Source organism: Hylobates moloch, unplaced genomic scaffold (genome assembly GCF_009828535.3).
Source record: "Hylobates moloch isolate HMO894 unplaced genomic scaffold, HMol_V3 SCAFFOLD_19, whole genome shotgun sequence".
Taxonomy (NCBI): Eukaryota; Metazoa; Chordata; class Mammalia; order Primates; family Hylobatidae; genus Hylobates; species Hylobates moloch.
Window position 1 is genome coordinate 73,186,327 of NW_026652294.1, and position 62,777 is coordinate 73,249,103.

Below are 62,777 nucleotides of genomic sequence, written 5' to 3' on the forward strand. Positions count from 1 at the left end.
GGAGGCTGCAGTTAGGGGATGAGCTGGGTGGGCTGGTGTGTGTCGGGGGCTACTCTGCTGCAGCACTCTGACAGTCTGGCATGATCTGCCAGCACAGGTACCATGATGTGTTCTCCCAGGAGGTACCTGGTGGCTGCACTGCAAGCAGGCATGGCCAGCCTGGGGCCATGGGAAAGGCTAGCAGACCAAAGGGTGCTGAAGTCAGACCGGCCCTATCTCATGGGCAACACCACCCTGCAGAATTTAGGACCAACAGTTCCCCCGGTGCTAAAGTCTCCTATGGGAGCAAGTTGAGCCTAGGGAGATGGACATCCCTGGCTGTACTCCACCACAAACATTCCTGCACCAAACCTATTGGGCTCCACATTACCTGGAGCTCTGCCCCTGCCAATTCTCTAAGCAGCTCTCCCTGCCAACTCAAGTGTCCACAGTGGTTGAGGGGTCTCCTCCTGTCGTAATTCCAGAGGCCTATGGCACTAGCGTGTTTCTCATTGCCTGTTCAACTCGTCCCTTCTGCAGGAGTTGTTGGGGGCCAGGAACAAGTCCCAGTGTGCGGTAGCCTCATGCAGGGTTCCCAGCTTCCTCCTGCTTCAGCCCAGCCTCTGTGTCTTCCCTCTGTCCACTCTTGATGCTTTGCCTTTGAAAATCTGGTAAGATCTCTGTGAGAGATGTTTCTCCTGGCTGCATCTAGTTAGCTATCTTTCCTCCTTCCCCTGCAGGTAATTTTTAAGTTTCTTTCTTTGACTTAATTTTATTTTTTAAATAGTCTGCCATGAGCACAAATTACTTTTGTAAAGACAGAAATAATTTTTTAAAAGCAATAATGGAGATTACTGAAAAATAACAAGTAGAAAATATTTAAAGAAATCAACAAAGGGCTGTATGTGTTTCTAATTTATTTATTTATTTAACACAGAGTCTGACTCTGTCACTCAGGCTGGAGTGCAGTGGCATAATCAGGGCTCCCTGCAACTTCAACCTGCTGGGCTCAAGCGATCCTACCACTTTAGCCTCTCAAGTAGCTGGAACCACAGGCGTGTGCCACAACACCCAGCTAATTTTTGTATTTTTTTGCAGAGATGGCGTTTTGCCATATTGCCCAGGCTGATCTCTGTTAGGTTTTGAAGGGAAGGTGAGGGTTAAAGAAATATGCACACTATAGAAGTTGGGGACCAGCCTAAAGCCAGTGCCCGCCGCTGCTTACAGGCTGGGGTAATTTATAGGTATGGGCGGGAGAGATCTGGGCAGTATGGCTTGCTGCCCGGTAGGATATTGATAAGATGTTCCCATCATGAGGCGGTTCTGGTCATTGTTCAGGCGGGATGTCATCGTGGTGTTCCTTGGACCTTTGCCCAGAAAGATATGTAGAGATATTTCTTTAGTTGGGCCTTTGTGGGCCTTGTGGTCAAGTGGTTAGGCAGGATGTTTCTCACGGCCCGAAAACCCATGAAATGTTTCACTTTTACCAAGGTCTGCAAAATAGCACGGAGCTTACAAAATGATGCAGTTTGGACTAACATTCTTGTCTTGGGGCACATGTGTATATATCCAAGAAGAATGCTGTTTTTATGTTAATGAATCCAGCATTGTTCGCAACGCAGCCCACAGGCTCCATAATAGGGCTGCAGAAATCCAACATCAAGTCATTCACTGTTGGCAGGGGTCATCCCTCCTAAAGTGGATACCTTGGGTAACCCCTGTCTTAGGGCCCCTAATTTTCTCCCTCATAACACTAACAACTGGCCCATGTGTATGCACCTTCATATCCCGCTTTATCTCCCAAAGGCCGAACTCCCTTGTCCAGGCAGCTATATAGAAACACATTGATACCGTTCTTCTCTGCCAAGTTTGGTATCAGCACCTCCAGGAAAACAACTCTAAAGTCAGACACCCACTGCTTGAAAACCCAAAACCTGAGTGCAGTGCCCCTATTTAGCAGGAAGCAGCCAGATAATTAGCAATGCCCCTCTTCCTTTTTATGCTAAACTGGAAGGCAAAGACCTTCTGGGCAAAGGTCCAAGGAACTCCATGATGACATCCCGCCTGAACAAGGACCAGAACTGCCTCATCATGGGACCATCTTATCAATTTCCTGCCAGGCAGCAAGCCATACTGCCCAGACTCCTCCTGCCCATACCTATAAATTGCCCCAGCCTATAAGCAGCAGTGGGCACTGGCATTAGGCTGGGGCCTGACTTCTGTAGGTTTTATGCTGGATATAAAGCCTGCATTTGTTGTTGAACTTCCCTCTTATGTGTGTGTGTGTCTTTCTTTAAGTCTCACCTGCCCTTCAAAACCTAACAGTCTTGTACTCCTGAGCTCAAGTGATCCATCCACCTCAGCCTCCCAAATTGTTGGAATTATGGGTGTCAGTCATCATGCCTGGCTGGCAATTTATTTAATTTAGCTTTGTTCCTTTTTTTTTTTTTTTTTTTTTTTGAGATGGAGTCTCGCTTTGTCGCCCAGGCTGGAGTGCAGTGGCGCGATCTCGGCTCACTGCAAGTTCCACCTCCCAGGTTTGCGCCATTCTCCTGCCTCAGCCTCCCGAGTAGCTGGGACTACAGATGCCCGCCACCACGCCAGGGTAATTTTTTGTATTTTTAGTAGAGATGGGGTTTCACCGTGTTAGCCAGGATAGTCTCGATCTCCTGACCTCCTGATCCACCTGCCTCGGTCTCCCAAAGTACTTGGATTACAAGCATGAGCCACCGCGCCTGGCCCTCTTTTTAATAGAAGATTCCTGAGAGGCATAGCTAAATTGTGTGTGTGTGTCTGTGTGTGTTTGTCTGTGTGTCTGTGCGTAGAATTAGACACCCCCTTCAACATTGCATTGTCACTTGGAAATAGAAAATTAGAATTTTGGCCATAAACTATTAGACTATAATAAAAATATAATAAGTTTAATAATTATCTCACCAGCCAATCTATGAGGCCCCTTCTATCTTACAGAAGGGAAAGTTAATACAAAGAGAGATTACGGAGCTTAACCAAGATCACCCTGTAATGTAGGGCAGAGTAGGTAAGAAATGCTATAACCATTTCTATCCTTTCCTCCCAAGATATTTTCCTCCAAATGCAGTGTAATGCAAATGTAGTTCAATGCAATATAATATGATGCAATACAATGTATGTGATGTGATGCAATGTAGTGTAATATATTGTAATGTGACATGATGTAAATATTCATGTAAATCACCTAGAACAGTGCTTGTCATACAGCAGGTGCTAAATCAATGTTAATGCTTTCAGGTCCAAAAAAATAAGTCTAGTATTTCCCACTCTGCTTGGTTTCATAAGGGAAAAAAATATAGCTTGAGAATGAGAAAGAAATGCACTTGAATTTTGGGAAAACAGGCAAAGAGCAAGAGCTAAGGAAGGGGTGAGAAATGAGGAGGCAGCAGTTTATCTAGAACCTGCTTTAGCTACCTTTCCAAAGTCAGGAAGAAGGGATCTGCTGTGAGTTTATCTGGAATGTGAAGGAAGCAGGTGAAGAGCAGCTTAATCTCTTGAAAATGAGGAGAGGGGGCCGGGCACGGTGCCTCATGCCTGTAATCCCAGCACTTTGGGAGGCCGAGGCGGGCAGATCACCTGAGGTCAGGAGTTCAAGACCAGCCTGGCCAATATAATGAAACCCTGTCCCTACTAAAAAATACAAAACTTAGCCAGGCATGGTGGCAGATGCCTGTAATCCTAGCTACTTGGGAGGCTGAGGCAGGAGAATCGCTTGAATGCAGGAGGCGGAGGTTGCAGTGAGCTGAGATCGTGCCACTGCACTCCAGCCTGGGCAACAGAGCAAGACTCTGTCTCAGATAAAAAAGAAAATGGGGACAAGGCATTCATGGGGTGGGGCAGGCAGGTCATGAGCAGCTGAGAGAAGAGAGGAGGAAGAGGGAGACCACATGGGGGCCAGCCCGAAAATTGGCCTCCCTTGTGTCATGGTCAGCCAGGGACTAGAGGTGAGTCACTGGTCGTCATACTCAAAGTCCATGCTTGGCTTGCAATCCCACCTGATCCTTGTGTGCTAAGAAAGGCCTGGTCTCAAAGTAAGAGAAGAAAAGGTGTGAATTGAAGTTCTGACCAGAGCAACTGAAATACTTGTTTGTTCTTAGAAGGAGAGAGGTCTAGGTTTGGCTCATTCACAGAAAAGAACTTTTCACAATAAAAAGAGATTTATTATAAGTGTAACAGGTTGATGTGGGGCACTGATTAAGTATTTTTTTTCTGCTCCATGTTACTGAATAGTGAAGAAATAACTGGGTAGATGGCTTCTTGTTGAGGAAAAGTTACTGAACTCACAAAGGTCAAATTTAAGTAAAGCCTCTACAGCACTGTAGGGTGACTACAGTTAACAACAATATATTCTATATTTTCAAATAGCTAGAAGAGAGGATTTTGAATGTTTCCAACACAAAGAAATAAAAGTTTGAGATGATGGATATGCTAATTACTATGATTTAATTACAATACACCGTATACATGTGTTGAAATAGCACACTCTACTCCATAAATATATATAATTATTTTTGTGTCAATTTAAAAAAATAATTTAAAAGCCAGGAGTGGTGGCACACACCTATAGTCCCAGCTACTTGGAAGGCTGAGGAGGGAGGATCATTTTAGTCCAGGAGTTTGAGGTTGCAGTGAACTGTGATTCCACCACTGCACTCCAGCCAGGGTGACACAGCAAGACTCTGTCTTTAAAAATAATAAAAATAAATTTTTCAAAAAGAAATATCATTTTGTTAATATGGTAAAAAAAAATTAAGTCAGGCCTAATTCCTTCAATGAGTCTTTCAGGTGCAGGGTTGGGGGCAGGAAATGAGGGGAGAGAAGAGAGGAGGAGGAGAGAAATTAAACTGGCCACTGGCCTTTAACAAAGACAAGTAAGAAGGAGACTAAGAGACAGGGAGAAGATTCTGAGAGCCTAGAGTGTATGTATATTATCCGAGTCTCCTCTCATTCTTGGGGAGAGAAAAGGGGTGCTAAACACATATCTCCAAAGTTTGAGAGTGCCTTGTATAGAGATTAATACCTGCTTCTTACCTCAAGTTTCTGAAAATGGGAGGTTCACTGGGTGTCCCATGCCTGGGGAGTGAAAATGGCTGTAGACTTATTTTCAGGAATGAAGAAAATGAGGGTATCATTCAAATCCCAGGCTCCTGAGTCCTCAGGAATGACGAAAAACCCCAACAGTTACTATGGCTTCGTGTGATGCAGAAGAGAAGGAAGCCGAAGGCATGGGAGGCCCCAGCCATTATCAGAGGCCTCTACCCTTAGACTGCAACAGCCTGAGACCTGAGCCATTTCTCTGCCCAACTTGAAGATTGCAAGGTCGTGAGTTTCACCTGTTCTGGGAGGAGAGATATTTGTAAAAATCTCATATTTGTAAAGTATGGGATTGGAATTTTAAATGAGATGAACTCTGTCACTTCCTCAAAATGTTAAACATAGTGACCCAGTGTTCTACTCCTAGGTATATTTCAAAAGAAATGAAATGTACACACAAAAATGTCTGCATGAATGTTCATAGAAGCATTATTCTTAATATAAAAAAATTGGAAACAACCCAGATGTCCAGAGACTGATGAATGAGACATTAAAAAATGATATGTCCATACAATGGAATATATCTCAGCTTTAGAAAGGAATGCAGTCCTGATACATGATACAGTGTATGTGAACCTTGAAAACATTATGCTATGTGAAAGAAGCCTGTCACAAAAGTTTGTATATATTGTATGATTCCATTTAGATGAAATGTCCAGAATAGGCAAATCCGTAGAGACCAGAAATAATTACTAAAGACTGGGAGGAATGAGGGGAACTAGGGGGTGACTGCTAGAGGGATGGGATTTCATTTTAGGATGATGAAAATATTTCAAAATTAATTATATTGTTGGTTGCACAACTCTGTGCATATAGTAAAAACCACTGAAAGGTATGCTCTAAATCAGCAATCCACAACCTTTTTGGCACCAGAGACCAGTTTCGTCGAAGACAATTTTTCCATGCATTGTGGGGAGGGTGGTGGAAATGGTTTTGGGATGAAACTGTTCCACCTCACATCATCAGGCATTAGTTACATTCTCATAAGAAGAGCAACATAGATCCCTCACATGCTCAATTTACAACAGGGTTTGCGCTGCTGTGAGAATCTAATGCTGCCACTGATCTGACAGGAGGTAGAGCTCAGGTGGTAATGCTCATTTGCTGGGTGCTCACCTCCTGCTGTGCAGCCCAGTTCCTAACAGGCCGTGGATGGGTACTGGTTCACAGTCCAGGGTTTGGGAACCCCTGCTCTAAATGAGTGAATTGCATGGTATATGAATTAGATCCCAAAGGCTATTAGAAAACATGGGACTAGACTGAGTCATAATAAGTGATCTACAAATTATGAAATTGCACTGATATATGATGAGGGTCACTCACTGCCCAACAGGCTAGAAGGATTTCCCAGAATACTATTGGCAACAGTTATTAGAAAAATAAAACATTTGGTCGAGTCTCCTCAATTGAATTGGTGATATAAGGATGGGCAGCCCTCAGAAATAATGCCGCATATCTTCAACTATCTGATCTTTGACAAACCTGACAAAAACAAGAAATGGGGAAAGGATTCCCTATTTAATAAATGGTGCTGGGAAAACTGGGTAGCCATATGCAGAAAGCTGAAACTGGATCCCTTCCTTACACCTTATACAAAAATTAATTCAAGATGGATGAAAGACTTGAATATTAGACCTAAAACCATAAAAACCCTAGAAGAAATCTTAGGCAATACCATTCAGGACATAGGCATGGGCAAGGACTTCATGTCTAAAACACCAAAAGCAACGGCAACAAAAGCCAAAATTGACAAATGGGATCTAATTAAACTAAAGAGCTTCTGCACAGCAAAAGAAACTACCATCAGAGTGAACAGGCAACCTACAGAATGGGAGAAAATTTTTGCAATCTACCTGTCTGACAAAGGGCTAATATCCAGAATCTACAATGAACTCAAACAAATTTACAAGAAAAAAACAACCCCATCAAAAAGTGGGCAACGGACATGAACAGACACTTCTCAAAAGAAGACATTTATGCAGCCAAAAGACACATGAAAAAATGCTCATCATCACTGGCCATCAGAGAAATGCAAATCAAAACCACAATGCGATACCATCTCACACCAGTTAGAATGGCGATCATTAAAAAGTCAGGAAACAACAGGTGCTGGAGAGGATGTGGAGAAATAGGAACACTTTTACACTGTTGGTAGGACTGTAAACTAGTTCAACCATTGTGGAAGTCAGTGTGGCGATTCCTCAGGGATCTAGAACCAGAAATACCATTTGACCCAGCCATCCCATTACTGGGTATATACCCGAAGGATTATAAAACATGCTGCTATAAAGACACATGCACATATATGTTTATTGTGGCACTATTCACAATAGCAAAGAGTTGGAACCAACCCAAATGTCCAACAACGATAGACTGGATTAAGAAAATGTGGCACATATACACCATGGAATACTATGCAGCCATAAAAAAGGATGAGTTCATGTCCTTTGTAGGGACATGGATGAAGCTGGAAACCATCATTCTCAGCAAACTATTGCAAGGACAAAAAACCAAACACCACATGTTCTCACTCATAGGTGGGAATTGAACAATGAGAACCCATGGACACAGGAAGGGAACATCACACACCAGGGCCTGTTGCGAGGTGGGGACAGTGGGGAGGGTTAGCCTGAGGAGATACACCTAATGTTTAATGACGAGTTAATGGGTGCAGCACACCAATATGGCACATGTATACATATGTAACCAAACTGCACATTGTGCACATGTATGCTAAAACTTAAAGTATAATAATAATAAAAAAAAACCCAACAATCAATCACTTAAAAAAAAAAAAAAAAAAGGACAGGCAGGACCCAAACTGTCAGAAACAAGGTAACCTCAGGACTGGCTGCTTTCTTTGCCCACCTCTCATGGTTCATTGAGTCTCTCTCCCTCAGCTCATCTCTGCTTCTCTCTGCACATCTCATCTGTTCGACTCGCACTGCTGATTTCCTCAGTCTTTCCCTCTACTTTGAACTTCTTTTCTCTTTCTGGTGGCTTCTGCTTTCTCAGAGTTTCTGCTGCCTCAGCGCTGTTCCTGGCCTGTCATAGATTCTAGCAGTCTCCTGACCCTTCTGTGTCAGGCCTACCCACCTTGGAATTGAGAATATGAGTAGCTGATTCAGTCTCTGGAAGCCAGCCATATCCCAAAGCCTTCTCGTCTTCCTAGTTCTGGCTCTGGGAAGCCAGAGGAGACAAGACTTTTGGACCCCAGCTCCTAGGCATGGTGTAAGATGAACCCGGTGTGGTCCCCAGCAACTCTGGCCTGAAGGATCTCCAGAGCCAGCTAGTTTCCCAGGGGCCCCCTAGCCAGGGCTGATCAGGGCTACAGCATGTTCCCAGGGCTAAACTGAGGACAGGTCTTAAGTCTGTTTGCCTTAAGACCTTGGGAATCTCCGTAAAATGCTTGGACCAAGAATAGAAGACTTCCAAACTCAAACTCAAGTAAAGGAAACCTGAATTCAAACTCAGGTAAAGGAAATGAAAGGTTCTCACAATGACTTTGGTTTCAGCTCATATTTTTTTCTTTTTAAAGTGAAATGATGATTCATCACTTTCAATACAGCTGAGACAACTGACTCATGTTTTGGTATTAGGTCAGTGGTTCCCCAGTATGGCTGCAGGTTAGAATCCCCTGGGGAACCTGAAGCATAGAGGTGCCTGGGCACTACCCAAGACCTCCTGATTCAAAATCTCCAAGGGTGGGGTCCAGAAATCTGCATTTTTGAAACTCATCAGTGGTTCTGTAGTAACCAGCCATGCTCTAATTGGTGGATCAGCATTAGGGAATCCCTGGGTTTGATGACACTGATGGCAGCAATCCTTGAAGGGAAGTAAGCAAGAGGGAGAAAAGGAAGGTGAGAACCCAAAGACAAACTTCAGCTACTTCAAGAGGTGGACATCTGTCTATGTTTCTTAGATTTTCTTTCACTAAGAAGAGCTGATACCATGATTCTCAATCTACCAAGGGGGAGGAGAAATGGAAGCATGCAGATGTAAGTTGATCTCACCTAAGGCAACAGAATTAAGGCAGGTGTCTGCTGTAGAAAGACCACCTTGAGGGATAATTCTGCTCACTTGTTATTCTGCTCACTTTTTATTCTCCTCACTGGACAGGAGACCCTGGAAGCAGAGACAATATCTGATGCACCTCTGCATTCCCACTGTCTGAAACATAAAGTTGCTCAATAAATAAACATCCTCTGTTGAATGAATAACTGGAAAGGCAGGTCCACTTTTAGAAACCATTGTGACTGGCTGGAGGGGTGGAGCTATGTGGAAAGTAGAAAGAGCAGTTGACACCAAGGGCAGAGAAGCTGGATTTGGTGCTACTCCTTACTAGCTCTGTGATTTGACCACTGTCTGCCTTGGCAATAAAATGTCTGAACAGAGTTTTATAAATTACATTTTATAATTTATATAGAAAGCCTAGAATTTGGCTGGGTGTGGTGGCTCACACCTGTAATCCCAGGACTTTGGGTGGCCAAGGTGGGTAGATCATTTGAGCTCAGGAATTCAAGACCAGCCTGGGCAACATGGCGAAACCCTATCCCTACAAAAAATAGAAAAATTAGCTGGGTGCAGTGTCATGTGCCTGTAGTCCCAGCTACTCGGGAGGCTGAGGCAGGAGAATTTCTTGAGCCTGGTAGGCTGCAGTGAGCCAAGATCGCACCATTGCACTCCAGCTTGGGCAACAGGAGTGAAACCCTGTCTCAAAAAAAAAAAAAAAAAAAAAAAGAAAAGAAAAACAGCCCAGAATTTCTTGAATTAGTTGATTAACATAAATAGGGCCTTCTTGCTCTTTTTGCTTAAGTGGCATGTTAAAAATTAGTGACTTCTTTAATGACTGTACATACTCTGAACTCTGTGCCAGATAATGTAGAAAACAGAAACAAAAAATAAAGAAATTAATATGCAAGTGTTGCTTTTCTTACTTGTTACTCTGGAATCATAAGGCCACATGGCTGTACTTTCCAGTTATTCATTCAACAGAGGATGTTTACTTATTGAGCGACTTTATGTTCCAGGTAGTGGGAATGCAGAGGTGCATCAGATATTGTCTCTGCTTCCAGGGGCTCCTGTCCAGTGCGGAGAATAAAAGTGAGCAGAATTATCCTTCAGGGTGGTCATTCTACAGCAGAGACAGGGAATGCCCAATTCTCTTCCATCCTGCTCTGACAACTTGCGCACTGGCAGACACTGGGGCCTGTGTCTCTCAGCCAGAAGAAGGATGCTGGTGATGATGGTGGTGGCTGTATATGTGCTACAGTAGAAGTGGCTTCTAGGACTTTATATGGCATAGAGAGGAACTAATTAAGGTGAATGGCCTGAGAAGGCTCCCTCTCTTTACAAAAGAGGAAACTGAGGCTTTAGCGGGGTCAGGTAAACAGGTGGCCAGTGGGAGAATGAAGATCCTTCAGGAACTGCAGGGGGAAGAGGACAGTGTCTTGCTCCCCATTGTCAGCAGCCACCTCTGCCCTCTCCACTCCCTCCATCATTCTTTGCTCCTCCTCTGACCTCAGCACCTTCCCTCCTCCCCTGCAGAAAAGCTAGCCCTATGCAGGGGAGCACAAGGGTCACGATCAGAGATTTTGGAAGCAGACCTCTGTCTAAATCTCTGTTTCACCTCCTACCAGCCGTAAGACTTCAAACAAATGGCTTCCTCTCTTGGTGCCTGTTTCATTTCATTATCTGTAAAATGGGCACCATAAAAGGCTTGCTTTGTGTAGCTGTGCAAATGAAATGAGTTGATACATGGAAAGTGCTTAGAACAGGGCCTGCTGGCATATAATAAGTGCTTAATAAATGTTAATTATCTTATCCTTACGCCATTACCTGCTTGGTGTGGCCAACCCAAGATCTTATTCCCAAAACGTTACTAACTTAGTTCATTTTCCCCTCAAATTTATATTTTAAAAAGTTTAGTTTTTTTCAGATAGCACATTGTATCATTGCTAAGTATTTTTTAAATACCAAAAAAAGTAAATATTACCCAAATACTCAACCTCAGAGACAATTGCTGTCAGTATTTTTGTGAACATAATTCTCTATAGATCCCTGGACACATTCTGATATAATGGTACTTATTAAAATTGCATATCAATGCAATTTTAATGGGTACCATTCATATGAATGCAATTTTGTTAATTAATTAATTATTATTATTATACTTTAAGTTCTAGGGTACATGTGCACAACGTGCAGGTTTGTTACATATGTATACATGCGCCATGTTGGTGTGCTGCACCCGTTAACTCATCATTTACATTAGGTATATCTCCTAATGCTATCCCTCCCCCCTCCGCCCACCCCACGACAGGCCCCAGTGTGTGATGTCCCCCTTCCTGTGTCCAAGTGTTCCTCATTGATGAATGCAGTTTTAATAAGTACCATTACGTAAGAATGTAATTCAGTGAACTGTTTCATCACTTTTCAAGGGTATCATGGGCATTTTTCCATGTTGGTAATTACAGACCCCATGATTATTTATAAAGACTGATAAGTATTTTATTGTATGGGTATGCCATAATTTGTTTAAGCCATCCCCTATTGATGGCAATTTAGGTTGCTTCTAATTTGTAAGTGTTGATAGTAAACCATGGGCACCATGAATGACCCTTCACAATCAGCTCTGTGCCTTTGTCTGATTATTTCCTTGGGGTAACTTGCTGTAACTGGATCCAAGTGCATATACCTGAGGACACACATCCCAGTAAGGTAACTCATATTGTGGGAAAACAGATTGGCCAGTTAGCTGGTTTGGCAAGATCTACATGGATATGGCTTTTGCAACAATTTGGGACCTAGCTATGGTAGGGCAACTAGGCCTACGGACAGTTTGTGGGAGGGCAAATGTTTGGAGGCTATCCCTACCCACAGGTTTCACACAACATTTTTCAGACCTGAGTGGGGACTCCGGGAGAATTTACTGACCTCTTCATTGGTTCGTCAGTGCCCTATATTTTCTCTGAATTCTTGGCTTTTCCAGGAAGTCAGGTTAGGGAAGTTCGATCAGCTGAAAAATGTCACATAATTTTGAGGAACCTTCTGCGGGTATAATGTCTAAGGGTATTTTGCTCCACACAGGCCTGGGGCAGATTTTTTCAGGCCCCAAACTTTCCTTATTGCCTGGCAGTGATCCTGAGAAAATGAAGCTGGGATGTGGGGCAACAAACAAGAGTGGTTACCACAACCCACTAGCTTCTGCTGCTAGAGAGTGGTAAAAGGTGAATAGAGGCTGGGAAGGAAATGGCCACTGGAGGGACTGCATCATGGCTTGGCCAGCTCTGGTTGGCTCCTCTCACAGGTAGAGAAAGGGGAGGAAATCAACCTAAAATAGAGGTCAGCTGGTCTACTACACATTTCCCTCCAGCCTTCCTTCCTGGCCACCTTAGATGCAGTTTCAGAGTTGAACATTGCATTACACAGGTTTGGGATGGGTGAGCAGTGACAAGGAAGGGTCAACAGAATGTGCAGTTTGCTGCAACATTTAGTCATTCCTAATTGAAACGCAGCAATACAGGTTACTATTCACAGAGGTCTAAATATTGCCAGGGCAGATCCAAGTACTTTATGTGTATGAACCCATTTAACTCTCACAAAAACCGTAGGAGGTGGGTACTTTCATTGTTTCCATTTTATGAATAGGGAAACAGAGGCACAGAGAAGGTAGATAATTTGCTGAAGTTCGAACATCACAAAAGTGGGAAAACAGATTTAAGTCCCCATAATCTGGCCCTGGGTTTCCTTTATTCACTATTGCTTCTCTTTATTGTTATGATAATACTAGTAATAATGGGCATCTGTGGTTCTATCTTCAACCAAACACTCCTAAAATAAAAAGATAAAGTCAAGGGTGATCAATCTTGAGCTTGTTGAGTAAAGTGAAACTTCCTAAGAGTGATCAAAAGTGGATTAAATAAAAGAGAGTTAAATAGAGCCCCACCTGGCCTGGGATTGAGAACTAGAAAGATATCTTTAGGGACAGAACAACTGGGGATTTTAGTTGGGGGATTTGTGGTGTTATCCAACGGAGACAAGCTTTGCATTAAAAGCAGGATGTATGTGGGCATCTTTGCTTTTCTTCTTTGTCGACTCTAGTTCCTGTCCCTCGCTGTTTCTTCTGTCTTTTCTTCATAGGCTACAGCTGCTTTATATCTAATAAACATACACGCTACTAATCTCTCCTGAATATGCACGTTCTATGTGTGTGTGTTGATGTATGGTACATATGTAATTTGTCTCCATCAATTATGAACTTCCTAAAAATGTTATTAATTCATCTGACTTAATAAACATTTTACTTCATGCAATGTATATCCAAGGTCATGAAATTATAACCTCACTGCTCAAGAAAACAGGAAAACAGTTGGGCTGAATGAGGTACCGAAAGCTGCCAGGGGCCCAGGCCAGAGGCCTGAGTAATGATGTGATGTACTAAGAATGAAGAGACAACGATATCCGGGAAACTGACCAAAGAGCAGGCAGGGTCAGCAAGCTATTGTGCAGTGGACAGGAAGGAGATTGGCACTACTGTAAGGGCTGGTCTGGAGATGAGGCACGGTGCATTTCAATTATGGATACAACAGCCAGGATATTCATTCCCGGTAGTCAACATTCCTCTTCTAGCCAGAGATTTTAAAGATAATCATGGTACTTTAACTAGATACAAGCTCACTTACAAAACATATTTGCTACATATTCTTTTCGATAGCTTTGTGTGTTTGTGTATGTGTGTGTGCATGAGCATGCATGTATTTGTAGTTATTCATTTCCAGTAACATCTTGAAGTTCAAACCAGAGCATTCTCATAACCGTCCTGACTTTTGAGGAAGTAGCCTCCTGTCTCACTTCACCCTCTCCACATTCACTCCTCAGTTCCCTAATAGCAACTCCTCCACCCTTCCTAGCCATCCAACTTGAGGCTTTCCTGACTCCGTTCACAAAATTTCCCTTTCACATAGTTTAGGAAAAATATCGAAGAGAAACTTCTTTCTGAGCTCCGTGACCTATATTCATCAATATTTCTTAGTAACAATTTAGATTTTCTAGATCCACTGTCTTTGAAAGTCCCAACCGCCCTCACAACTTAATCCTTTGAATCAACCTACCCAGAAATACCAACCCTCTATAATAAAGACATTTCTTCTTTCCATGCAATATAATGAAATCAGTTTTGAAACCAAGAAAGAATCCATATTCTAGGATTCTAGGACTATCCAGGATGTTTAGAAAGGATTTAAGGCTGTTTACAAGGGCTGTTAGATACAGCATACAGCATACAGCATACATAACCTACAGTAAAAAAGCCCAGAAAAGTGGCGCTAGAAAGGGAGGGAAATAAGAAGAGGCCAGAATCACTGTCGCCTCCTCTCCCTGGGCACAAGTCAGGAAGGCATGCTTGTTGTCAGGATCTGCGGGCTTGACATGCTTGTATTACCATCACATTTTCCAGGCTTATGACACCCATCACCTGGCTGTCCTCCTGCCTCCATGTCCTTTTAGTTCTTCCTCCACACTGCAGCCCACATGATCTCATAACACAAGCTGGATCAATCATTTCCCCCTACTGAAAACTTGCAACTGACCGGGTGCGGTGGCTCACACCTGTAATCCCAGCACTTTGGGAGGCTGAGGCGGGTGGATCACAAGGTCGAGAGATCGAGACCATCCTGGCCAACGTGATGAAACCCCATCTCTACTAAAAATACAAAAATTAGCTGGGCTCCCCACTTGGGAGGCTGAGGCAGGAGAATCGCTTGAACTCCAGAGGCAGATGTTGCAGTGAGCCGAGATTGCACCACTACACTCCAGCCTGGTGACAGAGCGAGACTCGTGTGTCAAAACAAAAACAAAAACAAACAAAAACTTGCAACCACTTCCCACTGCATTTAGAACAGAATTTGGACTCTTCACCATGGCTGTCAGGGGCCTGCATGATGCACAGTCTCATCTTGTGCCCCTCGCTGCTCTGCTCTCCACTCTCTAGTCACCCTGGCCTCCTTTCTAGCCCTTGAACTCCTTAACCCAATCTCTCATCAAAGCTTCTGTGCACATTGTATCTCCTGCTGGGGGTATGCCCTTTTGTATGTTTGGCTCAGTTTAAGTTCCACCTTTTTGACGAAGCCCCTGTCCCACCCATCCCATTTAAAATTGCTTCCCAATTTGGCAATTATTTAGCTTGGTCCCTTATTGATTGGTATTGCTGCATTTATATAGTCATTTGTTTATTCATTATATGTTTCCACACATCCACTTCCTTGACCCCTTATTAGAATGTGAATTCCATGAGGGCAAGAACCATGTCTGTCTTGTTCCCTCTTGAATCCTCAGTGTCTAGCTTGAAGTTTGACATGTAGTAAATGCTCAGTAAATTAGTTGAGTGAAAGAATAAAATTGATTCTAAGCTTTCTAAGCCAACCTTGGACAGTTAAACAATTAATAATATTTCCAAGATTTGGGGAGCATGGGCAAAGAAAAGCAACTTGTCACTTGGGGAAACACAACTATTTTTTGTTTGTGTGTTTGTATTAAGATCAAAGGGAAATTTTTCCTAGTGTTCTTTAGAAATCACACTGGTTAATGAAATAAAGAGTTCCTCATCATTATTTTTAGACCATATTTAATAACTAGTTTCAAAAAAGTTGTTTTATTAAAATAACTTCATGAAAGGCTAATGGCACTATAGATACTGCAATTCAATGTACACTTTTCTTGCTAGGATACCAGTACCAATATGATGTTGTCCAGATACTCAGCTATAATCAATTCCAATAGGTCTTCCATCAAATCTATATACTCCTCCCTGGGAAGCTACACTACATTTTCCAGTCTCCGTTGGGATTAGGTTATGGTCATGTGACTAAATTCTAACTAATGGAATGTGAAAGGAAATTATGTGCATCATTCCTAAATCTAGCCCATAAAAATCTCCCACTGAGATTCTGTGTGCCCTTCTAGTCTATTTAACTGTATGGAGACCTCCAGGGAAAATTTGAAGACCACATGTTGAAGATGGCAGAGCCATTGTCTATCTGAATCCTTGAATGACTGCATGGAGCAGACTGCCTGCCTAAGTGAATATTCACTCTGTTTTTTTGTTGATATGAATTTTACTCCATGCCTAAGACACAACATATATATATCCTTTTACCCACTCATATATGCTGTTAACAATGTGATAGGCCCTATTTTTAAATTTTTACACATATTAACTCACATAATTATCCTAACAACTCTCTGGGTCAGATACGTAGATGAAGAAATAGACGCACAAAGAAGTTAAGTAACTTACCAAAGGTCAGTAAACAGGAAGCAGCAGAGCCAGAATTCAAACCCAGATAAACTAACCCTAAAGTCCATATTTTTAATCAGGCTACTATTTACACTCTTTGTTTATGTAGGTATAAAACAACAAGCTAACTAAATAAGCCAAGCCTTAGCCTTTCCAACATCTTTGTTTCCTAAGACTGTGTGAAGTACTTGGATTTTTGGCACTGATTATTGTGGATCACAAGACATTATTTCTCAACCAATGTTTGGCACATGTAGTTCTATCAGTATGATCTTGGGTGTATTATTATCTCTGGGTTTCTTCTTTTTGTTTCATCAGGTTTCTTTTAGAAGGGAGAAGGAGAAAGAGATAAGATTGTAGGAGCAGGGTGTAGATCTGGGGGTAAGGGTGAGAAAGAGAGCTTGACTGATGACTTGCCAAGGTATTATCAGCATAGTGAAGAGAAAAACTCATTTATTTGTCTCAGTTAGCCTAACAAATCCATGCACCACAGCCTTAAAAAGGTCAGAAAACACAGCCCTAGAGGATCTTTTGATCTTTGACTCAGCTGAATGATCAAACTGAATAAATTTACGAAAACTAGTCTCATTGCCAATGTAACTCTTGACGATACGTCGGACATGAAGCCCGGACCCTGCCAGATGTCCTGTATAGGTAGGACTTCCCCATACCGTTATCTTGTCATCTTTGTGGCTCCAATGGAGTGTTGATTTTACCAACTTAGGGCCTAGTGGAGTAAGGGATTTCATGTAAGGCAGGGATTGTTAAAGTGTGTCCTGTCGGCCAAATCTAGTTTACTGCCTGTTTCGTAAATAAAGTTTTATTGGAATACAGTCACATTCATTTGCATTGTATCATGCATGGCTGCTTTTGCACTACAAGGGAAGAATTGACTACAGTAGTCCCCTCCTTATCTGCAGGGGTTATGTTCCAAGATCTCCAAGTGGATGCCTGAAACTGTGGATAGTACCGAACCCTACACATACTGTGTTTTTTCCTATACATACATACCTGTGATTTGTTTAGAGAGATATCCAATACATAAAATAAATGGTAAAAGTATACTTTTATACTTGTGGAAAGACAGATAAACAAATTCAAAGAAAAGATAAAGTTTATACATTAGGCACAGTAAGAGATTAACAACAATTACTACTAATAAAATAGAACAATTCGGGCCAGGTGCCGTGGCTCATGCCTGCAATTCCAGCCCTTTGGGAGGCCGAGGTGTATGGATTACTTGAGCCCAGGAGTTCAAGACCAGCTTGGGCAAGATAGCGAGACAAGAGCTAAAAAAAAAGAACAATTATAACAATGTACTGTAATAAAAGTGATATGAATGTGGTCTCTCTCTCTTTCTCCTTCTTCTTCTCAGAACAACTTATTATACTGTACAGATGAGGGGAAGACTACTGTAATTGTGACAGAGACCACACAGTCCACAAAGCGTGATATATGTACTACCATCCCTGTTGTAAGGAACTAGGGAGAAGGAAGGATAAGGGATAGGTTGGAGTCTGGATGTGGACATCTTGAATGGTGAGGCCAAGGTGTTTGAATTTTGTGCATCAGTCACAGTGAAGCCACCTAGGCCCCCTGACCAAGAAAGTGCTGTCATGACAGCAGTGTGTTTAAGGAGAATTGTACTGGCTTCATTATACAAGCTGAGAAAATGAAGCCAAAAACTGGAGGCAGGGACCACAGTTAAGAGGTGGCTGCACTTATTCTAAGTGAAGTGGTTAGAGTCTGGAGCAGACACTGTTGATTACCCACCAGCATTCAGAGCCCATTCCCTATGGTGACAAGATCCTGATTTTGTTCAGGTGTCCTTTCCCATGTGACTCAGGGGAATATGGTTTCATCCCTGGCTCCAGGGTAAATCCTTGCCAACAACTGTCTTAAAGATGGGTATGTGACCTGACTCTGGCCACTGAGACATGAGATGTGGTTTGCTAGGTGTAACCTGGAACTGCCAAGCTATCTTGCTGCCAGCTTGGGTATAGATCCACCAGTAGGGTAGAACAAAGAGGATCGCAGAGAAGCAGGGACAGGGCCATCCTACGTGTGTGTGTGTATATATATATATATTTTTGTTGTTGCTGTTGTTTTGTTGTGTTTTGTTTTGTTTTATGTGATAATGATCTTGCTTATTGCTTAAGTCACTGTCAACATCCTATATGAAGTTTGAGAGAGAATAGTAACAATAAATTCACAAAAAAGGAACCAGAACAAACGATTCTATAAAAGAAGATTCAGTCAATGTTACAGCTGTGCCATGGGGAAGAGGGAGGAGTAAAAGATTGTTCTAAGGTTTTAGCTCTTGTGACTGGGAATTTGATAAGCCATTATCAGAAGTGAGGAAATGTTGGGCATTGCCCATAGTCTATGTTTTGCCTGGTAAGTGAGCTAATCTGAAGCCAGCAGGCATCCCAACAGGGGATTTGCTTTGCATACTGCTGCATGACTCTACTTCTAACGTGTGACCATGAGAAACATAATATGAACTGCTACAACACTGTGGCTGTGGGCAAACATTCTAGGAAGGCTCGGTTATATGCAATACTCATTTTTTTATTAGAGATGTCTAACAAACATCTATATACACTGTATTTCTATTTCCAGTAGAAAAGACATAATGTTTTATAGTGATTATCAGTTTGGAATAAAATCACCTCCTTCTAGAATTCAAATACCCATTGTAGTTTTAGGTAAGAGTGGAGACTCTTTTTGAAAAATCAAAAGCCACTGAGTTCATAGTTAAAAAATTATTTGAAGGCTGCATTAAACCCTGTCTCTACTAAAAATACAAAAAAAAAAAAAAAATTAGCCGAGCGTGGTGGCATGCACCTGTAGTCCCAGCTACTCAGGATGCTGAGGCAGGAGAATCGCTTGAACCCATGAGGCAGAGGTTGCAGTGAGCCGAGATCATGTCACTGCACTCCAGCCTGGGCAATGGAGTGAGACTCCGTTTCAAAAAACAAAAAATCAAAACAACAACAACAACAAAAAAAAACAAGGTAAATTCTTTATTCAGCTGCTTTTAAAATAATACACAAGGAAGGGAAGATATCCAATACCTAAAATAAATGATACAAGTGTACTTTTATACTTGTGGAAAGTCAAATAACAAATTCAAAAAATGACAGAAACTTGGGGTGAGGGTGGGAAGGGAAAGCAGTGGGAGATAGAGGTTATCTTTTTTTTTTTTTTCCTACAGAGTCTCACTCTGTCATCCCGGCTGGAGTGCAGTAGCGCGATCTAGGCTCACTGCAGCCTCGATAGCCCAGGCTCAAGAAGTCCTCCTGCCTCTGCTTCCTGAGTAGCTGGGATTACAGGCGCATGCCACCATGCTCAGCTAATTTTTTTATCTTTTGTAGAGATGGGGTTTTGCCATGTTACTCAGGCTAGTCTCAAACTCCTGGGCTCAAGTGATCTGCCTGCCTTGGCCTCCCAAAGTGCTGGGATTATAGGCATGAGCCGCCGAGGCCAGCTGAGGTTGTCTTTATTATGCATTGCATAGATAACCACAGGATGGATGCCTCGGTGGTTGCCATGGCATGGCTAGGGCTGCAGGTGAAGAATCACAACCTGAAGTGTTGTCACAGCCCCAAGAGGCAAGATTCAAACTCATTAATACTGCTTTAGCAAAATTTTCTGGACATAAAAAGCAAATGAGCTGATCAATGTAATAGAACAGACTCCATAAACATATATAGACAGGTAGGTAGATAGACATAGATAGAGACGTAGGTATAGATATGGTCAACTAGTTTATGAGAAAGGTGACACTGCAGTATAGTGGGGGAAAGGATGGTATTTTCAGTAAATGGTGTAGGGACAATTGGATGTCCACATGAAAATGTATTTTAACTCCTATCTCACACCATATGCAAAAAAATAATTCCAGAAGGATTACAGATCTAAATGTGAAAAATAAAATGATGGAGATTTAGAAGAAAACATGGAAGAAATCTTCATGATCTTGGAGTAGGAAAAGTTTACTTACACAGGACACGAAAAAGTGGTAGCCATGAGGAAAAAAACTGGTAAATTGAACTATGTAAAGTAAGAACTTCACTTCCTCAAAAGACTCCATTAAGAGAGAACAGACATCCTACAGAATGGGAGAAGAGATTTTCAGTTTATGTCTCTGACAAAGGGCTTGTATCTAGAATATGGTAAGAATTCCTACACAATCAAAAAGACAGACAACGTAATTTTAAAAATGGGCAAACCACTTGAAAAGACACCTCATAAAACTTTATTGACAAATGGCCAATAAATATATGAAAATGAGTTCTACTCCATTAGTCATCAGAGTCATGCAAATTAAAACCAAAATGTGATGTCTCTGCATAGTCACCTAAAATGAAAGAGGCAGAAAATATTGGGAAAAATGCAAGGCAACTGGAACTCCTATACCCTGCTGGTGGGAATGCAAATTGGTACAGTTTCCAGCAATACTGTACTATGACCTAGAAATTCTATTCTTATGTATATACCAAGAATTCAGCAATTGTAGCATCAGATATATACCAAACAGAAAATGAGTTCAAAGATTCACCGAAAGACATGTACTAGACTGTCTACAGAAGTACTAGTGAGATTAGCCCCCATTGCCTACAGAAACAAAAATATACAGGCAAACAAACATCAGATTGCTTCTGGAGTTGTCCAACCCAGGGAAGTATCAGCTTACTATATATACTGTTCCAATACTGTCAAGTTTTTAAAATCCCCTCATTAACATGACTCGAATAATTATTTAGGGGTGGCATAGTGTAGGGTAAAAGAGCAAACTGTGAAATCAAACTGTGCTCACATACTGGGGCCATAACTTATTAGTAGCATGACTTCGGCCAAGTTACCTAAACTTCCTGTGGCTTGGTTTCTTCGTCTGTCAAGAGAAGATGATAATAACTTTCCTCATAGGGTTATTGGGAAGGCTAAATGAATTAGTACATGTAAAGAACTCAGAACACTTCCTGACATGTAATATATACTAATATATACATATCATAGCTAATACTATTTGTTAAATCTCTTCCACGTGTTCTAGTGCTGTTATACAGCACTGGGACAGATGGATCTACAAAAATACCATACTTGGATTATAACCACCGAGGCACCAAAATACATGAACTAACTTAACAAAGATTTGATAAAATATAATTCAAGTGCTAGAGAGTGCAAAGGTTGAGTTCAAGCTGCCCTATTTTCTGACATTTTAACACTTGGTGTCTGTATTTGTGACAAACACGGTTATTTGTGTCTTTTGTATTGTTTTGTTTTTGGGGGAGGAGGAGCTATGCCTGTAAATCATGATAATATGTTTCAATCTTCGTGTTTTTTAAGGGCAGGGTGCATGTCTGGGTCATCTCTGTATTCTACATAATGCTTAGTGGATACAGTAGGCACTACTGTAAGTTAGTTACCATTTATGGTTGTGTTCACCTCTGAAAAGTTAGAAACCAAGGCAAGGGGGTCATTGTTTTGTTATGTCTTATTTTCAATTTGACTAAAGAATAGACAGAATTATTTAACTTGAGTTATAGAAATAATTGCTTTCTACTAGAAAGCTGTTTGTTTGAAATTAGCAAAGAATGAGAAGTATCTTTCTCAAAAGCAAAACAAAATAAGACATAGCTTATCCAAAATAAACATTTACAAATCCCCCCTAAGTAAGTTATGTTACTATGTAAGTAACTTCAGCTTTACAGTAGCTCAGTATTTACTGATGTGAGAGACCTAGATGACTCAAAAAGGAACTGATGCCGGAATTTTAAATGTGTAATTTGAAAAAGAAAAGAAGTTCTAGTTAACTTTGACATTAAGAACAGTTCCAAAATTATTAAGCCTATCAATTTAGATCTTCAAGCTGGCACAACTTTAATTCACAATTATTTGAATATTTAAGATAAATAGAAAAACTATACACTTTAACTTTTAAAGTATTTTTAATTAAAAATATAATTTTAATAGTAATTGAAATTTTTCGTTAAAACAGGAATTTTTAAAGTAAACAGGTTCAATGAAGTTAACTTACACTTAAGAAGACTGGAACTTGGGTTTGACTGACTCTAGGCCTTCAGTGAAGTTTCCTATTCTTCCCAAATATATGTACATTTTTTAACTTCTCTATACTTAGATTTTTTTTTCTTTCACAGTCACCTAGAATAAAGCAAGTCTTAGAGCAGTGTTTCCTAGCATGTACAAATAGTTCTTTTCTGTTTTGTGTGTGTGTGTGTGTGTTGCAATTTTCTCCTAGAGGCCTGAATCATTGTAATCGAGTTTTTAAGTCCCCAAAGACCTTCAGTGTCCTAGAAAGAGGCTATTTGATCTCATATATATTAGCATTCATAACTTACTCCAAGCTTGCTAAGTCTTCTATTTGCAGAAAGAAGAGATGATTGACAGATGAAGACCTGGCATAAGGTACATGCTCAATAAATGGTAAATATCATGATTAAACTCATAATAAAACCCCACCATTGACAATTACTTCATTAGTCAAACATTAACTTCTTTTAAAATGGAACTAATTTTGGAAATGTTTAAATTATAATAGGAATAAGTTGGTTTATTTTATCAATTTTCTTGAAACTTTGGAAGCCTGGGATAGGAAAAATTCTAAAAACGGGGTGTATCTGTCTTAACAAACTTGGCCAAATATATCAATAGAACAAAAGTTAATTTTGAATTTCTCAGCTTTAAAATAGTAAAATAAAGAATAAATAAATAAAATAGTTAAATAAATAAAGACATAAATAGACATCTACACTGCTAGGTTTATTGCAGCCCTATTCACAATAGTCAAGCTATGGAATCAACTTAAGTGTCCATCAACAGATGAATGGATAAGGAAAAGGTGGTATATAAGCCAGGTGCAGTGGCACATGCCTATATTCCCAGCTACCCTGGAGGCTGTGGGTGGGGTGATAGGAGTTCACGGCCAGCCTAGGCAATATAGCAAGGCTCCATCTCTTTAAAAAAAAAAAAGAAAGAAAATGTGGTGTACACAAACACACACACACACACACACACACACAAAATAGAATAGTATTCAGCCATAACAAATGAAATGCTGTCATTTGTGGCAACATGGATAAAACTAGAGGATAATTATGTTAAGTGAAATAGCCAGGCAAAGAAAGACAAATACTAAATGATCTCACTCATATGTGGAATGTTAAAAGGTTGATATCACAGAAGTAGAAAGTAGAATAGTGGTTACCAGAGGCTGGAGAGGGTTGGGGGCATGAGGAGGGAAGATTAGTAGAGATCTGTCAACAGGTACAAACTTATAGTTAGAAGGAACAAGTTCTGGTGTTCTATTGCATAGTAGGGTGATACAGTTTGGCTCTGTCCTCATACAAATCTCATCTCGAATTGTGATCCCCACATGTCGTGGGAGAAACCTCTAATCTCCACGTGTTGAGGGAGGGAGGTGATTGTATCATGGGGGTGATTCCCCCATCTTGTTCTCATGATAGTGAGTTAATTCTCATAAGATCTGATAGTTTCATAAAGGGCTCTTCCCTCTTCGCTCTCTCTCCTCCTACTGCCTTGTGAAGAAGGTGACTGCTTCCCCTTCCACCATGATTGTGAGTTTCCTGAGGCCTCCCCAACCATGCAGAACTTTGAGTCAATTAAACTTCTTTCCTTTATAAATTACCTAGTCTCAGGTAGTATCTTTATAACAGTGTGAAAATGGACTAATACATAGTGTGACGGTGGTTAACAGTATTATACTGTATAACCCAAAATAACTAGGAGAGAAGATTTTGAATGTTCTTATCACAAATAAATGATAAATATTTGAGGAGATGAATATGCTAATTACCCTGATTTGATAATTACACAATATATACCTCTATCAAAACATTACACTGTACCCTATAAATATGTCAATTATGGAAAATGGGTAGGCCTTTCCAAGATGGCCGAATAGGAACAGCTCCAGTCTACAGCTCCCAGCATGAGTGATGCAGAAGACGGGTGATTTCTGCATCTCCAACTGAGGTACTGGGTTCATTTCACTGGGGCTTGACAGACGGTGCAGCCCATGGAGGGTGAGCTGAAGCATGGCTGGGCATCGCCTCACCCAGGAAGTGCAAGGGGTCGGGGAATTCCCTTTCCTAGCCAAAGGAAGCCATGACAGACAGTACCTGGAAAACCGGGACACTCCCACTCTAATACTGCACTTTTCCAGTGGTTTTTAGCAAAGGCACAACAGGAGATAATATCCCGCACCTGGCTTGGAGGGTCCCATGCCCACGGAGCCTTGCTCACTGCTAGCACAGCAGTCTGGGATCGAACTGCAAGGTGGCAGCGAGGCTGGGGGAGGGGCATCCGCCATTGCTGAGGCTTGAGTAGGTAAACAAAGCGGCACGGAGCCGACCGCAGCGTGGAGCCCACCGCAGCTCAATGAGGCCTGCCTGCCTCTTTAGACTCCACTTCTGGGGGCAGGGCATAGCTGAACAGAAGACAGCAGAAACTTCTGCAGACTTAAGCATCTCTGTCTGACTGACAGCTTTGAAGAGAGTAGTGGTTCTCCCAGCACGGAGTTTGAGATCTGAGAACGGACAGACTGCCTCCTCAAGTGGGTTCCTGACCCCTGAGTATCCTAACTGGGAGGCAACTCCCAGTAGGGGCCGACTGACACCTCATACAGCTGGGTGCCCCTCTGAGATGAGGCTTCCAGAGGAAGGATCAGGCAGCAGCACCTGCTGTTCTGCAATATTTGCTGTTCTGAAGCCTCCACTGGTGATACACAGGCAAATAGGGTCTGGAGTGGACCTCCAGCAAACTCCAACAGACCTGCAGCTGAGGGTCCTGACTGTTAGAAGGAAAACTAACAAACAGAAAGGACATCCACACCAAAACACCATCTGTACGTCACCATCATCAAAGACCAAAGGTAGATAAAACCACAGAGATGGGGAGAAACCAGAGCAGAAAAGCTGAAAATTCTAAAAATCAGAGCACCTTTTCTTCAAAGGAACGCAGCTCCTGACCAGAAATGGAAAAAAGCTAGACGGAGAATGACTTTGACGAGTTGACAGAAGAAGGCTTCAGACGATCAGTAATAACAAATGTCTCTGAGCTAAAGGAGGATGTTTGAACCCATCGCAAAGAAGCTAAAAACCTTGAAAAAAAGATTAGATAAATGGCTAACTAAAATAAACAGCACAGGGAAGACCTTAAATAACCAGATGGAGCTGAAAACCATGGCACGAGAACTACGTGACACATGCACAAGCTTCAGTAGCCAATTCGATCAGGTGGAATAAAGGGCATCAGTGATTGAAGATCAAATGAATGAAATCAAGCAAGTAGAGAAGTTTAGAGAAAAAAGAGTAAAATGAAATGAAAAAAACCTCCCAGAAATATGGGACTATGTGAAAAGACCAAATCTACGTCTGATTGGTGTACCTAGAAGTGATGGGGAGAATGGAACCAAGTTGGAAAACACTCTGCAGGATATTATCCAGGAGAACTTCTCCAACCCAGCAAGGCAGGCCAACATTCAAATTCAGGAAATACAGAGAACACCACAAAGATACTCCTCGAGAACAGCAACTCCAAGACACATAATTTTCAAATTCAACAAAGTTGAAATGAAGGAAAAAATGTTAAGGGCAGCCCGAGAGAAAGGTTGGGTTACCCACAAAGGGAAGCCCATCAGACTAACAGCGGATCTCTCAGCAGAAACTCTACAAGCCAGAAGAGAGTGGGGGCCAATATTCAACATTCTTAAAGAAAAGAATTTTCAACCCAGAATTTCATATCTAGCCAGACTAAGCTTCATAGGTGAAAGAGAAAGAAAATCCTTTATAGACAAGCAAATGCTGAGAGATTTTGTCACCACCAGGTCTGCCTTACAAGAGCTCCTGAAGAAAGCACTAGACATGGAAAGGAACAACCAGTACCAGCCACTGCAAAAACATGCCAAATTGTAAAGACCATTGATGCTAGGAAGAAACTGCATCAACTAATGAGCAAAATAACCAGCTAACATCATAATGACAGGATCAAATTCACACATAACAATATTAATCTTAAATGTAAATGGGCTAAATGCTCCAATTAAAAGACACAGACTGGCAAATTGGATAACGGGTCAAGACCCATCAGTGTGCTGTATTCAGGAGACCCATCTCACATGCGGAGACACACATAGGCTCAAAATAAAGGGATGGAGGAAGATCTACCAAGCAAATGGAAAACAAAGAAAAGCAGCGGTTGCAATCCTAGTCTCTGATAAAACAGACTTTAAACCAACAAAGATCAAAAGAGACAAAGAAGGCCATTACATAATGGTAAAAGGATCAATTCAACAAGAAGAGCTAACTGTCCTAAATATATATACACCCAATACAGGAGGACCCAGATTCATAAAGCAAGTCCTTATTGACCTACAAAGAGACTTAGACTCCCACACAATAATAATGGGAGACTTTAACACCCCGCTGTCAACATTAGACAGATCAAGGAGGCAGAAAGTTAATAAGGATATCCAGGGATTGAACTCAGCTCTGCACCAAGTGGATATAATAGACATCTACAGAACTCTCCACCCCAAATCAGCAGAATATACATTCTTCTTAGCACCACATCGCACTTATTCCAAAATTGACCACATAGTTGGAAGTAAAGCACTCGTCAGCAAATGTAAAAGAACAGAAATTATAACAAACTGTCTCTCAGACCACAGTGCAATCGAACTAAAAGGATTAAGAAACTCACTCAAAACCACTCAACTATATGAAACTGAACAACCTGCTCCTGAATGACTACTGGTTACCTAATGAAATAAAGGCAGAAATAAAGAGGTTCTTTGAAACTAATGAGAACAAAGACACAACATACCAGAATCTCTGGGACACATTTAAAGCAGTGTGGAGAGGGAAATTTATAGCACAAGAGAAATGCCCACAAGAGAAAGCAGGAAAGATCTAAAACTGACACCCTAACCTCACAATTAAAAGAACTAGAGAAGCAAGAGCAAACACATTGAAAAGCTAGCAGAAGGCAAGAAATAACTAAGATCAGAACAGAACTGAAGGAAATAGAGACACAAAAAACCCTTCAAAAAATCAATGAATCCAGCAGCTGGTTTTTTGAAAAGATCAACAAAATTGATAGACCGCTACCAAGACTAATAAAGAAGAAAAGAGAGAAAAATCAAATAGATGCAATAAAAAACGATAAAGGGGATATCACCACCAATCCACAGAAATACAAACTACCATCAGAGAATAATATAAATACCTCTATGCAAATAAACTAGAAAATCTAGAAGAAATGGATAAATTCCTGGACAAATACACCCTTCCACGACTAAACCAGGAAGAAGTTGAATCCCTGAATAGACCAATAACATGCTCTGAAATTGAGGCAATAATTAAGAGCCTACCAACCAAAAAAAGTCCACGACAAGACGGATTTGCAGCTGAATTCTACCGGAGGTACAAAGAGGAGCTGGTACCATTCCTTCTGAAACTATTCTAATCAATACAAAAAGAGGGAATCCTCCCTAACTCATTTTATGAGGCCATCATCATCCGGATACCAATGCCTGGCAGAGACACAACAAAAAAAAAGAATTTTAGACCAACATCCCTGATGAACATTGATGCAAAAATCCTCAATAAAATACTGGCAAACTGAATCCAGCAGCACATCAAAAAGCTTATCCACCACTATCAAGTTGGCTTCATCCCTGGGATGCAAGGCTGGTTCAACACATGCAAATCAATAAATGTAATCCATCATATAAACAGAACCAAATACAAAAACTACGTGATTATCTCAATAGATGCAGAAAAGGCCTTTGACAAAATTCAACAGCCCTTCATGCTAAAAAGTCTCAATAAACTAGGTATTGATGGGACATATCTCAAAATAAGAAGAGCTATTTATGACAGACCCACAGCCAATATCATACTGAATGGGCAAAAACTGGAAGCATTCCCTTTGAAAACTGGCACAAGACAGGGATGTCCTCTCTCACCACTCCTATTCAACACAGTGTTGGAAGTTCTGGCCACGGCGATCAGACAAGAGAAAGAAATAAAGGGTATTCAATTAGGAGAAGAGGAAGTCAAATTGTCCCTGTTTGCAGATGACATGATTGTATATTTAGAAATCCCCATCCTCTCAGCCCAAAATCTCCTTAAGCTGATAAGCAACTTCAGCAAAGTCTCAGGATACAAAATCAATGTGCCAAAATCACAAGCATTCCTATACACCAACAACAGACAGCCGAATTATGAGTGAACTCTCATTCACAATTGCTTCAAAGAAAATAAAATACCTAGGAATCCAACTTATAAGGGATGTGAAGGACTTCTTCAAGGAGTACTACAAACCACTGCTCAACAAAATAAAAGAGGACACAAACCAATGGAAGAACATTCCATGCTCATGGATAGGAAGAATCAATATCATGAAAATGGCCATGCTGCCCAAGGTAATGTATAGATTCAATGCCATCCCCATCAAGCTACCAATGACTGTCTTCACAGAATTGGAAAAAACTACATATGAAAAAGTTCCTATGGAACCAAAAAAGAGCCTGCATTGCCAAGACAATCCTAAGCCAAAAGAACAAAGCTGGAGGCATCATGCTAACTGACTTCAAACTATACTATAAGGCTACAGTAACCAAAACAGCATGGTACTGGTACCACAACAGAGATCTAGATTAAATGGAACAGAACAGAGCCCTCAGAAATAATACCGCACATCTACAACCATCTGATCTTTGACAAACCTGACAAAAACAAGCAATGGGGAAAGGATTCCCTATTTAATAAATGGTGCTGGGAAAACTGGCTAGCCATATGTAGAAAGCTGAAACTGGATCCCTTCCTTACACCTTATACAAAAATTAATTCAAGATGGATTAAAGACTTACATGTTAGACCTAAAACCATAAAAACCCTAGAAGAAAACCTAGGCAATACCATTCAGGGCATAGGCATGGGCAGGGACTTCATGACTAAAACACTGAAAGCAATGGCAACAAAAGCCAAAATTGACAAATGGGATCTAATTAAACTAAAGAGCTTCTGCACAGCAAAAGAAACTACCATCAGAGTGAACAGGCAACCTACAGAATGGGAGAATGTTTTTACAATCTACCCATCTGACAAAGGGCTAATATCCAGAATCTACGAAGAACTTAAACAAATTTACAAGAAAAAATCAAACAACCCCATCAAAAAATGGGCGAAGGCTATGAACAGACACTTCTCAAAAGAAGACATTTATGCAGCCAACAGACGTGTGAAGAAAAGCTCATCATCACTGGCCGTCAGAGAAATGCAAATCAAAACCACAGTGAGATACCATCTCACACCAGTTGGAATGGCCATCATTAAAAAGTCAGGAAACAACAGGTGCTGGAGAGGATGTGGAGAAATAGGAAAACTTTTACACTGTTGGTGGGATGGTATAGTTCAAGCATTGTAGAAGACAGTGTGGCGATTCCTCAAGGATCTAGAACTAGAAATACCATTTGACCCAGCCATCCCATTACTGGGTATATACCCAAAGGATTATAAATCTTGCTACTATAAAGACACATACACACGTATGTTTATTGTGGCACTATTCACAATAGCAAACACTTGGAACCAACCCAAATGTCCATCAATGATAGACTGGACTAAGAAAATGTGACACATATACACCATGGAATACTATGCAGCCATAAAAAGGATGAGTTCATGTCCTTTGTAGGGACATGGATGAAGCTGGAAACCATTCTCAGCAAACTATCACAAGGACAAAAAACCAAACACCGCATGTTCTCACTCATAGGTGGGAATTGAACAATGAGAACACTTGGACACGAGATGGGGAACATCACACACCGGGGCCTGTTGTGGGATTGGGGAGGAGGGAGGGATAGCATTAGGAGATGTACCTAATGTACATGACGAGTTAATGGGTGCAGCACACCAACATGGCACATGTATACATATGTAACAAACCTACATTTTGTGCACATGTACACTACAACTTAAGGTATAATAATAAAAAAGTCAATTATATATCAATTAAAAATAAAACTTAAAAAATATATTAGGCCTACTTGTGGCAGACAGGCACACGCTTGTAAAAGGGACTAGAAAAACATTTTAATGAAAGCTTATGAACCATTTTCATATTAACTTTTCTATAATACAGACCCCTCAAATGTCACAAAATTTCCATACCACCAAGGCAAGCCTGGAAGACTAGTTCTCCATATCCTTTCCTGATTAGGAAGGCCAGATATCTTGATGTCTAGCACCCATTTTTATTGCTTTGACTCCCCAAGGGCTAGCATAAATAGTGCATCATCATTACTACTGGAAACATCTAGAGGCCAGGCATGGTGGCTCATGCCTATAATCCCAGCACTTTGGGAGGCCAAGATAGGTGGATCACCTGAGGTCAGGGGTTCGAGATCAGCCTGGCCAACGTTGTGAAACCCTGTCTCTACTAAAAGTACAAAAATTAGCCAGGAATGGTGGCAGGTGCCTGTAATCCCAGCTACTCAAGGGGCTGAGGCAGGAGAATCACTGGAACCTGGAGGCAGAGGTTGCAGTCAGCTGAGGTAGTGCCATTGCACTCCAGCCTGGGTGACAAGAGCAAAACTCTGTCTCAAAAACAAAGAAACAAACAAAAGCATCTAGAGTCAAACACATATTCTTAGAAATAGCCATTATAATCCTTTAAGAGTATCTGATTCAAACAAGTGATAAAGACTTTTAAAATGGAATTTCATGACTAAAATCTCACCAATGACACATTGAAAGGTCTATACTTCCTTGAATGATGAGTTTTGTCATGCTTGCTTAAAACCACAGATCTATGGTCCTAACCATTGCTAGCCCTTAATCCTCAACTTGGCCTAGTTCTAGGTTCCTCGCTTTATTTTCAAAACTTGATGATTGCAATACATCCAGCTTCCCATGCACTGGATTGCATACCCATTTACAGATCTGGGAAAAGTACTTTCTTAGAGGTAAGTCCCTTTGTTTCCCTATAGTTCTATTGAGTTCCACTCTTTCTCTCCCACCCTCTCTCCGTTAATCTTCAATGTAGATGACAGGATTTTGACTCTTCTTGGTATGGTCGTAAAGGAAGCTGCTGAATGAGAGAGAATGAAAATTTTCAACATATTCTTTTTTAAAATAAATTCTTTTGATACTTTTTTCATTGTGCAGGATTCAAAAGCATGCTGTATAAACACATGCTGTATAAGCAATGAAAAAAGAACTAGGAAGAAGGCTGCAAATATTCCAGGTAACTTTCTCCACTGGGATGTTAAACTGAACGTTTTATGAAACACAAAATGAACAAGAAAATGGACATGCTGGTGTACCAAGTAACAAAATAAATAAGAATATTTTATTAAATTAATGCAGGTACAAAAAGTGACAATCAAATGCAGAATTAGGTATCATCTCTGTCTATGCCATTTACGATGAAACATGAGACAAAAGGGATAAAGTGCCTTACAAATCCAACACCACAAGGAGGAGTTAGGACTTAGGAGTAGACTGAGTAGACTATGTACCTTGCTCAGCCACAATTCTTGCCTGTAATTCACACAAAGAACACTGTCACACCAATTACTGTACAAATGCACATGTACAAACAGATAACAGGAGGAGCTCTGTTGGAGACACTGTTTCTTCAGCCTTGACATGTGGCAAAGCCAAGGTATTCCTTGTCATTGACACCAGAATATGGCCAAGAGGGAAAGGAAACTCTGGGATCTCCCAGGGCACCTGAATCTCAAAACCGCCAGGAAGCCTCTTAGGAGGCCTGTGTAGTGATGACAGCTGGTGGCATTCAAGGGTTCAAGCACAACGAATGAGGCTTTTCTGGCACAGGGTAGCTAGCAGTCAAGGTACACTGCTGGAATTTCCAGAAAGAAAATGTGATTTTTCAAGTAGAGCATCAAGGTGAAGTTTATACTTGACAGAAAGCAGAAAACAAAAGTTCCAGATATGATTCTGTCATACAGAGTTAATAATAAGATTGCTTTTTAGGACTAGATTGACTCAGCGCACCCTGGAGAGCCCATGGGTCTCCTTTTGAGCAAACATAAACAAATCAAACTCAGTCCTAGGGCAAATACTTAACGAATGCCAGTTGTATAAATGTATATGTAGCACATATTTAACATGTACTGAATCATACGAAAGATAATGAACAGCTATGGGAAAGATAACTTAGAAACAAAGAAGGCATTGGTCCTGAGCCCTGGGAACTTCAAATTCATTCCATCTGCTATTTAAGAAACACTACAATAAATAAAAATAGCAAAGTACACAGCAGACATATAATGTGTTACTATTTAGGATAAATTTTTTAAAAATAACGTGCTTTTAACATACATTTCCAAATGTAGACTATCTTTAGAAGAACATATGAATAAAAGGCAGTAGCATTTGCTTCTGGAAAGGAAACTTGAATGGCTTGGAGGATGAAGTGGAGATTTTCCAACCATCTCTCATGGGATCTTTTGAATTCTGAATCATGGAAAGGTATGAATTTAAAATTTAATGTCATTTAAATAGAAAAGATAGAACTGTTAAACGATACCAGACACTATATAAACAAGCATTAGATTATATGGCAAAGGCAAATCAGGAATAAATATAATGCTAGAAAAGGAATTCCAGTGTTATTTTTCAGGGTTATTTTAAGTACCGACCTCTCTTTGTAAATGAAAATTACTTGATTATTAAGATGTTTAAGTATATCCAACTGTCCCAGACCACATTGGCCTATTTCCTCCTCTTGGCAACACTGTTTGGGTTTTCTTCTCACATCATCCTTATGCGATGGGGACACTGGACTAAACTGTAATAATACATTTTCTTGTTAATCTCCTCATTATACTATGAGCTCCTTGAGGACAGGTACTTGGTCTTGCTCACATCTGTAGATTCAATGCCTGGCACAGTGATTGATACTGCAAGGGCACTTAATAAATGTTTTTTGAATAAATGATTTGCTTAAAGTAAAATATAGCTGTAAATTGTATTATAAAAGAACAGTGGGTGGCAGTCTGAGGTCTGCTATTTACTGGTTTGGGCAAGTTACTTAATCTGTTTGCTTCCTCAGCTGTACAATGGGTAAAATAATAGTGGTTATCACAACAGGGTGGTTACAGTGATGAAATGAGATTATGTGTGTAGGGTACCACACAGTTGTAAAGCTGATATTTAAATGGAACAGATACTGCACAGACACTTGAGGTCTGAGAATAAGATTAAGTCAACCAGAGTATTAATGGGTTGCATAAGGGTGACATCCTATACAACCAACGGTTTGATCTTTATGCTTCCAATGTGTACTTGTAGTTATAGAGGAGACCAAGCACCTCACAAATACTCCATGTTTTACTAGATGTGAGCAAATCATTAAGCAGCAAGTTTAGTTTGGCAACAAAATTGTAACATCTACTACAATATATCTTCAAAAGAAACCATTCACAACCACATTCACATGACAAGAAGACCTCACAGACTCAAAATAAATAGGAAAAACTCATACATAAATACTGTCCCATTCCAACACTAGGACTCTCAGTCATGCAGAAAACAAATTGAGGCATTGAGTGGAGGCAAAGGGCACTTCTGCAGGAACTGACCCTCAGATTAGGGATTCTCAACCCGTTTTCCTAGGATGAGCAATGGATGATTTGCTTGGAGGCTCATTGTTCAGAAGTATCCAGTCTCCCTGTCACATGCGTTGATGAGCCCCTCAGGCATTTGAAAGTATCAAGGTCTCCCTCCAGGCTCCCTGTTTGACTCCATCTTTCTTCATTCTCCTCCTCTGCTTTCGCCAGGTTCCATTTTCAGTGCTTAGGCCTTTTAAGTCCTACATTGCCTGCATCCCACGGGCCCATTCATTCCTCTGGTCATGCTCAGACTTGATGAACCCCCAAACCACAGGTGGAGAATCCCTGCTTGAAGATCAGAAGTTCCGATGCTGGATTACGTCTCCTCCAATTGTGTATCTGGAGAGTGATAATAGTATATTAATTCCATGGGGAGCAGTCTGGGGAAAAAGTAACAAGAAATGTAATAAAAAACATAACTCATAGTTGCTGGTATGATAAATGATAAATCTGAAATGAGAGAAGGCAGCAGGTTATATTTGTACCCAATTATCCTTACGTGATATCCTGAAAAACCCCTCAGTCCTGAGCAAATTGGGACGGCTTTTCCCCCAGGATGACCCAAGCAACATTTGCTACTTAGCTTTACAACACAGATGATGATATGGGCCACAGAATGAAACTTGCCTGAGCTTGTCCAAGTTAATTAGACTGCTTTAAACTTGGGCTCATTGTTAAGTTTGGTTTCTAAGTACATTAAAAAAATTAGAAACCTTATTGTAACTTTCTTCTTAATTCGATAAACTGGATGAGGCTTTTCTGCCCTGCTTATAAATGTAAACATTTGTAGCAAAATGGATTGAAGCAGATGGGTTAAGAGTAAGGGTTCTGTGGTTAGGCTAATGGCCCCCAAGCTTGATTTTTGTGATCAACTGTGTGTTCTTGGACACTTGACATTATCTTCTTGACCCTCTGTTTTCTCTGTTGTAAAATGAGGATAATTCTAGTATTTCTCTCTCTCTCTTTTTGTTAATAGCAAGGGGTGGGGAATTAAATGAGATACCATGCATGGCGCAGTTAACATAGTATTACAATACTGACACACAATATTTTAGAATCAATTAATTATCCATCCACATAAGTCATCCTTGTCCCCTGCTGCAGGGAGCTGCTAGGGTGCAGGGCAACAGAAGATTAGCAAAGAGAAGCTGACTCCTTCCCCTTTCCTGCTCCTAAACCTCCTCAGACAGTGGAGGAGTTCTTGTATTAGTTGTGAGGCAAAGGGGAACCAGCATTCTTTAAAAGGAGACGAGATTATGACTGATGGATTTCTCTTTGTTATTGCTTTAGCTTTTTGTTTCTTTTGCCTTTTACTTCCCAGTTCCTCCTGATATTCTTACCACTTTGCTTCTTTGAGTTTGTATCTCGGATGCCACATTTTTTCACATCCATCATTCTTCCTTGAGAAAAAGAAATCATTTTTATTTCCATATAGCATAGCTCTACATCCCATACAGTGACCCAAGTTTAAATTTCAAGTTCTATGAAACATTTGTAATCCCTAGGAAGTCTGGTGGACATCCTTATTCCACAGGTCCCAACTTCTGAGGTTAATTAATTCAATAGTGTAGGGCACATGCTTTTGATCCTAGATTTTCTTGAGGAGTATACGCTTTTATTTTTCATCTTTTCCCAGAGATGAACCAAATTCTGAGGTATTTTAATATCTATTGATTTCTATCCACTTCTACTGCCAACTAATCTTTTTTTCCAGAGAAATATTCAAAATGCAAGCTGGCAACAATTATTTCTTTGTGCAAATCAACTCTATCTCAGGATCTTACTGTCATTGAAACTTGATCCTTATATTCTGGCTATCTCAGTCCTGTTAAGAATATAATTTTTGGAAACAGCTTATTTCTACTCTTTCAGTTAACACGACTTTCCCCCATGTAAGGGGTTGTGGGGAATTTTTCAACGACTATTGGAATCCCCTTCCATATTCTACTTCCCTATTTAACATCAGACAACTCTGTACCATCACTGGATCTCTTGGTATACTTCTCTAAGTATTAGAGGAATTATTTACTCTGAATCATCTTAAATGGGAGGAAATTATTTGAATATACTCATTTTCCTTGATTTTAATTGTTCCCACAGGTAAATGGAGAAATGAACACATGCAAATTATTTAACATCCTCTACCAAAAATTTTGCAAATTACTCTATGGTAAAAATACTAAGTTCTACAGCGGAACTATTTTTATTACTTAGGGTACTCAGAAACCAACTGGTTGCAACTAATGCAAGACTAAAATGCAACTGAAAATGACAGGCATTTTAGCTCTTTCTCTTCTGTAAGTCTGTGGGTATTTTCATGATAGAAAAAAACTGTATGACGCTGCATCTTCTACCTCCATCCATACCCATTCTTCTGCCCCTCACCCCTTACACTTCATCTTCACCCGGTGATCCCACTCAGCTTCAATATAATTGCTGTTGAACAGTGGAATGCCTTTGCACCACCTTGCAGAGGTTAAGTCGGGTTTCCTTGCAGCCATGATCAAATTCTCACCCCCTCCTCATCCCCAGTGGAGACCACCGCAATTAAGGAAATACTACCTTTTCTTAAACAGAAGATGAATGTCAGTGCTACACCAAGGAATAATAAGATGGCTCCCAGAATTACCAAGTGAGTCCTTTCATTTGGAGGATGTGCCAGAGGTAGTTCTGAAAAACAAAACAAAACAAAAACAAACTGACTAAAGATAAAATTTTGATGGGAAGGGGTCAGGAGAATAGTCATCCTTGAAGTTTAGTTTGGCTTTAGGATAATTTTCTTAAATGCCAAAGTTTGAGTGGCTGGAATGGCGAGATACCTCTGTTAAAATGGGAACAGCATGGAGAAGTGTGAGAAGCCCAGGCTTTGAAAATGTGGTGCTAGGGCTAAATTCTGCTGCCCTTAACCAGTTTTGAGGTCTTGGACAAGATACTTAACCAGTGTACAAAATACAAATGCTAATACATTTCTTGTGAGGCTAATATTTATAATGTGCTAGCACAGTACCACATGGAGTGGCTACTCACTATTAAATGGCGGCCTTGATTATTTCACTTCCTCTTGCTTTTTTTTTTTTTTTTGAGGCAGAGTCTTTCTTGTTGCCCAGGGTGGAGTGCAGTGGCACAATCTTGGCTCACTGCAACTTCCACCTCCCAGGTTCAAGCAATTCTCGTGCCTCAGCCTCCCGAGTGGCTGGGATTACAGGTGCATGCCACCACACCTGGCTAATTTTTATATTTTTAGTAGAGGCAGAGTTTCACCATGTTGGCCAGGCTGGTCACAAACTCTGGACCTCAAGTGATCTGCCCACCTCTGCCTCCCAAAGTGCTGAGATTACAGGCATGAGCCTCCGTTCCTGGCCCCTCTTGCATTCTTTAATATAGAAGCTAGTAGCCTACAGTACATGGCAGAAACAGCCCACAGTAGAACATGGAAGGCCAACCAGCACTGCTAAGGAGCTCCCACCTCCTCCTATCTGTCATCATGATTGGAGGCCACTGCTTGTTGTCTTATCTTTCTCTGCAGTTTGAACATCTCTGGACAACAAGCCATTAGTATCTCTTACTAGGCTCCTTGTCTGGGGTACCATGCAGGAGGAAAGGGGGTCCCATGGCACACAGATGTTCAGAGGCTGCTAACTCCCACCTCTCACCCTTAGTCAGCTCCTGCCTGGCTCAGCTCTCCACTGAGACTCATGATCCATCTTTGACTACCCAGGTGAAGCTTTAAAGACACAACAACAGCCAGCTTTTCCCATAACTTACAGTTTACAACGCCTGTTCATATATGTTTTATTTCAGTTTCAGAACAACTTTATGAGTTAGGCATGCCAGGTATTTAAAAAAAATCCCCAATTTACAGATGAGGAAACAGACTCAGCGCAGTTAAGTGAGTTACTGTAGGCCACCCAACAAGTAAGTTGTCACAAAACAGCTTTTAAATGGCAAGAGCCCACTAATCTAGCTTTTACTGAAAGTCAGTTCAATACCTGAGGACTCATACCCCAGTAAGAGCATCCCCATCATTTTCTAAGCTTTTTTTCCCCCTCTTTCTGTTCACAACACCATCCTGGATTATCTTTTCCTATTGATTGACTTTTCTATCTAATTATTCAGTTGTTTTCGCTGAAGTACATGGCATTTTCCTATCAACATGTATTGGGGAAGGGGGCAGTGAGAAGCTCTTCTCAGCATATCTTTGTGTTTATGTTAAATATCATGCTCACTCACCTCACTTTCTTTCATATTCTGAGCCTCTCATCAGACTCTATCTCCCACCCTACCTACTTCTGTAGAGTAGTGAGATAAAAAAAAAATAGTTGAATTTGTGCAGACAATGGTCTCAAATCATTTTCATACACTGTTGCTAATTTGACCCCTACAACAACCTTGCTCGGTAGGTTATAATCCTACAGGGAAAGTGAAGCACACAGAAGTCTAGTAATTTGCCCAGGGACACACAGCCTCAAGTTCTGTGCACTAAGCAGACTGCTAGAGTTGAAATACTGTTGACTACCTTGGGAGAGGCACAGGGGAAAAAGGGTCCCTCATGTTTGGTGTAAGATAGAAAAATACGTTCCGTTTATTTCCTGCCACTCTGGAAAGAGGGAAGCAGCTCTAATGTGCCAGGATTTGGATTCCTGAAACATGGCCTGAATTGAGTATTCCTCTCAGGTATTTCCCCCAGGTTTCCCGGCTATGAAAGCATTTCCCATGTGGTGTTGGATTGCCTGTTTTTTGTTTGTTTCTTTGTTTTTTATCTGTTTCCTGAAGAGTGTGAACTGAGTCTTATTATTCTATGTGTATCCAATGAGTACTACAATGCATGGAAAAAAAGGTATATTCCATAAATATCTGCTGAATGTTTATTAAGTAACAATATGGTTTGGATGAATGGAGGTGAGGAATGAGGATACATTTTGTAAATATAGTGTTATTCATTCATTCATTTATTCAACAATCACTGAATGACTATGATAGGCAGACATCATGCTAGGTGCTAGGGGACAGTGTTAGACATATTTTAATGGACACATTCAGAATATTACCTGGGATGACCAATTGAGCTGTATGGTTTCCCTCAGGATCTAATCTCCTAAAAGTGCAGTAGAAAATCTCATTAGTTGTTGTGTTGATTCTCAGTGTGCTGGTCACATTGAAAAGCTTCTCCTCTCTCTTGGAATTGGTGGTGGTGGTCTTACCACTCAGGACTTGATGGTCACTGCTTGTCCAGATGACTTCGGCCTTGGGGTAGCCCTCAGCCTGACATGTTAGTTCATGTTCAGAGGTGACTGGATCCACAACCAAAATTCTTTGGTTGATTTTGTTGTATGGGGCTAGGACATAAACAAAAAGAAGTCAGAGCTTTTGCTGAGCACAGAACTATGTACATAGCTTGATGCTGTCCACATTAGAAAGAGTATCAATGCAGGCTGGTTCTCAGAGGGATATGCTTAATGTTCAGATGCCTCAGCCGTGGGGAGCACCTGCTAGCTCTGCCTCAATTCAGTTCAAAGTTGGGACAAGTTTGGGTTAATAGGAATGACTATCTTGCTATAAAAATCATGTTGGTACATTTATTGGGCTCAAACAAAATGTAAAGATTAATTTACATGAAAACCCCAGACTTCACCACTATGTAATATATCCGTGTGACAAAACTGCTCTTGTACCCCTTAAATTTCTACAAAAAAATAATTTAAAGAGAATTATCTTTAAACCAGGAGTCTTTCTATTCAAATACAAAATATCCCTCTCCATTTATTCAGGTTTTCATATGTTTCTCAGTAAAGTGCTATACTTTTTACATAGGGCGCCATTTCTTCTTAAATTTATTCTTGTATATTTTATTTTTGTTGTTATAAATCTGTCTTTGTAAACATGAATCTCTCCAGCTGGTATGCTTTCTTTTCTTAGACTTTATTTAGTAAACAGAAAACCTGATTTTGATGTGTCATTCACTTTTCTGTTTGAAGTCAATGATCAGAAATTAGATATGAAAATACATAGTATTTCATCTGTAAACAGTGATACATGTTCCTGAAGATACTTTTTAATGTTTAAGTTTGTTCTTTATTTTAGAAGTTTTAAATTTACAAAAAAGTTGCAAAGATAGTATAGAGTTACTGTATACTACTTACCCAGTTTCCGCTATTGTTAGTATCTTACATTACCATGGTACAGTCGTCATAACTAAAGACATTAGTGCATTATTAATAACTAAACTGCATAATTTATTCCATTCCTCCAGTTTTTCCCTAATGTCCTTTTTCTGTTCTGGGATGCTATCTAGGATACCACATTATAATACTTATGTTTTAAGCTTTTAAATGCTGGCTGTTTTAATAAATCATTTAAGTAATTATGCTTAAGGAAGAAAGTTTGATTCAATTTTAGATCATTGGTTTGGGACCCTTTTAGGATTAAGATACGTAGTTTGCTGACAATTCTAGTAGATTGTTTAGTGCATCTATATAGCATAAGAGCTTTATTCATGTTTATTCATTACAAGTACATTAACATGTTCGTATTTTGTTGGTATAATCTTTTTTTTACTCCTAATACTACAGTGTAACCACTAATGATCTAGAGCCTTAACTATCCATTCCTTTACCAAGGACAGCAATAGATTTGTGAGGTAGTTTCTTCACAGAGAGTTAACACAGAACAGCTAGGATCAAACGAAACTGAAATAAATAATGAGTGATGTTTTGGTACTCCTATATCAATGAAACCACTACTAGTGGAAACACTCGAAATCAATAAAATTATGATTTCAAAACACAAAAATAATCGTTTTATGCGTGGGTTGCTTTGGGGTAGTTATGGATTTTCACATTCTCTTATCTAATTTTGACTAAACTAACCATCTTACAAAATTTAACAACTAATTAAAAAGTTTCCCACAAAGAAACTGAGGATTGAAGATAATACTAACAATTCAAGCACAACCCAGAGGAAACAGCAGAAGTGACACTTTTATCAGCCACTGTATGAGGTGGTAAACAATAAGTACTCAATCAGACCTCACAGTGTTATATAAAAAAACACAAACCTCAAGATTATTGACACCATCCACCTTTGTTAATGATAAATTTCACCCTAAGGTATATTATGCCTTGACATATTAGCTAATGATAGTGAAGCATCACAATTAGTAAAAATTGAAAATATTATTTATTAAATTTTTATTTCATCCTCTTAAAATGTCTATTTTTGTACAAATGGCTATTAGGTTGAACCAGATGGAACTGGTAATATTCAACCCTTTTTTGCTCTTCAAAAATGGCAATTTCTTATGGTACAACCTATATATTAATAGAAAGTAAATTTTTTATAATTACACACAAATGTGCATACGCAAACACACAAGTTTAAAATGTTTTACAGATGAGGTGAGTAATCAAAATTTCTTGCAGACCCCTGGTTTACTTGATCTAGAACACTATACTAATGTTGGACAATCAAAACCAAGAAAAGCTCATGATAGTTTTGAAGTCAAAATATAACTTGATATATACACCAGAGGCACAAATATAGGCAATAAAAAGTGGTTATTAAGGGCCCAGACTTCAGAGCTAATCTGCTTGGATTTAGAACTAGCTTTATCATTTACTAGGCTGGGTGAATTTGGGCAAATTACTTAATATCTTTGGACCTCAGTTTCCTCATCCTTAAAATGGGAATAATATCATGGAATCAAAGATTCCATCATTGAAAGACACACTCAGATTTCAGACACAGTAAAATGTGAAAAATACTCATCTTACATGATGAAACACCTACCCCCTAGAGTCATTTCCAGGAGGAAATGAACTAATTTAGGCAGAGTGTTCAGTACAGGGCCTAACACACAGAATAAGCAAGTGCTAATTGTAGTAGTACTCGATAGTAGTAGCAGCAGAGCTGTTCCTCTTCCACCTTTCACTACTGCTGCTTCAGTGTACCCTTCAGAAGGTGCTAACAGTTCCTGATGAACAGTCTTGGAAATAAATTTTCACATATTCAAATCTGTTCATGTTTCCAAAATTTTAGGCTGATCTTATTTGAGGAAGTCATTCATTCATTGACTCAACAAATATTTTTTGTGTGCTCTTGTCGTACCACCACTCTGCTGTACATCAAGCCCTGGGGATACAACAATATTATAAAACAGGCCCAAATCTTTGTGCTTGTGGAGTTTATATTCTAGGAGGAGAGAGAAAATAAACAAAATAGAAAAGTATGATATGATATGCTACACAATATACTATGTAGAGATAAATGCTACAGAGAACACTTAAACAGGGCTGGGAATTTTGGGGAGAGATGGGGTTGGTGGGGAATGACAGCAGTTGATCTGGTCCATACGATCCAAATAGCTTTATCGGGACAACTATGCAACACTTTGATCTTTCAGCTGCCTAATCTCATTGAAGGTCCTGAAAGTCTGAATGAACATTTCGTTTTCCCTGCTGCTAGGTTCAGCGATTAAAGAAAAACTCTTTCGGCTGGGCGCGGTGGCTCACGCTTGTAATCCCAGCACTTTGGGAGGCCGAGGCGGGCGGATCACGAGGTCAGGAGATCGAGACCACGGTGAAACCCCGTCTCTACTAAAAATACAAAAAAATTAGCCGGGCGTGGTGGCGGGCGCCTGTAGTCCCAGCTACTTGGAGAGGCTGAGGCAGGAGAATGGCGGGAACCCGGGAGGCGGAGCTTGCAGTGAGCCGAGATTGCGCCACTGCACTCCAGCCTGGGCGACAGAGCGAGACTCCGTCTCAAAAAAAAAAAAGACACTTTTAATTGAAAGAGGCCTGAGAATCTGGCATTTAAACTCACAAACATGATAGGTGCAACAACACCCCAAGTGATGATAATTGAGTGAATCCAAAACTGAATTCTTTCAAATTTCAGTTTTGAAATGTTTCACCTTTAAAATCCCATGGTGAGTAAACTCCTGTGGGGAAGCTGTGTTACCACACATTTGCTGTGATGGGAAGTGAAGTTCAACAGCATTACTGTGAAATCATTTGCATATGGAGGTGACTCAGGAGTTCTACTTCCCTGAGTTGGAAAGCTCCTGCAAGCCAGCTACCTCATTTCCATTGGAGACACGGCCTCAGTGCAAGTGAAGCTTGGTGGTTGCCTTGTTCTAAGTGCAGAAGGTTCAGACTCTTGGTATAGCTGAACTCAATCCCAAAACCACTGTATGCAAATGACAAGGTGGATTGGGACTAGAATGCAAATTAAGTAATTTACAATACAAAATGGAGCTGTCAAACAAATCAGGTCCTCAAACCTGGCTGGTCATTTGCTTTGCTCCATGAAGAACTCCCCCTTGGAAAAACCATCAGTGCCAGAAGATTTCCTATTGTGTTGATCCACGGCAAAGGAGACTGCAGATACACAAGGGATATTATGGAGCCCAGATGACCTGACTAAAACCCTCCCCTACTACAAGGACAGCTGTCCCTTCCCTACACACTCCCTACAGGCTGATAAGAGACCTTCTCTGGAAGCAGAAACTTATACTTTATGCTGCCTTCTTCCTGACTGCCAGGATTATACTCTTCCTTTCCATCCCGGGTCTAGCAATGCTGTTGATGAGACTAAGTCATGGTGATTTCTTTAATATCTTGGAACACAGTAGATGCCTGATATTTGCTGATGGACTGGAGAAAAACTGAAAGTATAAACCACAACATCTCAAGAGATGTCGTGAATGGAGAAGCATATGGTAAAATATAATGAAAATTAAATCTACTTTACAAGTGATATCTTCTTGACAATAGTGGCATTACCTGAGCCAGAATCAGGGACCAGAAATACAACATAAAACTGATATATTTCTCTTAATCCCCACATGATTTTGTTTTTGAGTTTATAGTTATCAGTCATCACTGATTAATAATTGATCAGGGATCAGTGACAAATGTAAACTTTTTCTACTTGTATTGTTAGCCCTCAGATTGATGGTAGTTAGCCCTGGAATGGAAAGACCAAGGGGAGATGATTTAATTCTAGTCAAATATTAAAAGTTCGTCATGTAAATGAAATAATCCCAAAACTACAATTAGAGGGGCAGATTTCAGCTTACTATTAGGGAGTAATTTCAACAGGATATGGAAAGCGAGTCCAAATGGCAGGGATGCCACTGTGGGATATGACAGGGATGCCATTGCAGGAAATATATGAACAGAAGATCCTCTGGGGGATTTTTGTTCTCTGTGGGAGTTTGGATTAGCTGCTCCTGCCTGGGATCCTTTCAGCTCTCAATTCTATGAAACTCAACAATGAAAGCAGAGGTGTTTTCTTTCCTTTACTTAGCAAGTGCCAACACAAAACTTTGAACTCAAGTGACCTGATAACATAACCGTGGATCAATACTGAGGAATTGACACTCCTAGTTCCTCTTCAATTCTCCAAGACAACATCAGTATAGATTTTCAAGATGAATATATGCCCAGTAAGTATAGCTTATGCTGTACTGGAAGAATAGGTTCTTTTGCACTTAATATGATTATTTTTTGTCTTCACAGGGTGACTTCAAGTCTTTTTTAATGTGAACCTTACAGTGGGGTTTGTTCTGAATATATTTATTTGCATTTGATACAGAGAGGCTCAAAAAAGGAAAACTGACAGACCTAATAAAATAAAAAAAAGTAGTTGAATAAAAAAATTTCTGGAAGGACACACAAATAATGGTTACTCTCTCTGCATGCCATGGGAGATAGTGGTGAAGGGAGGAGGGACACTTTTACAATTCATTTGATCTCTTCCATAGTATCTGAATTATTTGCAAGTATATGTATTCCATGTATAATAAAAAAGTAAAGACTAGGAATTATTTTTGGAAAACTGTACATACTGTAGAACATGGCTCTGTGTTGTTTGTCTCTGGATTTCCAGTGACTATCAAATAGGTACTGAGGAAATGCTAATTGGATAATTATGTGAATGAATTCATGAATTGAATGAATGAATGAACAGACTATGCTGTTCTGTTTGAAAATGAGTATGGACTTACAAGAATGAAAAGTCTTCAACACTTGGAATATGTTTTCAATAAAGATCAGGCCTCTCATCTATAATAATTCTTACCATTGACTTTCACAGTAATCCGCTTGTAGTCGGCACCACCATAGCTGATCATGCAGCGGTAAACCCCTGCATCCTGCAATTTCACATCTGTGATCTGAAGTGCAGCATTTCCCAGGGAGAGCTGGTCCTTCAACAGCCGGGCCCTCTGTCTGTAGCTACTATGCTGAACCTTCAGGTCTTCCTCTCCATGCACAAATTGAATAATGTTCTTATCCTCCATTTCCCAATAGACAATTAGTGCAGCCAGGTCTAATTGTTTTTCTACTGGGAATTTGCATTCAATTGTCATATTGCTGCCATACTCTACCACATATAGGTCCTTGGGAACCGTGACAGTAAATGCTAAAAAGAAAGAAGGACAATCTTCAGAAAAGGGAAAATTCCTCGAAACATTTACAAAATTGGCACAGCATTTGTAAATCACTTTATCTGGTCGATTATGTTATCATTATATTTAAGAACTTGCTAAATACATGTTTTATCCAATGGGCTTGAAATATGTTTTGGGACACTATATTTCATGCTGAGACACAGTGTCCCAATAGCAGAATAATAAAATTAGCTAAACAAGTTGCTCCCACAATTTATAAACATATATTACTGTATAAATATTATATGGAGATGGAGTCCTTACAACCAAGGAGACTTGGTTTCATGTAGACATCCACAGAATGTCCTTTGACAGGACACCTATTTGCTTCCTACATAGACAGAATGGTAGATTCTAACAGTCATCTCTTTTTACTTCCCTAAACTTTTGATCAGTTTTCTGGCAAGAAGTACATTGGTATGGAGTTCAGGAAAGACCGCACGGTGATGCCAGTACTGTGTTACCCTGACATTTCCCATGTATCCTACAATTCTTCCTTAGAGTATCCTCATCAAGAAAGGCATGTCACAGAGCAACCAAGATTGAAAGATCGAAAGATCTTGGCCTTGTTGAAAGCAAACAAATAAATGTATACATACAGGCCATTTCCCCAGATATTTTCAGTAGTTAACCCTGGGAAATGGGTAATAGATTATTTTGTGTCTTTCAATTTGTCTATATTCTCTATATTTTTACACAATGACACAGGTAACTTTATCATTGTGTAAAGTAGAAGGAAGACTTTGTCATTGTGTAAAGTAGAAGAAAGAATAGAATGTTCTCTCTATAAGAAAATTGCGTGCATTTTAAATTATCATTTTAGTTTTAAACTCATGGTTAAAATATTTAAAATATAGAACCTATTGGAAGGATTTGGTGTCTTACCATTCAGCAAATGCCAGTAGGTCATGAATATAAAGACAGCAAATATCCTCATCTTTCTGGAATGCCCTAATTATGGAAAACACAAAAAGAAGACTGCTTTACTTAATAATTAAACATACAATATGACAATATGGGACTTGGTGGCTCTAACTGAAATAGTCTTCTAATAACCAGTCATGATTAACTTGTAATTGTGGAAACTCAACAGGGAATTGGAAGTTCAATATCATCATTCCATTGCCCACGCCACATAACCTTAAGTGAGAAAAGTTACTAAAAGATGAGAAGTTTCAAATTTATTACAGTTACAGGCCCTGAAAAAATTCTGCCCCCTCAAAAGAAGCCAAGAATATAATATTGCACCAAATTCCTCTCAATTATTTCATGTTTTTTCTGCATTGTAACATACCTAGTAGAATCTACCCTGTACAAAATTTCAAAGCAAGGAGAATCTGACTTTTACTTTTGCAACCTGTCAATGCTTTTCCCCCCACAGCTAAATACTTTCATCTTACCCTTTAGCTATTCGAGACTTCAACTTCACTATCTCAGCCATGCTAGTCCTCCTTCAGGTGCCATCCTTCAAAATCTCCTCTTCTGCCCCTCTCGCTTATTCTAAATTATAAATCTATTCTCTCAATAAACAGATTCTTCTACTAACAGTGGGGAGTGGGAAGGGGAGAGAGTTGGATTTGACTAATTCATACTAAGATACGAGTGACTCACAGCCACTCTTCCAGAGTGTCTGCCTGGATTATATTCTTCATTTAGTCATCTAAATGCTTGAAATGTTACCAATTATTTCATTTAGCAAACACTGATTGAGCACCTCTTCTGTGCTAGGCACTATGTTAAGCATGGGGAATACGGAAGTCAGCACGAAAGAAAACTCACGATCCTTTTGCAGTTTATGTTGAAGTAGGGAAGTGAAAGATTTATACTCTATTTCAGCCAATCTGTGCATTTATTAATATTTTCTCCCTCTTCCGTTATATATACAAACTTTGATAAGAAAGAGGTAAGTTTTCCCTCTTAGTGCCTCTCCAATCTTTGTATACAGACATGAACTCACAAATGATCAACTAATCAATGCCACATACATATAAGACAGGAGATTAATGTTCCTAATATATAAATAGCTCCCAACAATAAATAAGACAACTACACAAACTACACACAACCCATGAGGAAAATAAGTGAAAGGTCACAACATATAGTTCAAAGAATAAGAAATACAGGTGACATGTAAACATAGGAAAGATGTTCAATCTCACGATAAAAAATATAGGATATGAAATACCATTTTCACTTATTAGCTTGACCACAATTGTAAATATTTCTAATATTTAGTGTTTGTGAAGATATGAACAAATAGGCTTTCTTACCCACTAATGGGAGGAATTTTTTTTTTAGGGGGCACTTTGATACTTCCTATTACAATCACAAATGCGGATGTCATATGACCTTTCACCCTCTCCTAGAAATCTATCCTACTAAAACAAAAACACACAGATATATATATATATATATATATATATATGTAAAGGAAGAGCATTGCTCATAACAGCAAACTGAGAATATCCTACACTGTCTAAGTGGTTAAATAAATTTTAGTGTATTCACAAAATATAATACCATTAAGGACTGAATTCAGCATATGTAAACGTACTGATTTTGTAAACACATAGGAAGTAAGTTGCAGAACACTACATGTAGCAGAAATCCACTTTTGCTGAAAAAAAAGTGTGTGTGTGTTTAGACACAGGAAATGTCCAAGATATTGACAGTGATTATATTTAGGAATTAAATTAGAGGGAGAACAGGTAGGTTTTCACTCTTTCTTTTTTTTAAAGGGAAAAAAGGAAGGAAAAGACAGAAAAAGAGAGATGAGATTATGGATTTTTTTTTGGTGTTCTGTGTCCAAATTTTCAAGTGAATGAACGTTCTACTTTTAGTATCAGGAAAAAATAAAAACAAAATTTCATGAATCACTTCACCTTGCCAAACCGTAGAATGTTTAGCAGACCAAGTGATAAAATGGAAAGAACCCTAAAATGGAGTCCAAACATCCAAACTGAAGTAGAATGATAACATTAGTTTATTTTTTGTATTTTTTTATTAGTAAAGTAATAGAATGAAATCACGGAAAATAAGAAAAGAAGGGGAAAATCCCCTACTGTTTCATCACTCTCACCCAGAGAGCGTCTGGTGATGCCTGGAAACATTTTTGGTTGTCAAAATTGGGCTGGTTGAGGGAGGATTGCTACTGCTGTCTAGGGGCAGAGGCCAAGAGTGCTGCCAAATACCCTGCAGTGCACAGGCCAGCCTCCCACAGCAAAGACATACAGCCTAAAATGCCAACAGTGCCAAGGCTGAGACACATTGTCACCACTGTGAGCAAAAAACATTTCAATCTTTTTCCCTGTAATCTTTTAAAAAGTAATTTATAACCTTATCATACATTTAATACCCGTTTGTTTCATTTAAGCTTATGACATAAATATTGCCCATCTTACTGCATGGTATTCATAAGCATCTTATTTAACAGTTCCATAATATTTAATTCCTCTTTTGTTAGGTATCAGATTGTTGCCAGTTTTTAAAATATCATAAGTATTTGTGTGTTCAGCAAATATTTGTTGAGTGCCTACTGTGTGCCAGGCCCTAGGCTAGGCCCTGAGGATAGATTTCCCCAAATAGTGTTGCTGATCAAAGAAAAAGAACATTTTTCTGGTTCTCGACACGTGTTGATAATTGGTACTGTTGCACTGTATTTTCACCCATTGTTTAAAAAATATATTTTTTTGCTAATTTGAAAGATCTGATCATTTTTTGGTCTGTTTATGTCACTGGTTTCTTATCAGCCTACATGAGCCCTTCATGTTAAAAGATAAAAAAGTGAAGTGAAATAACACGAGTCATCATCCTCTTGCCAGGGTTAGGTACATATTTTTTATTTCTCTCCTTTCCGTCTATCCTGTGGATGTGGAATAGCGATGGCATTCAGGCCTGTGAGGTCACAAAGTTTGCTAAAATGGGGCTGCAGCATCTATCAGACTATCTTTTCCTTGGGCCAGAGTTAACTGTACAGTTATAAAATATTAATGTGATATTTTATAATTATTGTATTATAAACACAAATTCACTTACTAGGCAGAAGAAAACTTAAAATACCCCTAATTCCAAGCAAAGCATTATAACCATATGGGAATAAAACAAAGGGACATTAAATCCAGTCATGAATTACAATTAATTTTGCCAATGTTTATGGCCTACTCTGGTGGAGTTCTTGTCCTTTAATGAATTTGGTTGAAATTTTTAGGAGTAATAAAGGTTTCCTGGAGGGTGATGGATTAGATCCAATATTTACTTAATTTCTCATCAAACCCTCTCCTCCACAGCTGCATTTCCTCGGGGTGCAGCTGTCATTAGCGAGGGACGAAAAGGCAGAATACAAAGATCATGTAAATACACACATATTCTTTAACCTCTAAACCTCGTATCAGGGCAGTTGGTCTAAGAGAAGACTGACATCTTCTTCAGGTAAGAATTATGACCAAATGTGAATTCCCATATCCGAATGGAGACATTTAAAGAGCAATGAAATGTAAACTGGGGAAGAAGTGATGGCTCATTCAGGTTGGGGAAGTGGGTTTGTCCCTGGGGGAAGCCCAGTATAACACTATGGAACTAATACTACTTCTCTATCTTCCAAGGGTAGGACGGGTAGGAGGAAGAGATAGAGAAAAAGTTAAGCAGCCAGGAGCAGTGGCTCATGCCTGTAATCCCAGCACTTTGGGAGGCCGAGGCAGGCGGATCACCTGAGGTCAGGAGTTCGAGATCAGCCTGGCCAATATGGTGAAACCCCATTTCTACTAAAAATACAAAAATTAGCCGAGCATGGTGGCAGGTGCCTGTAGTCCTAGCTACTCGGGAGGCTGAGGCAGGGGAATCACTTGAACCCGGGAGGCAGAGGTTGCAGTGAGCTGAGATTGCACCACTGCACTCCAGTTTGGGCAACAGAGTGAGACTCGGTCTCAAAAAAAAAAAAAAAAAAGACAACCAAAAAACCCGGTTAAACTTCCTTTCTCAAAAGTAGGAGCAAGAGGCCTGCATGGTGGCTCCCGCCTGTAATCCCAGGACTTCTGGAGCCTGAGGAGGGAGGATCGTCTGAGGCTAGGAGTTCGAGAACAGCCTGGGCAACATAACAAGAGCCCTATCTCTACAAAAAAAAAAAAAAAAATTCTTAAGTAGGATCAAAGATTAAGAGAGTTGATTTATTAAACCTCTACTAAGTGACCAAACTTTATTAAACTCGATGAAACCCCATGCCCAACCTCCTTCTCAGTCACACTGAGACACTCTTATACATTTTCCACGTGGGGTTTCAATTCCCTACAGTATTTCTGTGACTTCCTTGAAGACCACACTCTAACTGCTGTCATGTGGCCTCTGCCTACCTGCTTCTACTGAGAAAGGCTAAGTTTTTCTTCAGAGTATCATAGTTCTCCTTAAATACTGTTGACGACCATCATTGTCAACTGATACATCCTTTCTGGAAAGCATTTTCAGTTTTCTTCAAAAGGCCTTTAAAATATTCAGGCTCTTTGACTAAGTAGTTACAATTCTAAGTTTACTTGAAGGAAACAATCAGCAATATTCCAGAGATATATATGCAATGATGTTCAGTGAATGGCTAAGACAGAACTACTGTAAATAACCTTTATACCCAACAGTGAGGAATTAATTTCATTTAGTTACCCAACCTAATCGAATGCAGCAATGAAAACATCTTTTAGAAGGTTATTTAATTCATAGAAAAGCATCCACCGTAAATTTTTTTCAAGTATTAAAAAAAGAGGTAGAACAATGGTACTTTTACTCCTTGTGTTATAAGACAAACCCAGACTGAACTTTGACATAGGCCAAGGTCAATGTGTCTAAGAAATGTTTTATTATACTATTTTTATTCTTAGGCTCCTCCATTCCTCTTTTAGGACTCCTTTAGGTTCTCAGAATGGACAGAGCAAATAAATTCCGTTCAGGGGTCCTGGACCTGCTTAGCGCAGGAAGAGACTTACTTAGATGCTGCAGCTGGGATAACTTACACAAGTCATATTACTAGCAAGCAGCTGACGGTGGGCTAGGACCCGTGTCCAGACCTCCAGCCTGGCGTCAGAGCTATATTCTGAACACACAGTCGCATAAGAATGACTACCTATCCTATACTACCTACCTTATTTATTTTTAGAGGTATAAATTATTTTTAGAGCAAAACTGAATCGCGCCTGGAGGAAGGCGAGATGCATTGCCTGTTCTTATTAACCCCAACAGGTAATTGGCTCTTCTGCCCCTAGACCATCGCGTTCCCTTTCCCTTCTCCTCTCTCCATCCCAAAGAAAGGGTGTAGAGACCCTCCGTCCTAAAGTGCCCAGCGAGCTAGCCAGAGATGCTGGGCCGCGGGCACCCGCGGAGGAACAACGCTCCCTACCTGCAGGCGGAGAGAAGCGCGGCTGGTGCGGAGTCTGGGGAAGCTGCGCAGGACTGGGGCTGCGCGGGGCGCGCCAGCTGCTCAACGTTGCGCCAGGCCCAGAGGCGGGGTCCCGCCCACCTCTGCCCAAGGCAGCAAATCCAGTTTGCCGGGTATTGGACTTTCCCGACCTTCGTCGAAATCGGTGGAAGCTTTCAGCTTGGGTAGTCACCGGTGTTGGTGTCCTAGGAATAAAGCTATGTATTGAAATGAAACAGAAAGTGAAACACGTCAGTCCAGTTTTCTTGTAAATGAGGTTTTCACCGGGAAGAGTTTCGAAGATTAAAACAAATCCACATTTAGTATGTTATTAATATAAAAATAAATTTACAACAAGCCAACATCTGAACGCACCTTGATTTTACCTTCAGAGGGGTAACAGCTTAAGGTTACCCCTTAACCTTTATCAGAAAGGTTTCCCCTTTCTGATAAAAGCCTCTTCAAGGTGACTGAACATCTTGACATAACTTGATATAACTCTACAACATATGGAAAGTCAACAGCAGACCCATATGGCTTTGGTTTTTATTCCAGAAAGTAGGTGTGTATGTGTGTATGGGTGTATAATAGGAAATATATTTTTAAATCATGAACTCTGTGACTTCCTCAAAGTTCCTCGACATAATGAAACTTCATTTGCTTTGTCATTAAAAGAACTTCCCATCCCGAGCTACATCTTTTAAGAATGCTCAGGGTCCCTGCTATTCTGCTACCCTAAGGATTAAGGCTAGGGAAGCCTATTCTAGGGGAGGGTTAAGAAAGCCCTTTTGAAAGCTTTGGGTTAGTGAATGGGCCCAAGATGACAGACGATGGTGTCATAATTTACTTAAGTATTATCCCCCGCTGAGCTTCTAGGTGCTCCCTTTTCTCGAACTCCTGACCTCAAGTGATCTGCCAAAGTGCTGATATTACAGGCTTGAGCCACCGTGCCTGTGTGCTCCCTTTTCTTTTTTTTCTCTTTTTCTAAATTGAGAAATTGAACTCTTCGTTGTTTGCCTTTCCTTCTTATTCATTTCAACTGCAGTTCAAAATACTGCATAATGAATGAATATTGAGATAGCTCTTGCATTGGTTATGACATTTGCTTCCCAAATAAAAATTTTCACATTCTGATCATATCACAGATTTTTATTTTTATCTTGGAAATTATTGAGGCTGACACTGCCTTGATTTGGCAGGAGTGTGGAGTTCTCTTTGGCCTCAATTGCAATAGGGTTTGGGCCCAGCTCAGATGTTCCTTCTTTCAAATCACTTTTGAGGTCACATAGTAGAATAGAGCAATTTTGGTGACTGTGAGTTTGGGTGACTTCCCAACTTTGGCGACTGTGACCTCTAGGAAAATATAGACATTATGTGGCAATACAGTTTACAGGTACTGCATATATATAGTCTGTGTATGACACACACACGTACAAACAAGTTTCATGAAAAAATACTTAGACCTACTATCGGCAATGCCTTCTGATATTTTCATTTAATGTTTTATTTTTCTAAAAATGGTCAAGACCCAGGGCATAAACTTTATGATCTGCTAGTTCATCATGACTCTTGAGGTCTGGAAAAAAAAACAAAAAAAAAAAAACGGGCTTTAGAGCCATCTACCACTAACTAGCTGAGCTAATTTGGGCAAATAATTTACTAAGTAGCCAGGATTAAATCATATCCTACTAGATGGCCTGGATGATCTATGAATAATTTTTTAAACTGGGGATGGGTGTTTTGTTTTTGTTTGTTTTATGAAAGCAGTGTTCAGGGTCTACCTAAATGATCAATGAGGCAAATGGAATTTGCCTTGCTCTAAAGTTGCTGATGGGAATTGAGAGTATTTGCTCAGCTTGCTGCTCAGTGATTTGTGTATTAGTAATGTGAGGATTCGTGTTTTTGTTCAACTTTCCCACCTGTTTCTACCCTTCAGCCATTCATTTTCCCATACAATTGATCAACCATCTGGAGATTGAAAAACAGGCTGTGTTTAGAAAAAGAGAAATTTTATTACCTCAGAAAAATATGTAAAGAAAACAGATGGTTAATGAGTGGGGGGGATAAGTCCTGAAACTCTGTGTGAATTTTTTTTTTTTTTTTTTTTGTATTGTAGAGACGGGGTTTCACCGTGGTCTCGATCTCCTGACCTCGTGATCCGCCCGCCTCGGCCTCCCAAAGTGCTGGGATTACAAGCGTGAGCCACCGCGCCCGGCCCTCCCTTATGTTTAAAATGAAAAATAGCTTGTTTTTTTTTTTTTTTTTTTTGATTTTTTTTTTTTATTATTATACTTTAGGGTTTTAGGGTACATGTGCACAATGTGCAGGTTTGTTACATATGTATCCATGTGCCATGTTGATTTCCTGCACCCATTAACTCGTCATTTAGCATTAGGTGTATCTCCTAATGCTGTCCCTCCCCCCTCCCCCCACCCCACAACAGTCCCCGGAGTGTGATGTTCCCCTTCCTGTGTCCATGAGTTCTCATTGTTCAATTCCCACCTATGAGTGAGAACATGCGGTGTTTGGTTTTTTGTCCTTGCGATAGTTTACTGAGAATGATGTTTTATTTGGAGGAAATGGATGGAGAAGTGCTGAGATGGGAGAAGAGCAGTGGGGAGCCAGGGCTGAAGAGCTAGATACTCTAGTCATCTTGAATACCACCACTTCCCATTCATATAACACTTACTCTATTCATTTTTAGACATATAAACTCATCATTGCCAATGTGCTGTTTCTCAGAGTGTCTCTGACGGTTACTTGCATTACACTGGACTTGGGGTTAATGTTTAAAATACAGATTCCAGGGTTCTGCCTGGGATGCAAACCTGGGGACAGGGTCTTGGAGGTCAACATTTTAACATTGTCCTCAGGTGAGTCATGTTCACATTGAAGTTTTGAAAACTAGTGATTTAATATTTAAGAGAAAAAATGAGCCAAGAGTTCTTTGCAAGTATGGGTGTAACTCCCTTTCTTCCATCTAATTTGGCTGATTTATCAATACCACCCTTCCTTCTGACTCTGTCTACCCTACTTGCCACTTTTGCTTCTAAAGCAGGAGAGATGATCCTCATTTGTACTGATCTCAGGAGGACTGATTTCAAGGTCTTATAAGTGGACTTGAAGAGATGTGAGCAAATTCCTGGTGAAGGAGCAATTTCCAGTAAATGTTCTTGATCTTCAAAAGCAGCGTATACTAAAGAGACTCAAAACAAAAGACATGACAAACTGCTTTGTTTGCATCGAATATTTTAAAATGCATTTTATTATGTATAAAGACAACATCAAGATTTGTCTGCAGGTTCTATTTTTGATTGTTTAGGGTTGTAAACCACTGCCCTATGCAATGCTCATTTCTCTTCCTCTGTTCCCATCCAACCCCTCACATTTGTTGCCCCTACCCTTGTCATAGACTCACATCCTATATGTGTCTCGTGTCAAACAGACTTCGTGGAATAGAATACTTTGTTCTAGTTACACAAAACCATGGTTTAAATGACAGGGGTAATTAACATGTATGGGTGACCAGAGAGTAGCAGCTGTCCTCGTCTGACACTCACAATCAGATGCTTCTCTCACTCACACTGTGTCTCTCTCCTTCCTGTCCTAAGCTGGGGAAGAGCTGGGCAGGTGAAGAGCACTTGCCTTCAAAGGGCAGATCCCATGCCACAGGTACTTTAAAACAAAGATGAGGCCTCCAACAATTTCCCCTACCCACAATAAGTTCAGAAACCCAGACATAGGTAGTTATGGCCTGGATAAATGCTGTGGGTGTTGGGGAACACTCTGTGGTAAATATTTTAATTCTAGGGACTCTCAATAAGTCAACAAAATGCCACTAAAGATAAAGTTTACAATTGAGGGATACTCTTTCAGGGGATACTAGAAAATATTTCTTGATTTAATATCCTAGAACTAATAACATAAGTAAGTGTCACACAAATGAAATAGTCACCTTGTGAATCATTTCCTTTGGTAACCACACTTAAGGTGAACTGGATCAAGAACCCAATTAATCCATTTATTTTTGTAGGCTCATCATAAAAGAATGAGAAGTAGTTTTTTTCTTTTCCCCACCATTTCCTTGAATGGACAGCAAGACCTTTCTGTTCTGAGAGAGATATGTTCCAAACAGAAATTAATAAATAAAAATTTCAGATACTGAAAAGTCCTATAAAAGAAAAAAGAAAACAAGTCAGAGCAATATGGTATAGTTCACAGGTGTGAGGTTCCTTTAGTTATGGTGGTCAGGAAACGTATAAGAGGTGATATCTGAGAAATCAATCATGAAGATAACCATGGAAAGATCTGCCAAAAAAGCATATTTGGCCAGGGGAAGAAACAGGTACAAAGACTATAAGGGTGGAACAAGCTTGGCAAGTTCCAAGGATGAAAAGAAGAGAATTGTGGGCAGAGAGCAAGGAAGAGGGATGGGGGGGTGGGTCAAATCATATCATGAAGAGCCTTGAGGACTAGGGGAGAGGTTGGATTCTACTTGCAATGAAAAGCCACCGGATGGTTTAGAGCAGAGTAGTTGCCTAATGAATGTTCTAAAAATACCACTCTAGCTGTGATATGAAGAATGGAATGTGGAGAGGACTTACGTTCACGGAGGCTGCAAAATCTTTAGGAGCTGTTTCTGTAGACCATGTTCAATATATAATTTGGAAGTAGAACCAATAGGACTTATTGAGGGATATTGGTAGTAATAGATAAAAGGAAATCAAGGAAGGTGCATACTCACACACACATGTATTTGTATATATTTATATATATTACATATATATTTGTATTTATATACATTAAACATGTATTTGTATGTATTTAATATGCTTTTCCAGAGTAGGATACTATAGCCAGTTTCAATATTATGTGCATTCTCTAAATTAAGGAAGTTTAAAAACACAACAGAAAATTTCCTGGTAAATGAACTACTGGAAACCAGTCTAAACCAATCAAAAAAGTCATGATTTCTAAAGAAAAAATTACAGTCTTTTCTGGAAATGGAGAAATTGGTGGCAGTATGTTGACAGTATTTCAAAGCCATGCTCCTGAGGCTTGCTATTAACCAGGATCCAGTTATTTTGGAGAAATTCACAAGAAGGGCTGTGGGTTAAGTTTAGAGCATTTTTAAAACAATTCTTATGTTTTTTTATGATTCTAAACATTGGAATATTTGAAACATTTAATGTTTGAACATTATTAAGATACAATATTTAGATATTTGACGTTGTTTTCTACTTCATGTAAGGGGGTTTGGCATCTTTTAGAAGATAGACTCGAAGGTAAGTACAAATATTCTGAATAGTGCAGTATATCATTAAACACAATATCAGAATATCATTACTCAACACTTATTCCATGGATTAGAGAGTTCTTTTTTTTTATTATACTTTAAGTTCTAGGGTGCATGTGCACAATGTACAGGTTTGTTACATATGTATACATGTGCCATGTTGGTGTGCTGCACCTATTAACTCGTCATTTACATTAGGTATATCTCCTAACGCTTTCCCTCCCCCCTCCCCCAACCCCATGACAGGCCCCGGTGTGTGATATTCCCCACCATGTGTCGAAGGGTTCTCATTATTCAATTCCCACCTATGAGTGAGAACATGCGGTGTTTGGTTTTTTGTTCTTGCGATAGTTTGCTGAGAATGATGGTTTCCAGCTTCATCCATGTCCTTACAAAGGACATGAACTCATCCTTTTTTATGGCTGCATAGTATTCCATGGTGTATATGTGCCATATTTTCTTAATCTATCTATTCATCTGACAAAAGGCTAATATGCAGAATCTACAAAGAACTTAAACAAATTTACAAGAGAAAAACAACCCCATCACAAAGTGGGCGAAGGATATGAACAGACATTTCTCAAAAGAGGACATTTATGTAGCCAACAGACACATAAAAAAATGCTCATCATCACTGGCCATCAGATAAATGCAAATCAAAACCACAGTGAGACACCATCTCACACCAGTTAGAATGGCGATCATTAAAAAGTCAGGAAACAACAGGTGCTAGAGAGGATGTGGAGAAATAGGAATACTTTTACACTGTTGGTGGGACTGTAAACTGGTTCAACCATTGTGGAAGACAGTGTGGTGATTCCTCAAGGATCTAGAACTAGAAATACCATTTGACCCAGCGATCCCATTACTGGGTATATACCCAGAGGATTATAAATCATGCTGCTATAAAGACACATACACACTCATGTTTATTGTGGCACTATTCACAATAGCAAAGACTTGGAACCAACCCAAATGTCCATCAATGATAGACTGGATTAGAGCATTCTTTTGACCAAGTACAAAGAAGGAAAGCCTCAGAGGCTGAGAAGTGCCATGAGGTGGGGCATCAGCACTTAGGTGACTGTGTGAACTCTGGAGATGAACTGGATAGGCCACCCTCCAAGCACCTCCACGTTCAGCACCTCCAGAAGCTCTCCAAATCCCTTCATTTAGGGATTTTTATGGGGACTTCATCATGTATACATCAGCAATTGTTAACTCAATCTTCTGCCCTTCTCCCCTTTTCACAGGATGGGGTAGGAGCTGAAAGTTCCAAGCTTCTAATCGTGGCTTGGTAATTCTTGTGACCAGCTCCCATCCAGAAGCCCACCAAGAGTTACTTCAGGAGAACAAAAGATGCTCCTATCACTAAGGAAATTCCAAGGGATCAGGAGCTCTGTGTCAAGAACTGGAGTTGAAGATCACATAGAACAAAAAATATACCTAGCATACCTATCGCTCAGGAATTTGCAAGTCTTTTAGGAGCTGTGTGCTGGAAAATGGGGAAAGAAACTAAATGTATATTTATTATAATACCACATATGATAAGGTAGATCATTTTACTCATCAGAGTTCAGGAATTGTTCTGTTATTTTTATACACATTCAGAGTAGGAGACCAAGTTGAATTTCACAGGATTGCAGGAGGCTGAGATTCACAGGCTGAGAATAGGATCATGTGAGTTGCATGGGTTTCAAGAGAAGGAAGTTAACAGGGGCTTAGTATAGTGCTGTAGTGACCTCCAAGTTGAGAAGGAGGATAGATATAAGGGGCTACCGTGAGTGGGAAAAAATAGGAAAGAGAGAAATATCTAGAGAAGATTTTAGGAGTTTCTTGTTCAATATGCTGTGGGAAGCATTTGCGGGGACTCCTTAAGAAAGTGTAAGGTGAACACCCTCATTATTCTTCATGCTTCACAGTTTACATTTTATTCAGTTTATGTTTTCTTAGAATGCTATTACATGCATGGACTGAGCCATGTGAAGCCTCAGTTTTATTCAGGTTACACTCTGAAATATAATCATTTTCAGCTCAAAAAAGCTTCCTTGACTTTATTACCCCTTACATTTTTATCTTCTCCAATTACTCCTTTTCATAACAAACATCAATAAACTGTATCATTACCTTTTAAAACTATCAAATTAACAAAACAAAACACAATAATTATAATAAAGATTAAAATAGCAGCAATAGTAAAACATATACAATTTAAAAAATGTCAGACCCTATTTTTGTGATTTACACATATTAGCTCATTTAAATCTTACAACAATCCTATAAGGAAGGTACTATTATCGCCTCTATTTTAGAGATGTGGACACTGAGGCACAGAGCTTTAGTAACTTGTCTAAATGACACAGCTAGGAGATAGCACAGCTGGGATTCGAACCCAGACATCTGGCTCCAGTGTTTATGCTCTTAACTGTTGTGCAAGGGTGTAGTGAAATTAGCATCCTTATTCACTGCTGGCACGGTGTATTTGTTCAACCCCAAAAAGTTAAATGCAGAGTTACCATATGACCCAGCAATTCCACTTTTACATATATACCCAAGAGAATTGAAAACATACGTTCATACAAAAACTTAGCAGCATTATTTATCACAGCAAACAAATAGGAACAATCCAAATGCCCCACAATTTTGAATGGATAAACAGAATGTGGTATATCCATACACTGGAACATTAATCAGACATAAAAAGAAATGAAGTACTGGAACATGTTACAACTTGGATGAACCCTGATCATACTAAGTAAAAGGAGCCAGACACCAAACGCCATAGATTGTAGGCTTCCATTTATATAAAGTGTCCAGAATAGGCAAATCTATAAAAACAAAAAGTAGGTTAGGGGTCCCCAGAAACTGGGGGAAAGGGGAGAATGGGGAGTGGCTGCTAATAGGTATGAGGTTTCTTTCTAGGGTGAAGAAAATGTTATGGAATTAGATAGTGGTGATGGTTGTACAACTTTTTGAATGTATGAAAAACCATTAAATTGTACATTTCAAGGTGGTACATATTATGGTTGTAAATTATATATCTCAATTTTAAAAATCTCTAGGTAGGGAGAGAACAGGATCTGAGTCCACTGATGCCATTATATTACACTGCCACATGGTGTCACCGTTGAGGAATAGATGAAGTCCAAAGAAGGCTTATACAAATATACAAAGCTTGTGTCCAGGTCATGCCCAAGCTACAGAGGTGCCCCAGGATTGGGGTGAAGGTTAAAATCCAGAATTTGGGGAGCACCATCCCAGAATGGTTTAATATTAAGGAGGTTCTAGCCGCAGCCCCACACTGTGCAACTATTTGCAGTCCTTCACAGACTGAAGTTCTTGGCTAAACCTGGTTCCCAGATCAATGGGGAAATTCAAATCCTTGTGAAAGCATCTCTGTTAAAAGGAGATACTGCTACGCACATCTTAAACTTCCAAACACTTTATTTTTTGAAAAACTGCTTCTTTATGGAGGTCTAAGGAAATATTGAGCAATTTTTACTGTCCTGGGATAGGGAGCATCAAATGAGTTGAGGATTTTGCATCAATTTTCTCTAAAATATTTGTACTACTTAACTCAGTGTGTACATATGCATGTGCATATATAGATATATGTATGTGTTTATATATACACATATATGTATACATATGTATGTATATATACGTATACACACGTATGTATATATACGTATACACACATGTATGTATATATACACATACATATGTATATATACATACACATACATATGTATATATACACACACATGTAAATACACATATGCACACACGTACATATACATATACACACATATGTATATATACATATATATATACTGAGAAATATCCAGCAATGGAAGTTGTTACGTACACACTTATTGAAAATCCTTTAGCTGTTAAAAATGGTAAATATAAATGCAATGTAGCAACATAAAAATCCTTATGCTATAATGCAAGATGATATAAAACACATTTATATAAATGCATAAAAATATACACATATATATTCACAAATTCATACAACTGAAAATAATTCACATACCAGTTAAAGTTATATGCCATTTGATTCTGAAATAAATTTCCTTTAACCCTCTTACTCCACATTTTATAAAATGTGTCCAATATCTATACCAAGACTTTTTTTTCAATTTCCTGGGCATATGTTTCTATGGTCACTTTTTTCACTTATTTTTAAAATTATGAACAACATCATACATACAAGAATATTTATAATGTGTGTTTTCAGTTTAAGGTGTATCCATCAGGAATCAGAATTTTACTCAGTTGGTTTGATTAAAGAGATATTAGTGAAGACACTACTTAAAGGAGTATGCCTAAGAGAACCATCCGGTTGAGGCATCCAGAGTCTAGCAACAGCAGGAAGACTGCACTCTCTCTAGGCTACACAGCAAAGGAGAAAAGTGTTTCCAGAGCCCATGGAGCTGGAGCCATGGAGAAGGGACCACTTGCCAAGAGCTGCAGTTGTGGAGAAACACAACCACCACCAAATACTCAGCCCCAAACAGAGAAAGAACAGAGAAAATATACCCTGATGTCTTTTTCCTCCTGCCTCCCATCTCCCTGAATGCCTCCCGCTGTCCAGACTCAAATGGAAACCAGTTGAGGAGAGCCCAGGTGGTGCTGTCCAAAGAGGTCAGCTTTGGGGTATAGAACAGGGCAGGGAAGTGAGGAGAATGAATATGATGGAAGGCAAACAGAAAACCTAGACAGTCTAATTGTTTTGTCACCCAGAATTTATTCTTTTCCTTTGCTCAGATGAAGAGCAGCTCATCCCTTACATATGAGAATAACAGAATTTGACAAGATTTCTCTTCGACCAAACTTTAGTCAGGCTCCTCTAAGCCATCTCCTTGATTAGATCTTGACCTTGGGCTGCAGTGTTCATCCTTACAGTCAGTGTTAGCAAGAATCCCGCTAAGTCAGTTTAGAGAGGATCTTCCCACCCTGAATATTTGACCACTCTCAATATCTGATCAAATTCCTTACCCCCACCAGCCCCCAGGTGATGTCTGCTTACCCTGGCCTACCTTTAGCAAGAATCCTGTTAGGTCAGTTTAGCAAGGATTTCCCCTACCCTTGATGTCTCTTCTTAGTAATTTTCCATCCACGGACCCCACCCCCATCCACACAAACTGCTCCTCGGCTATAAATCCCCACTTATCCTTACTGTATTCAGAATTGAGCCCAGTTCTTTACCAAGGTCTCTTTCCCCCTATTTCAAAAGTTGCTGAATAAAAATCTATTTTTACTGCTACAACTATTGTCCAGCTTCGATTTTCTTTAACAAGCCCAATCAGCTGCCATATTGCCTTCAGGGGATGTCAGTTCAGGTATAGTCTCACCTAGAAACTAAATTGTAATATTTATCTCCACCCGTATTCTTTATGCAGGGTAATAGGAAAAGAGTCAGGGAAGAAGTAATTAACATTTTAAATGGAGAGCTACTATAATTCCTGCCTCTAGAGCTTGTTACAAGGCTTAAATTAATAATCATATCTTCCTACTCATTTACTTACGTTTCCC

The 62,777-nt window shown here is 39.8% G+C and overlaps 1 protein-coding gene across 1 annotated transcript; it reads right to left on the reverse strand.

Moving 5' to 3' along the window:
* Window positions 1–31,791: 31,791 nt before the first annotated feature.
* Window positions 31,792–52,125, reverse strand: CD274 (CD274 molecule). Its single transcript, XM_032138767.2, has 7 exons — window positions 51,923–52,125; window positions 46,432–46,497; window positions 45,177–45,518; window positions 39,146–39,433; window positions 36,660–36,767; window positions 35,438–35,497; window positions 31,792–34,436 (listed from the first exon to the last, which is right to left on the reverse strand). Exons 2-7 carry the CDS (start codon window positions 46,481–46,483, stop codon window positions 34,414–34,416), a joined length of 873 nt encoding a protein of 290 aa, XP_031994658.1. The 5' UTR covers window positions 46,484–46,497; window positions 51,923–52,125; the 3' UTR covers window positions 31,792–34,413.
* Between the last annotated feature and the right edge of the window lie 10,652 nt (window positions 52,126–62,777).

Coding starts and splice junctions, on each gene's coding strand:
- CD274 (XM_032138767.2), bottom strand. CDS start 46,483: ATGAGGATATTTGCTGTCTTTATATTCATGACCTACTGGCATTTGCTG. Junction 39,434..45,176: donor GATTACTGTGAAAGTCAATG/GTAAGAATTATT, acceptor TTTATGTCCTAG/CCCCATACAACAAAATCAAC. Junction 35,498..36,659: donor CATCTTCTGTTTAAGAAAAG/GTAGTATTTCCT, acceptor CTTTTTCTCAAG/GAAGAATGATGGATGTGAAA.